The sequence below is a fragment of the Phragmites australis genome, chromosome 14 (assembly GCF_958298935.1).
Source record: "Phragmites australis chromosome 14, lpPhrAust1.1, whole genome shotgun sequence".
NCBI classification, from domain to species: domain Eukaryota; kingdom Viridiplantae; phylum Streptophyta; class Magnoliopsida; order Poales; family Poaceae; genus Phragmites; species Phragmites australis.
In genome coordinates, this window is record NC_084934.1 from 11,962,913 (window position 1) to 12,035,001 (window position 72,089).

Consider the following 72,089-nt stretch of genomic DNA (forward strand, 5'->3'; position numbering starts at 1 on the left):
CGACCAGATTGTCAACTCCATGCCGGGTTGTGCATTGCTGAATGTATGCCTATTTGGGGTATCACCAAATTAGCATGAGGATAGAGGATAAAGAAAAAACTGTTTTTATTACTCATTTCGGTGTATTTTGTTAGGTAAAGATACCTTTCATTTTGAAGAATGTTGGTGCTACATATCAACGATGTATTCAGAATTGTTTATAGCCCCAAATTGGGTACAACGTTGAAGCTTATGTCGATGATATTGTAGTCAAATCTAGAACCAAAGATGAATTGATCGATGACATAAAGGAAATATTCGACAACCTTAAGAAGTACCATATGATCCTTAACCCCGAAAAGTGCACGTTTGATGTCTCGTATGGCAAGCTTCTCGATTTCCTAGTGTCAAGTCGAGACATTGAGGCTAATTTGGGCAAAATCGAGGCTCTCGATCAAATGCGATCACCCCGAACACTGAAGGAAGTTCAAAAATTGATAGAATGCATAAGAGCGCTTAGTTGATTTATCTCCAAGATAGACGAGCGAGGGACACCTTTCTTCAAGCTGCTGAAGAAAAAAGACAGATTCGAGTGGACGAAAGATGCAGAGAAGGCCTTTCAAGACTTTAAAAGTATTTGTTATCTCCATTAATTCTAACCCCATCCAACAAGAGAGTGGAGCTCTTTTTGTACATTGCAGCTACCTCACAAGTTGTACGCACTGTCCTGGTGGTTGAGAGGGAATGTCCCGAGAAGAAGGCCAAAATCCAGAAGCTGGTTTACTATGTGAGCGAAGTACATGATGCTAAGCTACGATACCCACAAGTGCAGAAGTTGTTATATGAAATTTTGATGTCTTCCCGGAAGCTACAACATTATTTCGAAGCATAAATCATTGTTATGACGTATCTGCTGAAGAATGTTATACGCAATGGGAGGTCGAGCTCAATGAGTTCAACGTAGATTATGCACCGCGTACAAGCGTCAAGTCAGGAGTACTAGCAGAATTCATCGCTAAGTGGACAAATGTTGAAGAAATAAAGTCAAATGTGGCGGAGGACCACTGGACACTCTACTTCGATGGATCAGGCATCCTTCAAGGCTCGGGGGCTGGCACCATGCTCAAATCTCCAACGGGTGACGAACTTAGGTACATCATTTAATTAGAATTTAAAGCTTCCAATAATGTTGCAAAATACGAGGGATTGGTAAATGGGCTCTGCATAGCTGTGTCACTTAGAATCAGCCAACTACTTGTGAAAGGGGACTCACATCTAGTTGTTAACAAAGTGAAAAAGGAGTACCGGTGCCTAAACAACAATACGTTGGCTTATTTGAATGAGTTAAGAAAGCTCGAGCAAAAGTTCGAATGGCTAAATGTCACACACATTCGGAGAGGCGATAGCTCCACCGTTGATGAACTCGCTAAGCTTGCTTCATCATGTTCTCCAACACCTGTGGGAGTCTTCATCAAGAAACTCCTCCACCATCTGTGTTGACAACATCGAGTACAGATGCTGCCCAACTCAACCAACCGTCCGGTCGGGTTAGTGAGGCAGAATTCATAGACAAGGAAGCTACACTACTCAAATGTAAACCGACCTAGATGACCCCATTCTGAGCCTATCTCTAAGGTCGAGAGATCCCTGGCGATGATGCGTCTATAGAGAAAATTGCTCGAAAGTCCAAGCTATGTGCTTTGATAGACGGTAAGCTCTACCAAAAGGGGAGTAACCGAATCTTGATAAATTGCATCACCCAGGAAGAGGGCAATAAGATATTGCTTGATAACCACGGAGGCACGTGTGGTGATTATGCGTCTTACCACAACTTGGTTGGACATGTTTTTTTGCCATGGATTCTATTGGCTGACTGCCCTCTAGGATGCTTCCAAGCTGGTCAGAAAGTGCGAAAGCTTCTAATTTTTTGGAAGGTAGACCACTTGACCGACCCAAGTTCTGCAAACAATTCCTCTTTCTTGGCATTTCTCTGTCTGGGGCTTGGATATCCTGGGACCATTTCCAAGGGCCCAAGGTGGTTTCAAATTTCTATTTGTGGCTATCGACATGTTCATTAAGTGGATTGAGACCAAACCCGTGGGAAAGATAACCGCAGAAGTAGCTAAGAAGTTCATGAGGAGCATAATTACTCGATATGACATTCCGCGTTAGATAATCACAGACAATGGTAGCCAGTTTAGAAGTGGAACCTTTACTGCGTTCTGTGGAGAATTCAACATCAAAACTTGTTTCGCTTCAGTAGCTCACAGTCAAAGTAGCGGTCAGGTTGAGTGCGCCAATAGTATAGTCTTGTAGGGTAACAAAACTCAGGCGTCCGATAGGATGAAAGCTTACTCAATACGTTGGGTGAAGGAATTTCCCTCTGTATTATAGGCCGTTCTTACTTTGACTAACAAGGCCGCCAGTGAAACTCTTTCCTTTTTAGTCTCCGAAGTAGAAACATTGCTTTCGATTGAACTGGAGTTTGGGTCGCTGTGAGTGGAAAGTTTCTTGGAAACGGGACAAGAGAAATTACGAACGGATGATATCAATCAACTCGAGGAGTACCATGATCGAGCGTCCATATGATTGGCTAAGTATCAACAAGCATTGCATAGATATATCACAGTCAGAAAATCAAACCTAGGAAACTCACTGTTGGGGACCTTATTCTATGAAAGGTGCAAAAATAGGCTAGGCGCCATAAGTTATTACCTAAGTGAGAAGGCCCCTACATAGTAGTCGAAGTCACTTGACCTGGATCAATATGACTATCTACTCCCAACGGTGAAGAACTCAAAAACTCATGAAACATCGATCAACTTCGACAATTTCATTCATAGATAAGGTAAGTTAAAGGTAAGTCGATTACATTTTGATCAGACTGACTATCCTATTACATATATCTCTTTCTGACATGTGTGGCTAACACAAAGTAACAGAAAGGATTCACCTTGCTCGTGCAAATAGTGAAATACACCACCTCCAAGAGTTCAGAAGTATGTGGACCTCTACTTTCCCTTGAACGAGTCGAGGAACCTCTTTGGTTCCTCCTTGGGGCAGCAGTTGATAGCCTTGGGAACCAGGTGCTGACCAGCATAAAGGCCAGGGAGAGTGGCCAAGGCGAAGACCTTGTTGGAGCTACTGACCGGCGCTGGCGATGCCGAGTGACCCTCCATGGGAAGTGAAGGTGATCTGGCGGTTGTCGATGGAGAATACAACCGTGCTTTCTTCACCACTGGAGGCTCGGGGGCTCCGTCGACAAAGACCTCATTGGTGACCTGGTCGATGATCTCATCAAGATCACTACCATCTTCATCTCCCTCTTGCGCAGCCCACATCTCCGGTTCCTGCGCCACTCGCTCCATGGCGTTGGCGTCAAGAAAGCACTAGAAGTGCTGGGTGAAGGTTCGTCAAACTCTGATGGACATTACGTTCCCTCTCCTCTGAGGCTTCTCACTCAATTCGTCCTCATCGGAGGAAATGATGATGACTCCCAATGGAACCATGGCGAGAGGGTTTAGGGTGAGAGATCCTACTTCTTCAGTTGCTGGATATTGCTCGGGAGACAACGATGGAGTAGATGCCATGGCTTCAGGTTCTATGAGTATTACTGAGTAATGCGTAGGGAAGAGCGGAAGGAGATTGGGGTGAAAACGGATGACTTTGAGTATCCCCTATTTATAGTTGCAGGAACCGGTCGAACGGAAAGGTTTGGAGCTGTCAAGATCCAATAACAACGGTTGAAATTCTGAGGTCGCCTTAGGTGCATGGTGATTCAAAGCTAACGCGTCGAGTGGAAGCCAAGACGCCAGCAAGGCAATATGACGCGTCCAATCTTTGTGCAGAGGGATGTTGCGTCATTATGATATATCAAGTCAAAGGTTGCGGTGAAAATGAGGACGAGCAGTTCTGGATTTTTAATGTTCATCCAATTGACTGCTCGAATTCATTTGATGACCATAACATAATCAGAACCATACGCTCGTAGGTTTACGCCTTCAAGCATGTGGTCAGGAATAGCGAGTCAATGCTTACGCTTTACTCTCTGTCTTGATTATCACATCAAGCAAAGAGTCGAGGGCTACATCGTATACTTTCGATGCTTATGCCTCACTCTCTGTTTAATTATCATGCTAACCAGAGAGCCAGAAGTTACATTGTTTAATGTTAGCGCTTATGCTCTACTCTTTACTCTCAGTTCTTGAGTGAGGAGTTAGGGGCCATGTTAGGTATTTTTTTTGATGCTATAGCTCTACTCTCTATCTTGATTATCACATCAAAAAAAGATTCGGGGCTACATTGCATACTTTCAATACTGTGGCTTCTCTCTCCACTCGATCCAGTCATCGAGCAGAGAGTCGGAGGGTACATCGTATACTTTCGATGATATAGGTATGTTCTTTCTTACTCTCCGATCAGAAAATTTTCTCCTCGACCAGAGAGTCAAGGGGCTATATAGTAATGCAATATTATGTAAATACATATTTTTTTTTTGTAAAAGTTTATCTGGTTTTGCGTCGACTGCATTGGATAAAACAAATGGAGGAATGTGTCGAACAACTACACCTCATAAGGCATAACAGTCAGGACCCCGACCTCGGGTTCCCCTGTGCCTCATGTATCAGTCCCTGGATCAAGTAGCTGATAGGCACATAATTCAATAAAATGATACAAAATACATACTTTGAATAAAATAAAGTAAAATAATTACCTAAAAAGACTACAGGATGGTCTGGCAGACAAGAATCCATAGCAGACCAGTCAGGCAGAAGAGCCTATATTGGAGCGGAGTGAACAACAAACGATGCAACCCAATGTCACAGGCAACTCGGGTGCGGACGCGACCTTACACTTCTTCTCTTCAACTTTGTCTAGGTTGAGGTTGATCTCCATCTCAATAATTTGAAAGCAACAAGACTGAGTATGGGAGATACTCAACAAGTCCTATAATACTTCAAGGGGTTGACAGATGCATAATGAATATTTCAAGGATAAGGCTTTACAACATAGTTTTAAGCATAAAGCAGGTTTTATGCAGGTATCCAATTATATTCTCTACTGTTAACCTTTTGAAACAAAGGTAACCTGGTAGCAAAGATTTTGAAACGGTTTAAACAAGGTAACCTAGCAACAAAGCCTTTGAAATGGTTTTAAAACAAGATAATCTGTTAACAAAGCTTTTGAAATAGTTTTAAACAAGATAATCTGGTAACAAAGCTTTTAAAATGGTTTAAAACCCAGAAAACAGTAACAAGTTATATCTGGGTTTTTTTCAGTCCTGGGAGGGGCTACACCTCACTCCGCAGTACCATTCATCACATCTGGTGTACCTCTAGTACCACACAGATCCTAGTAGATTTAGCCAGCAACCTCATCACATGGACATCTAGTACACACACTCACTCATCAAGACACACGTGACCACAGTCTAGTAAAAAAGGTTCTACTTTCGCATGTCCATGACCGTGGATATGACTATTTGAATAGATTTATACTCTATAGGGGTTGTACACCTTTACCCACGTGATATACTCAGCCTCTAATTGTTGCGAGCCGATGAGAGAATCATACCGAGACACTCCAATCACCTTTGCTACTGGGCTTTTCTACAAGATTTATCCCCAAACGCCAGAGTCCATGTACTAAAGACCAGTTCCCTTTTGAAGCCTACGCCGGTACTAGAAATATTCAAACAGAGGGACAGATGGCCACTTCGCTCACTGCTCCCATCCTCCTAGTATGATTCCCAACTCAGTCCAGTGAAGGAGAAGTCAAGTCCTGCCTTTTCAGGATGCATGATTGCACATGGGTTGCTAAGGCATGTTTGCAAAATGACTCAGTCCTTAAGCGGCCGGGTCAGACATCTTCATTGGCAATGAATACCACCAAGTAATTCAAGCCGCCAAGAGCATCCTCCCCGGAGGACCACTCTACTTGTCCGTGCCAAAACAGTTTTCACCTATTTTTACACATCACCCTCCATATCCCACACGACATCAAGGATTTTACACCCATCACAGAGTTCATAACTATCAAGGATTCATGATATATGAGTTAACATGGATAATGATGAAGCGATATCTCCGAAGAGATGTATTTCTAAAAGCGACGTCTCTGAGGAGACGTATTCAATCCCAAGTATGCTAGATATCATGACGTCGTCCGATGTTCATATAGATAACGACTGGTAATCCTAGGGTGACATGTGCTCTGGATGATAGCATTTATGGCATGGCAAGTGTTGAATAGGATTAACTATTACAAGTAGTTTGTAAAAGCGCAATACATAGCACATGCGATATAAGTCTAGTTTTAAGTTGATCATGTAGATTATTTGAAAACAAAGGTTCAATATGATCAAGGAGATAGGACTCGCCTTCACGAAAGTCAATTCATGATTGGTCTTGTCGTTTGAGCATCCTAGGTTATTCGTCATCAGGCCTCGCCTTCAGCTCCTTCTTCGTGTTCTTGCGTAGGACCTTGACTTCGAGCCTATGAAGATTAACGACGAAAATCACACAGAGACTAAGCAAATGAACACGCAAATAAAACCAAAGCAACAGCAAAGTGAAGAAGAATGACCGAGGAAAACGACGGAAGCTAACCCTAACGGGAAGACGATCGGCAACACTTAGCTAAGCAAAACTGTTACACGAGACTAGTGAGGTAATCTAGTGAAGCTAGGCTAAGTTGTTAACCTAGTTATTTTATTAACCTAAGAGAAAACATAATCAAGTCATTAAAGACTAGGTGAGCGTTTATTAGCTTAACTACCAGAAAGCGTCAGTTAGGATTTCTATGTGTATGTGAGTGCATGTGTACAAACATAAATGTATGTGTAATACTTACATCTATATGTGTGAGCATGTATACATATATACGTAAGTATAACTCTAGCGATGATATGTGCTTAAGTGTTGGATTAAATATTCTAACCTTGCACTAACCAAGGTTATCTAGTAATCAATCTTAGTTACATAGTATTACCTAATTTTCACTCTAATTAAGCTATATATTATTGCTATAGTAGGAGCATGCATGTAGTTAATTAACTAGGTTAATTTACTTCATTAATTTAATTAATTATTAAAAGGGGTATTAGTTAATTAATTACTAACGTTAAACTATTCTATCATATTCTAATGACTGGTATTTATTTATTTAGCAGCTACACGGGTTAATCTTATTAATTAAACCTAGATTAATCTATAACTTATAGCATAAAATGACAATCTACTCTAAACATTAAAGTAAAAGATTAATCTATACTTAAGCTAGGTTAAAACATGCAACTATACTGCAATTATAACCTAATCATGGTTATTGAATTATCTAAACTCAACTTTAAATAAAAAAGACAAAACTAATTCTAGTTAAATATTGTGACACGAATTAAATACCTGATGAACAATTTAAATGAGTTCCAAAAATCACAAGATTTGGTCCGGAGGTAGATTATGATTTTAGAGGAATGTCGGTGAAAGAATCGTAAAACTCGGAGTTGAAACAGAGGAGTTATGACGCTAGAAAGATTTGCCAGAGTGGAATTCCTGAAAAAAAAGGTCACTATTCTACAGACTTGGTCCATTGAGCTTATGGACCGAGGGTGTTTGTGAGGCAGGTGCACCGTAAACCGGGCTGTGGGCTGGTGCAGTGGGGACGGCTCATGGGCGTGGTATGGTATTGGGCGCGGGTGTGTGGTCCACCAAGGACCCTGGCTGTGGACACGGTGAGCTGGTGGGGTCCACTTACTAGAAAGAGAGAGAGAGAGGATAAGGCTGGCTGGATCTTTTTTCCGTGCGTGCGGTGCAGCGGGGAAACAGAGGAGAGGGAGGGGCGACCAGGGAGAGAGGGAGCCTAAGGAAGAGCGGGAGCCGACCGGGGCAAGTCCGGCAAGATCCACAGCGACGACGGCCTGAGGTCTGAGCGAGCACGGTGGCAGCGTGTGGATGCGCACATGGTAGTGAGACGACGCACGCGATGGCATGGTGTGGCACTACGTTGTGGGTCGGCAGCGCAGGAGTAGTGCGCGGTGGAGAAGGCTGGAGCAACGCAAGAGCGGGCGGTGCCGGGAGATGGAAAGTTCAGCGGTGGCACTCGTTGGTCGAGCAGGGCTTGAGCTGGTGGGGAGGATATCCAGTTGCAGCTCAGCCCAGTGGTGACCTCTTCGGCCGATTGGCTAGCGACTCGAGATGAGGACGCATGGGTTGACAGCGCACGTGCTAGCTGCGCTGCGGGGCAGGGTGCGGCCTTGGCTGGGAGGAGGCTAGACGGAAGGGAGCGACATGGCATGGCTACGTGCGCGGGATAGCGGCACAACATACGCACGAGCGACGATCAAACGATGGGTGCACACCGGTGGCGCTACACAACAGTGCATGCGGCTTAACACAGAGGAGCAGAGGGTGATGGGGAGAGGGAGGCTCACCCTGAAGATGCGGGCGGGAAAAGCAGCGGCGACTCCTCGGTGGGACGGCGCGGTGGCGTCTACGCGCTGGCGAGCAGCGGCATGCATGGTGTCAGAGTAGTGTGTGCGGGATGGCACGCCTGCTAGCGGTGGCCTGGCACCTTGGCTGAGCGGCTACACGAGCGGGCGACGCAGCGCGCTGGCCTGACATGGCCGAGAGATCGGGACGACACGCACAACAGGAAGCGTGAGAATGACGGCGCAAGAAGACATGCAGGCGGAGCGATAGTGCGAAGGAGCAGAGAGGGGAGGCAGTGCTGCCCACCATGATGCTTGTGTGTGTACGTGATGGCGTGGTGCTTTGCCGTGTATGTGGTGTGGGGAGGGGCTTCTTTGCAGGTGAAGCATGAGAGGAGGAGATGGCAAAATTGGTGTTGGCTGCCAGGTGAAAAGATTAGCGGGGAGGCATGGGGAGGAGCATGGGCTGCTGCTCGGTGAAATATCAGAGGAGAGAGGGGATGGTCGGTGCTTTTGGTCGGTGATCAGAGAGAGGTTTGGGAAGGAGGTGGCCGGTGTGACTTTGGCCGGCGATGTGGGAGTGTGTGAGAGAGAGAACAGAGAGTGAGCTGAGAGAGAGATGTGGGATAGTGAAACGATCTTGAGAGAGATGAGAGAGAGGTGTAAATTGGATATTAAATCCAATTGAATGTAATTGAATCAAATTTGGTTTGTAAAGATTCAATTTGAATAAATTGAGTTGAATTGAATTATGAAGCCATTGAACTGGAAATGGAATAGATATATCTCATACGATTCGAATTGCATTCGAATATGAGTTCAATGATGATTTGATCGAGTCAGGATATAAGATATGATTTAGGATAAATTCAAAATAGAGTATTTGAATTTGGATTTGAAATTGGAGTTTGGCACTAATTCAAATAGAGTATTTGAATTAGGAAAAATATTTCAGATTTGAAGCCTTGGGATTTGAGATAGGTTGGAATTCAAAAGAACTTAATTCGATTGACTTGAGCTGAAAAGAATCAAGATTGAGATTCGAATTTGAGGGACATCCAATTTTGAATCACCACACAAAGAACGATAAGAATCACTATACCAAAAATGCATATGCTCAATTTATTGCACGGATTTCTTTAGAAAATAATTTGGTGATCTCTGGAATACTTAGCCAAAAATAATATATTTGAATACACACATACAAGTATATACATATTCAATTATATATTTTCTTGATTTTATACTGGTTTAATAATTAGATTTTTTTAATTTGGAGTGAATTTTGCTATATTTTTATATGCTAAAACTAAGAGTGTTACAATAACGGCATTCGAGATTGTCAGACTTCTCACGCCTAATAACCCAAAAGGTTCTAAAGTTCTAGTCAGTCTTATGTGTGTTCTCTATCGAATTCATGTTCACACGCTGGTCAAATATGCAAGTCAGTGAAAGTTTACAAAAAATTATCATGTTGTTTCTTTTTCTAGTTTTGTACTAGTTTTTTTCCTTTTTGTGGTTACTTCAAGTGGTTATTTTGGGACCAATGCATCTAATAATATGTCTAGTTGAGCTTTCAGGTATCAATGTATATTCAATTAGCAAGTTTCGAGAATGGTCATAGCATATACTAGTCAGTTTTTCCATCTACTTATGCTAACTCTATTTCATCAACAAGAGAATAGTGGCAAAAGCATACTGGACAGACAAAATAGCAATAATGTTTATAGACATCCCCTGACCATGAATCAAGTTTCAAATGTTTTGAGTAAAAATTACAGGACATTAGGAAGAAGGGCTCCCCTCATTTTCATCGTTAGGAAGTCTAAGTGCTAGAGACTCGATGAAGCCGGGATCGGAGGCCCGATGTTGTGAATAATCTCTGCTGCCTCCTTTGCTGAACACCCAAACCCCTTTGTCACTACTGACATGTCGAGGTTGGGGTAGTAGCTCTTGAGGAGACCAAGCATAATCTCGGTGCTTTTGGAAGCCGATTGGTTCATGTGGTAGAGCGTTTGATCCTTTAGCTTCTGAAGCGCTGTGACTGTAGCATTCCATTCGGCAGCTATGGTGTCCCATTCGGCAGCCATAGTGTCTTGTTCAGTAGCTATGGATTTTCGATCAGCTTTCCCTATCTTCAAATCTCCTTTGAGGTTTTCCAGATATTTGTCTTTCTTCTTGATAGTTTTCATTGCATCGTCAATAACAGTGTCTTTATTCCTTAAGAAGGATTCAAGAACTAGAAAGCAAAAAATAAAAATAAATTATCATCAGCTGCCTGATATTTGAGTCACATACTAGTGATCTATGGGCAGACCAACCGTCAATTCTTTCTTGGCTAGCAGCAAGCAGCGCATCTTGTTCCTTCTAGCAGATGGTGTGGTCAATCTCCAATACCGAGCTTTAGCGATTGCTACCTGGACACCTGTAGCCTTGATGAGATCCTCTATCGCAGCCCAAGGATCATAAGTTGGGGTCGATGCTGAAGGGTTGCGGGTAGGCTACGCTAGCACAAAATAAATTTTCTCTACCGCATTCAACCAGGAAGCCATGCGAGTAGGGGATCATGAATCGTTACCACTTGACGAGCAGTGCAGCGGAAGAAGAGTTGGAGCAGACCAATCCAACGTCGTGCGCGTCAAGTAGTCGATCGTCAACCTCGTCCCGAGCACGCCCCGAGCACCTTCCGAGTACTCGCGGGTACGTCCCGAGTACTCCCGAGCAGATCAGCACCGTAATAGTAGCAGCGCCTCTACGGTATCCACACGTACAAGGATGGAATCGCCGTGCGTCGGTGTGCTAGCACCGCGCGCCCGGCTAGGGTTTCGAAGGGAGTTCGGGAATAGGAGGCGGCCAGGGTTTCTAAAAAACTCAATGCGCCTTGGCCCCTACCTATTCTTATATAGAGCACGCTAATGGGCCTTTAATCAACATTAAAGCCCATTATGACTCTAAACCCTAATGGTCCTTTAATCAACATTAAGGCCCATTAGCAGATCCAATCCGCAAACTCGATCGCCTCTAGGGCATATTACCAACAATCTCCCACTTGCACTAGAGTCAGCACAAGTTTTATATTCCATCCCCTTAAGTGTGTGACCCGTTAGGTTCATGTGTAAACGGCCGCTATCCGGAAACCCTTTTCCGAATTGCAAGTCAATAGCGGTACCTAGCAGGACATATTGACTCCCGAATGCACACAAAGATCATATCGGCTGAACCTTGATATACTCATGCACCAATCCCTTTACCACACGATACCAGTCAAACTCAAGGTGAGATTCGTGCCACCCTTGTGATAGCTCGACCATTCACTCGATCAAGTAGTGGATTCACCATGATTAACTCTTTAATCACATTGGCATGGCCATGCACTTTCCAATCCAATTACCTCGAGGGGCCCAGAGATATCTCTCCCGTTATTTAGGAGGGGTAAATTTCATCTTGATCACTCACATCCCACGACATGTTTCATAACATACCCGAAAGCAACCTTTATAACTACCCAGTTACGGAATAGCGTTTGGAAGCTCCTAAGTGTGTTACTACACATTCTGGAATCAATGATGATCTTAGGTCAAAGGATTCTGTAGGTACACCATTTGAGATAACAACTGATGGCACATTAAAAATAACAATCCCACCAGTATCTCAGGGCGGGTCTATCCAACATCATGTTCTCTAACATGTGTCCACATTACTGATTTGATATCTCCATATCTATGATCCGTGAAACATGATCATCATTCAGTCAAATGTGCTAATCTATAAATCATTATTGTCCCACACAATGATATGAGATTAGGGACTATTTAGAATAACATCATAAAAACAAAGAGTTTCACAAACAAGTCACATACTTGCTGATCAATGTAAATGATAATTATTCATGGAACCAGATAACAATTATCCAAAAGTACATTAGCATAGACAGAACACATTCTCTCACATGCACTAGAGTCTATCCCGCAAGTATCTAATACCCATAGAGCTCAAGTGTGCCTCATGCTTGGGCTGTGAGAGAGGCTTCGTCAACGGATCAGCAATATTCAAATCCGTGTGCACCTTGCATATTTTTACATCACCTCTATCAATAATCTCTCGAATGAGGTGATAGCGCCGAAGTATGTGCTTGGACTTCTGGTGCGACCTAGGCTCCTTGGCTTGTGCAATGGCACCACTATTGTCACAATAGAGGTCCATTGGATTGGACGCACTAGGGACCACACCCAACTCAGAAACAAATTTTCTGATCCAAACAACCTCTTTTGCAGCTTCCGAAGCTGCGATATACTCGGCCTCCGTCGTGTAATCAGTAACCGTTTCTTGCTTGGAACTCTTCCAACTCACCGCACCTCCATAGACTAGGAACATATCCTTAGTTCTTCTCATGTACTTGAGGATACTCTTTACTATAGCCCAGTGACATTCACCTGGGTTCGATTGATATCTGCTCGTAACACTTAGAGCATAGGAGACATCTGGGCGTGTACAAAACATAGCATACATGATGGACCCGATAGCAGAAGCATACGGGATCGCACTCATCCTCTCGAGCTCATCAGATGTCTTAGGACATTGATTCTTGCTGAGAGTGATGCCATGTGACATTGGCAAGAAACCTTTCTTGGAATCCTGCATATTGAACCGATTCAATACCTTGTCAATGTACGTGCTCTGGCTTAATCCGATTAGTCTTTTCGACCTATCTCTATAGATCTTTATGCCTAATATGTATGCTGCCTCTCCTAAATCTTTCATTGAAAAACTCTTTTGCAATGAAGATTTGACAGCATCGAGCATTGGAATATTATTTCCGATCAATAATATGTCATCCACATATAAGACCAGAAACACAAGTGCGCTCCCACTAGTCCTTTTGTAAACACAAGGCTCTTCTTCATTCTTGATGAAACCAAACCCTTTGATCACTTCATCAAAACGAAGATTCCAACTCCGAGAAGCTTGCTTTAGTCCATAGATGGACTTTTGCAGCTTGCAAATCTTCCCACCATTTTTCGGATTGACAAAACCTTCAGGCTGTGTCATGTACACATCCTCACTTAGGTTTCCATTAAGGAAAGCCATTTTGACATCCATTTGCCATATCTCATAGTCGAAATATGCAGCAATTGCTAGGAGAATCCGAATAGACTTTAGCATTGCGACGGGCGAAAACGTTTCATCATAATCAACACCTTGAATTTGCCTGAAACCTTTCGCCACCAATCGTGCCTTATAGATGTGAACATTTCCATCAACGTCTATCTTTTTCTTAAAAACCCATTTACACTCGATAGTTTTCACACCATCAGGTGGATCGACCAAGTTCCAAACTTGGTTTTCTCGCATGGATTCTAACTCGGATCTCATGGCTCCAAGCCATTTTTCAGAGTCTGGTCCCACCATTGCTTCCGAGTAAGTCTTAGGTTCATCATTGTCCAACAATAATATGTCGCGCTGCCCCGTGGTTAGGAACATAAACCGCTCGGGTGCACGACTGAACCTTTCCGACCGACGTGGGGCTGGTGTCTCGACAACAGGTTCTGCAACATCTTGCATACTAAGTTGTGGTTCAATAGGAGCTGAAACACTTTCAAGTGGTTCCCGAATTTCTTCGAGTTGCACCGTGCTCCCACTAACTCTCTTCGCGAGAAATTCTTTCTCAAGAAAGACACCATTCCGGGCGACAAACACTTTGCCTTCTTCCCGGTTATAGAAATAATATCCTTTGGTTTCCCTAGGATACCCCACAAAGAAGCATTTATCAGATTTGGGAGTGAGCTTATCAGACAACAAACGTTTTACATAAGCCTCACAACCCCATATCTTAAGGAAAGACAATCCGGGACGCTTCCCGGTCCATATCTCATATGGTGTCCTCTCTACAGCCTTAGATGGAACCCTGTTTAACGTGAAAGCAGCAGTTTCTAGAGCGTATCCCCAGAAGGACAATGGAAGATCAGATTGGCTCATCATCGACCGGACCATGTCTAACAAAGTTCGGTTCCTCCGCTCGGACACCCCATTCCATTGTGGCGTACCCGGTGGAGTCAATTGTGGAACGATTCCACATTGCCTTAGATGATCACCAAATTCATGGCTCAAATATTCACCTCCACGATCTGATCGCAGAAATTTAATTGTCTTGCCTATATGATTTTGTACTTCATTCTGGAACTCCTTGAACTTTTCAAAGGATTCAGACTTGTGCCTCATTAGGTAGATGTAACCATATCTACTAAAGTCATCGGTGAAAGTAATGAAATACTGAAAACCACCTCTAGCTGTAGAACTCATCGGTCCACATACATCTGTATGTACTAGGGCCAATAATTCATTTGTCCTCTCACTTCGACCAGTGAAAGGCGTCTTAGTCATCTTGCCAAGTAAACAAGACTCGCATGTATCAAATGATTCGAAATCAAATGAATGTAGAAGACCATCTTTATGGAGCTTCTGCATACGCTTCTCATTTATATGACCTAATTGACAATGCCAAACAAAAGTGGGATTCAAATCATTAAGCCGAGGCTTCTTTGTATCAATGTTATAGATAGTTATATCCTCAAGATCCAATATATATAATCCATTTACTAATGGACAATTACCATAGAGCATACCATTCAAAAATATCGAACAACACTTGTTCTTTATTATGAATTCATAACCATCTTCTTCCAAACATGAAGAAGAGATAATGTTTTTGCCCAAGGCAGGAATATAATAACAATTATTTAATTCCAAAACTAATCCTGAGGGTAGCGATAAGGAGTAAACGCCAACGGCCAACGCAGCAACTTTTGCACCATTACCGACGCGAGCATCCAATTCACCTCTTGCACACTTCCTAGTCCTTTTCAGTCCCTGCAACGATTTGCAAGTATGAATCATTGATCCGGTATCAAATACTCATGAATCATCAGGACGAGTAGCAAGATAAATTTCAATAACATTTATACCTGAAGAGGAAGTCTTACTTCCCTTCTTCTTTTTGAGTTCTTCCAAGTACAATTTGCAGTTCCTCCGCCAATGACCAGTCTTATGGCAGTGGTGGCAAGTGTCAGAAGCGGCAGGGCTAGCCTTGGGCTTTCCAACAGGTTTAGGCTTAGAACTCGAGATCTCATCCGAAGTTTTAGCCTTACCCTTGCGCTTTCTCTTCTTGCTATCCTTTTGAACCATCATCACATGACTAGAGCTCTTCTTAATGCTTTCCTCAGCAGTTTTTAGCATCCCATGTAATTCAGCCATGCTTTTCTCCATGCTGTTCATATGAAAGTTCAAAATGAACGGCTCGAAGCTCGCAGGGAGCGACTGGAGAATTACATCCGTAGCCAACTCAGGGCTAAGGGGAAAACCAAGTTTTTCCAGGCTCTCAATGTAACCAATCATTTTGATCACATGAGGACTAACTGGACTGCCTTCTGTTAACCTACACGCAAATAAGGACTTTGAGGTGTTGTACCTCTCGGCCCGAGCTTGGTTCTCAAACATGCCTTGGAGTTCCACAATCATATCATGGGCATCCCTGTTCTCATATTGCTTCTGAAGCTCAGAGGACATACAGGCTAGCATGAGGCAGCTAACATCCAGTGAATCGTTGGTGTGCTTCTCATAAGCCCTCCGATTCGTGGCAGGAGCATTATCAGCTGGTTCATCAGGATAGGGGACCTCTAGAACATATTCCTTTTTCTCTTGTTTGAGAACAATTCTCAGATTTCTATACCAATCAATAAAGTTTGTTCCAGAAAGCTTCTCTTTTTCAAGAATCGATCGCAAATTAAAACTGAAAGTGTTACTAGCGGCCGGTGCCATAATCTACAACAGAAAATGCAGGTTCAGCACTATGCCTATGTGAATCTTCTATTAAACAATTTAACAAAAGATACTCCACTATATGTGTTTTCCCTCTAACAACATATAGAGGATCAAGATCCATATTCAACTAAGTTCTAGTGAGCTTTGGCATCACTGCTAGAAACTTAGTGACATAGGTAAGCAACGCCTTGCTAATCACATCCCTATGTGACTCTTGTTTGCTGGGTGGCATCGAATGCCCCGGCGCCCAACACCATGCCCCAAAGCCTAAAACCGTTTTGATAGCTTTATCAAGTAAACCAATACTATGCGTGTGGATGTTCGACATCCACTCTAACTGGTTAAGATAAATGATGGCACCCTGCTTTGGCAGACCTACCACACAATGATCAAAACCTTTGTAGGTGCAGCTATTGGAAGGGCATCAATTACTCTTGATTTTTCTGAGGGAAACTACTCTATCATGAAAATCATATCCACCACATATAAAACATGAAAGAATAGTATGACAGGAACATAAAAACATCACAGGCAATCATATTAACTGTGACATAGTATGGCCCCTTCACATGGTGATCTTCATCGCCACGGTTCCTGTCCTCCGGGTCATCATGCTTCAAATCTCCATGATCTTGTTCTAGTCTATTACACCTAATAGCACTAGATAAATTACATGAGAAGAAGCATCACAAGTCGACACGCAGGTCGTTATACAATAACATGACAGCCTTGGGCTGCAATTAACCATGACACGCAGGCCATGAAAAATTACACACATGCATCACATATCACAAGGCCATACCAGTCATAGTATTCTCTGCAAAAATGAGTTAAGCGTAGAATCGAATTCTAATGTCGTGATGGGATCATGTTATTACAACAATCTATGCGTGTACGCGACGGCGGAGCGCCCTGAAAACCTCTCGGAAATACATAGATCGCATCTATGAAATCGCTATGAAAATCTCATCGGATCGATCGTATCGAGCCAATTCCGAGTCATTCATAATGCCTCAATTTCCATTAGATCAATCCCATTGATCATCGCGTGAGGTTTTTCCAGAAACGATGACAGCACACATGACCTCGATCTGCTGTTCTCCCGACCATGTCGCGATGCATGCAGTTAGCCCCGATGGTGATTCCAGCCGGTAGGGGCAAGTCGCAAGCAAAAACAGGTGGGAGATCGAGCTAATCTTTTTGGCTATGTGGTTTCATCGACTGGCATCTCATCCGATCTCTAATTCACCTAACCAACCGTGCATTGATCAATCCATCATATGAACTGATCAAAAACAATAGATCTAATCTATTTCTATCACATATCTTCTATATGTGACTGATCCAGATCGAAAACTATGCAGGATGGCTCTAATACCACTGAAGGGTTGCGGTTAGGCTACGCTAGCACAAAATAAATTTTCTCTACCGCATTCAACCAGGAAGCCATGCGAGTAGGGGATCATGAATCGTTACCACTAGACGAGCAGTGCAGCAGAAGAAGAGTTGGAGCAGACCAATCCAACGTCGTGCGCGTCAAGTAGTCGATCGTCAACCTCGTCCCGAGCACGTCCCGAGCACCTTCCGAGTACTCGCGGGTACGTCCCGAGTACTCCCGAGCAGATCAGCACCGCAATAGTAGCAGCGCCTCTACGGTATCCACACGTACAAGGATGGAATCGCCGTGCGACGGTGTGCTAGCACCGCGCGCCCGGCTAGGGTTTCGAAGGGAGTTCGGGAATAGGAGGCGGCCAGGGTTTCTAAAAAACTCAATGCGCCTTGGCCCCTGCCTATTCTTATATAGAGCACGCTAATGGGCCTTTAATCAACATTAAAGCCCATTATGACTCTAAACACTAATGGTCCTTTAATCAACATTAAGGCCCATTAGCAGATCCAATCCGCAAACTCGATCGCCTCTAGGGCATATTACCAACAGATGCCAAGGTCTCAGCTTTGTTTGGTTGCAGGCTTGTTTCAGGTGCTTCCGTGGGAGGTTTTTCTACTTGAGGAAGCGGAGGCGACGTAACATGGGAGGTTGGAATTAGCTGACTGGCCGATCCGCTTGTAGTATGTTCTTTCAACGTCTCTAAGGGTAATGGTATGAAATTAACTGGATGAGAAGCCAAGATAAGTGTTCAAGTGAAACCTTTTGGTGATTGGAATGCGCGAAAGGATGTTCAATTTCTGCTTCTTGATTGTTATTTTTTTCTTCATCATACTAGCAGCTAGGACTGGTTGAGTTGAAGGGATGATCAACGAATCCGACGAAGTTAAGGAAGACATTACATGCAACCAGCCCACAATGACTCATCATTATTCTGGACTTACCGAGTGAATCCTTAGAAAAATTGACCAGTGTAAGGGGGATAACTTAATACAAGTTACCTAGTCATCGGGCACGACGGTCTCTCGAGGAGGCGATCAAGGGGGTGCACCAGTTGTTCCCTATAAGAAGACCACCCATACGGGCCAAGCGTCAGTTGGCATATGCTTGATAATCAAAATATCAGCTAAACAAGTGATCATGCAAGTACTCAATTTCAGTAGCCGTTGACTTTTTCCCCACATGCGTATAAGGGTGGTGGGTTGAATGGTGAGGAAGAACTCTTGGATCAAAGAGACCCTTCGGCCTCTTGACCGGTTGGTGTTTTCCCCTTGTCGCTGGTGCTAGAGGAGGAGGTATTCTCTTGGGGGAAGGCTGAAATCTGGAATCCAAAAGACAAATTAGGTCGAACCGGTAATAATCAGTACTACTTTCTTAATCCAAGCAAATTATCACTGGTGGTCGAGGATTCAGGGGGAGTAGGGCTTGTAGTATATATGCCTCTAGGTAAGTGGTAAGTGGTAAGTGTTTCAGTGATTAATAACAACCGTATCATTATGACTAAAATTTGTTCTGAAGGGAATAAAAAACCTAGTTCATAATGATAATTGGGTATTCTTGGTCCCTAAGGCGATTATGTGGATGATCAAAGAACTTGTGCATCAAGATTAAGGATCTTCTAGTTCTAAGTGTCACAAAGGCGATGAAGGACACTTAGAGTAGTATATGTTGTTTTTCTTTAGTCTCTTGACCGTACTATAGAGAGGGGCTAAGAGTAGTAGCTTGACCTAGTGAGTCTAGACTTTGTTTGATTCATACTTATGAAATTATAGCACTATTTAGCTCATAGAAGCCCATGGGTGACATGCGAGAAGCTAGAGCTCAAGAAAGTTTGAATTGGATGATTTCAGAGAAAATTTACTTTACCGGATGATCGGGTCTATGTGAAGTGATCTCTCCAGAGCATATGATTATCTCAAGACACAAAACACTCTATATGCACCGGATGCTCCGATGAACAAAGTGATGTAATCACCGGATGATTTTCTAGGTGACATGTGGGCAAAATTGTTAGAAGTATTACATCGTATAGTCTGGTGACAGTGTGGTGAGATCACTGGTCCATTTTCAGTAGAAGGGGGATTGCCAGGAAAAATTGAAGTTCCACTCACTGGATTATTCAGTGATGCAATGACGACTGCACCAGACTATTTATTCCAGAGGCAATTCCAAGGCAAGAATTCTGAAGCTCAGCTCATCGGATGATCCGGTGAAGGTGTGTTTACACCAAACCAATTCTTGTGGCTGAACAAACTTCACTCACTGAATGGTCCGGTGGAGGCAAGAATGGATCAACGAAGTAATACTTCCAGAGAGGATTGTTTTGGTTGGATTGAAGGAGTTCTATTCACCAGATAGTCCGGTGATAGACACATATGCACATTGGAGCTCTTCTACCAAAGAAGATTTTGAGCGCAAAAGAAGTTTAACCCACTAGATAGTCCGGTGATGGCAATGAAGTCATCACCAGAGCATATTTTCTAGAAGCACATGATGGTTTGGTGTTGGTTTGGTGTTCACTAGATGATGTCACTAGACTATTTCTCAGCAGTAACAGCTAATGACAGCTGGTATAGTGAAAATGGAAGTTTGTACTCACCGGATTGTCCGGTGTGAGTAAGGTGATACTCACCGGATCATCTGGTGTTAATAGAAAAAGTGGGTGATTAGGCAACGGCTATAGCTTGGATCTCTAGCCTATAAATACCCCTCCACTTGGTTTCATTTCTCTCTCCTGCGTCCCAGAAGAGTTCATACACTGTGTGTGTCATTAAGATGCAAGAGAGAGCACTTGAGTTGATTTTCAAGTCCCTAATTGAAGATTAAGAACATCATTAGTGCTTGGAGAGTAGCAAGTGTGCATGTAGCTGTAGTCTAGGCTTGATCTTGGTCAAGTGAAGCTATTGCTTGTTACTCTTGGTGGTTGGTAACACCTAGCCGGTCTTTGGTGATTGGTGGTGTCTCAGTGAGCTCTTGGAGTTCTTGTGGGAACCCCAAGAAAAGTTATGTACTTTGTTTGATGCCCTGTAATCCGGAGATGGAGAAGTGGAAACCATAAGGGAGCACTTGACTCTTGGTGACTCAAGGGGGAGCAATATCCTTGGTGGATGCTTCAACGAGGACTAAGGGGAGTGCCAACCCCTCAATACCTCGGGAAAAAATCCGGTGTTCTCTCGTCCATTTCTTTACTGTTCTGCAATTTAATTTGAGCATTTACATTCTTGCAAGTTTTCAATTCTATATTTTCTTAGTGTATTTACTTGCTTTTTTAGTTGCCTTCTCCTAGATTATTCGTCTAGTCACATTTTTTTCATCTAGGCTAAGGTTGCTATTTGTTCTAGTTTTAGGTAGAAGTTTTTAATTGCCCAATTCACCCCTTCACTCTTGGACCATTCGATCCTTTCAATGGGTATCAGAGCCTCGTACTCTTGATAGGCTTAAAATCCTAGAGCAAGGGCTCCAAGGAGTGGAAGTAGCATGCCGCAGTTCAAGGGAAAGAACTTCACCCATTGGACAGTTCGCATGCGAGCTATCTTGATGCTATTTCCTCCAAAGTTTGGCTTGCCGCCTCCATTGGGTTTGATCACCCTTTTAACGACCAACAAGTTAGGTGGATTGCTAAGGCTAAGAATGCTAAATTTGAGGGAATTAGGGAACATGTTTCCTCTAGAGTTAGGAGCAAGAAATTCGCTAATGAGATTTGGACCGCTCTTTGTGAAATTCATGAGGGTTCTAGGAAAATTCATGAGAAAAGATATTATGTGCTTATGAATTCTCTTAATCAATTCAAGATATTTCCTAATGAGTTATGCAATGATATGTATTCTCACATGAATATGCTTGTGGAATAAATAAATTCTCTTGAACTCACTCAATTATCTCAAGGAGACGTTATTCGTAGGATCTTGATTGTGCTTCCCAAGCCACAATGCAACATTATCATCTCTCTTCTTCATGAAATGGACATCAATGACATGACCATCACCGATGCCGTTGGTAAGATATGTGATCATGAGATATTCTTGTTTAGAGATCATGAATCTTCATCCAAGAAGAATCTTTCTCTCAAGGCAAATATGGTTGAGAAGAAGAAGAAGAAGATGAAGCTCCCATCCTCAAGTGAAAGCGATGAAGAAGATGATGATCATAGTGACGACTCCGACACCGAGCTTGCTCTTCTCATGAGAAGGATTACAAGGATGATCTCCAAGTTTCAAAAGAAGGGCTACAACTATGATCCCAAGAAGAACAAATTTCACCCAAAGAAATTTGACAAGTCCGGTGGCAAAGACAAGAAGAAGTGCTACAATTGTAGTAACCTTGGCCACATATCACATGATTACGCTCATGCTGACAAGAGAAACAAGAACAAGTCTACAATTGAGAATGAGGACAAGTAAAACAAGAAGGATCAAGAAAAGAGGAAGAAGAAGCTCTTCAACAAGAAGGGTGGATGCTGCAAGGACTACATAGTTGGTGAATGGGTCTCTGGCGAAAGCTCAACTGATGATTCAAGCGATGATGAAGACAAAAACTTCGCGGGCTTCGTCATCAGTGATGATGATCCACCTGTACCTCCGCCACCTATATGTCTCATGGCAAGTAGTAGATGATGGTAGGGGTAGTGATGATGAAGGTCTTTCTCCTAATGATCTATCTAAGCTCATGAATGACTATACTACTATCATCAAGAAATGAAAAGCTAAAATTAAGTCTCTTGAAATTGTAATGCTATGCTTATTTCTAATCATGATGAGTTGCTTGCTAAATACAATGATGTGCTTAAGAAACATGATGAAGTAGTTGTATCTAGCAAGTCTCTTGAGGCTAGTAACAAGAAACTAAAACTTGAGCATATTGACTTGAAATGCAAATATCAAAAACTTAAGTTAGCTTATGATGCCATTGATCCTAGCATGAATGAATTGCCTACTAGTGATGTTGTTAAGGTCATTGCATCTACTTCTTGTGATGATCTTCTTGCTATACCATGCTCCTCTTCATGTGATAATATATCATCTTCTAAGACTAACCATGGAAGGGAGCAAGAGCTCAAAGAGAAGATTGCAAATCTCAATTCATATGTAGCCCGGTTGACTAAAGGGGAGTACAAGCACAAGGAAATTCTCATAAAAGATGCATTATACTACAACAAGCGAGGCCTTAGATGCTTCTCCAACCTAGTGGATAAGATTATCAGGTCACCAGAGATCAAGAATTGCTTCATCAAGGAAGTTGGTTCATATTGCCAATAGTATGAAGTCACCACTCACCACACAAGGGAGTGTCCAATTCCTACTAACCGCCTTCCTACTTTGCCTTACAAGTACAAGTATACTTTCAATGATCACCATTTTCTATTGCATAAACTTAAAAGTGGCAAAGTCATTGTTAAATTCGTTGGAACTCAAGCTAAGGGAAAAATTCCTAGGAAAATTTGGGTGCATAAAGCTCTTGTGAGTCACTTCAAAAGTACCAAACTTGGTTGGGTACCTAAACAAAAAGCTTGATCCATGTGTGTAGGTGAACTACAAAGCCATTGGCAAGCATTGAGTGCTTGATAGTGGATGCACACAACATATGATCGGTAATGTAAAGATGTTCACCTCACTAGAAGATGATGTGGGAGATCAGATAAAGTCACCTTTGATGACAACTCTAAGGAAAATATGGTAGTTTTGGGTAAGATAGTAATCTCCAATGATCTCTCTATTTTCAATGTTCTTTTAATAGAGTTTCTTAGCTTTAATTTGCTTTCTGTAGCTCAACTATGTGATTTAGGCTTCACATGCTTTAGTGATATTGACGTTATCATAACTAGCAAGAAGCATAATGATCTAATTTTTAAAGGCTTTAGATATGGACATATATATCTTATGGATTTTTCCTTTAACGAAGCTAGCTTGACTACATGTCTTTTCACCAAGACATCTATGGGTTGTCTTTGGCATCGTCGTCTTGCACACATTGGAGTGAGCCAACTCAAGAAGGCGTTCAAGAACGGAATGATAGTTGAAGAATGTTGTATTCGAGAAGGACAAGTTGTGTAGCGCTTGCCAAGCGAGAAAGCAAGTTGCATGCTCACATCCATACAAGTCCATGATGTCTACATCAAGACCCTTAGAGCTACTACACATGGACCTCTTCGGACCAACTACCTACAAAAGTCTTGGTGGTAATCTCTATTGCTTTGTCATTATGATGATTATACAAGATACACTTGGACTTTCTTTCTAGATGGCAAGAGCAAGACCGTTAGAATCTTCAAGAAGTTCGCAAAGAGGGCTCAAAATGAATTGAGGCCACACTTGTGAAGATCCGGAGTGATAACGACATGGAGTTCAATAACACATAAATTGAAGAATTTTATGATGATAGAGGTCAAGCATGAGTTCTCATCAACCTACACCCCTCAACAAAATGGCATGGTGGGGAGGAAGAACAAAATGTTGATCACTCTTGAAAGAGCAATGTTGGATGAGTATGGTACACCAGAGAAGTTTTGGGTAGAAGCAATCAACACGGCATGTCATGCATCAAATCTAGTGTACCTCCACTGACTATTGAAGAAGACACCACATGAGCTTCTTATTTGGAGGAAACCCAATATCTCATACTTTCGGATGTTTAGGTGTAAGTTCTTTATCTTCAAGAAAAAAACTCCTAGGAAAGTTTGAAAAATATTATGATATTGGTTTTCTTGTTGGTTATGCATCTAACTCATATCGAATATTCAATAATGCCACTGGTCTTGTTGAAGAAACATGTGCTGTGGAATTTGATGAATCTACTGGCTCCCAAGGAGAAGGTGTTTCTTGTAATGATGTAGGTGATGAACCCTTGAGAGATACAATGAAGAATATGACAATTGGGGATATCAAGCCTAAGGAGGATGATGAAGATGTACCTTCTATTTCAATTCCATACACCTTCATGGCGCCCCAAGTTGAAGAAGATGAGGTCAAGTATGATCAACCACTTCCATCACATGATATCCAAATCTCTTAAGAGGAAGCTCAAAATGTTGCATCACCGCAAGATACACCTCAAGAACCACAAGTGAAGCATACACATATTTCCAAGGATCACCCCATTGACTTGATCATTGGAAGTCTATCTATGGGAGTGCAAACTCGCTCTCGTCAATATGCTCTATTTTGTGAACATTACTCGTTTGTCACTTGTTTGGAACCCACATATGTAGATGAGGCTCTTAAGGATCCGGATTGGGTGATGGCTATGCAAGAAGAATTCAACAACTTCACTCGCAATGAAGTATGGATTCTTAAAGAAGGGTCTCAAGACAAGAATTTAATTGGAACCAAGTGGGTCTTCTGCAACAAGCAAGATGAACATGGTATGTGGTACGCAATAAAGCAAGACTCATTTCGTAAGGAGTTGCACAAGTTGAAGGTTTGGATTTTGGTGAAACATTTGCTCCCATGGCAAGTCTTGAGGCCATTCGTATGCTTTTTTGCATTTTCTTCACATCATAACATTAAACTTTATCAAATGGATGTGAAGAGTGCATTCTTAATTGGCTTCATCAATGAACTTGTTTATGTCGAACAACTCCATCATTTCAAAGATCCTAGGTATCCTAATCATGTCTATAGGTTGCACAAGGCGCTTTATGGACTCAAGCAAGCCCCAAGAACTTGGTACAAATACCTACGTGACTTCCTCATCAACCAAGGATTCAAGATCGGGAGAGTGGACACCACATTGTTTACAAAGATCATCGATAATGGGCTTTTCTTGTGTCAAATTTATATTGATGATATAATATATGGTTCAACTAACAAAGAGTTTTAAAAGAAATTTAGTGATATGATATCTAGGGAGTTCGAGATGTCAAAGATTGGCGGGCTCAACTACTTCCTTGGATTTCGAATCAAGAAATTGAAGGAAGGAACGTTCATCCATCAAGAGAAGTACACATGGGACATCCTTAATAAGTTCAAGATGGATGATTCTAAGCCAGTCAAGACCCTCATGCTTACTAATGGATATCTCAACTTGGATGAAACGGGTAAACCGGTTGAACAAAAGCTTTATCGTTCTATGATTGGGTTGCTTCTTTACCGTATCGCATCTAGGCCTGATATTATGTTTAGTGTATGCATGTGCGCTTGCTTTCAAGCTAATCCTAAGGAATCACATCTTAGTGCGGTTAAAAGAATCCTTAGATACCTAAAGCATACACCTAGCATAGGCTTGTGGTTCCCAAAAGGTGCTAGTTTCCTACTCTTGGGATACCCGGATGCTGTGTGGATCGCAATAGTACTTCAAGTGGGTGCCACTTGCTAGGGTGATCCCTAGTTTCATGGTCTTCTCAGAAGCAAAACTCGGTAGCTTTGTCCACCGCGGAAGCGAAATACATTGCCGCTGGAGCATGTTGTACTCAAATCCTTTATATGAAGCAAACCTTGTTAGACTTTGGTGTTCGTCTAGAGAAGGTTCCACTCCTTTGTGACAATGAGAGTGCCATAAAAATAGCAAAGAATCATGTTCAACACTTTTGCACAAAGCACATTGATATTCAACATCACTTCCTAAGAGATCTTGTGGCTAATAATGATATCTCTCTTAGTGGTGTAAGGTCGGAAGATCCATTGACGGATATCTTCACAAAACCTCTAGATGAAGCAACCTTTTGTAGATTGCGAAGTGAGTTGAACATGATAGATGCTTCAAACATCATGTGTTGCTTCACTCAAGATAGTCTAAACATTTGTTTTTGTTGTGTGTTGATTTGAAGTTTGGACTCAACGCGAGATTTTAGTTCAGCAGAAATTTTTTTCCTTCTCACCAGATGATCTGGTTCCCCTTCGTTCTCCTCAACAGATCATTCTATCTTCTATTCTCTCAGCTCAGCTTCTCTGAAGAAGGTCCTGTGGCTTTACATGGTGAGCAGCTTAGTTGTAGCGGATAGTCCGGTGTTTGAAAAATGGTTTGGCACGCAAAAAAAGTGCGGTGTTTGTGAAGAGGTCAAGACCGAACCTTCCGATGTTTAGTTAGTGGTAGTGAAAATAGAAGCTCCAAAATTTGTCTGGTGATAGTGTCTGGTGTTCAATGGAGCTTCACCAGAGTATCCTACGTTCAAAATTGGATTTCGTCAGAAAGAAGATCTAGTGTTTAGAGGAACATCATCGGAACATCCGGTGTTTGAAAGTTGTCGTGGGTTTGTTTTGAGATGTTCTCTAGAAATATTGGTCCGATGCTCAGTTCTCAACATCACTGGACCTTCTGGTATTCACAAAATTCGCGGCACCCACCTGTCATATAACCTCTCGGTTGCCACTCTCCTCTCCCCGTTTTTGATTGTGTCGCCACCCATTCTCATCGGCTCACTATCCCTGCAGCTGCCGCCACCGACCAGCTCGCTGTCGCACTCCCTCCACCGCTCGTCACACAGCTCACCGCCGAACAGTGCCCGAAGCTGCCGCCTAGAGCGCCGTCACCTTGAGCGCCATCGCCACCCTCTGTGCTGCTGTCGTTGGTTGCCGGTCGCTGTTCTTCTCCCTCACCATCGTCTCCTCCATCCTTGTCATCGTGGTGAGCACAAATTTTGGCCAAATCTTCAAATATCCAAACCCTAGCTCTCAAATTTATAAATTTCTTTCAAATTCATGCAAATTCATGTGAATTGCATTCAAAACTATGCAAATATAGTTCAATTCCATGCAATTTGAGAGCATGTTCATCTATATATGAGCTTAATTGCTATAATTCTTCAAATTCGAGTTGAATTCATTCAAATTTGATCAAATTTCATTCAAATTCAACCCCAATATGAGAAATTCATAATCATTTGCTGAACATATAACCATATCATTCACTTCGATCTTGTTTTAGGGCATGTTGATCTAAATTGTGGACAATGTGCTCGTTTCTTTCGAATCTAGGTCAAAATCTTGCAAATTTGTCCCAAATTCATATATCTTTTGATCAATTCATTCAAATTAAAGTTATATTCTTTTAATTTGATCATTGTCATGTCACAAACATGAATCAATAGCATGTTCGTCAAATTTCTCCAAAATTCTTGCTTAGAATTCGGTTTTTGGTTAATATCTTGGCAATTTTTTTTATACCCAATGCGTTTGCTCATCCTGTTGTCATCTATCTATCTGTCAGATGGGTCATGAGCGCACTGATAAGGGCAAGGGCAAGACCGTTGAGCAGTCAAAGAAGAAGTCAAAGGCTCAGAAGGAGTGGGATAGAGCCTTAGTAGCAGCTGAGGCAACAGACTCTTAGCGAGGTTTCGCGATCCGAGGCAACTCTACTACTCCGCGTTGGTCCACCCGCATCTGTCCTACTGGGAGGTTGGGCTCGACACCTTCCGGCTAGTCAGTCAGCCAGAAGAGGGCTCGTCAAGAGCCAGAGCTAGTTGAGGAGGATGAGGAGTAGGTAGAGCACCAGCAGACAGAGCAGCCACAGGTAGAGGCAGAGCTCAGGCTCATCGATGTGACTTCTTACAAGTCATCGAGGATTAAGAAGCTGTGTTTTTTGCCCATTAAGGAGTGGTTTCTAGAGGTTAGGGATGAGAGAGTTGATCTCCGGTTCTGGACAGTCCTGCAGGAGAGATTTTTCTACTCCTATCTCAGGAAGAAGGTCAGTTTGAGCCAGCACAAGACGCTCAACTGGGGCTATATATAGTCAGCTGCAGGGGAAGTGGATGTGAGGTAGCACTTTGGTGCCTTCCCCAGACTTTCAGCTCTGCTCACTGACGTGGACGGATATGTACATGACTGGGTTGGAGTGTTCTACACTACAGTGTGGATTGCACCATGGAGGAACTTTATTCAGTTCATGTTCCAGGGCAACACTTTCAGATTATATTGGAACAATCTGCATGAGGCTCTAGGGGTTCAGATGAGTTCTAGGTATCTGCACGAGGTCATTCATCCGAACGCCGAACGCCCTTGCCATCCTCTAGTTGGTGGCATCTTCCCCATTGATGAGGAGATTAGACCACTCTTCAGACAACCCTTCGCTCCAGGTTTGCCCCGACTACCAGACATGCTAATACCTGTAGCGAAGGCTATCCACATGGCTCTGAGATGGAGTTTGCTACTGAGGATCGGCTACGGAGAGGCTATCACTAGCCTGCAACAGTAGTTGATTCTTTCCATCCTCACTCACTGTTGTTTTGACATCGTGGATATGATCTTGTGTGAGATTGAGGATGCTATAGTAGAGGGGATGTCGCTGGCCAGACAGCAGCCATATACACACTTCATCTCTCATTTGCTTTCTCATGCCATCAGGTATCCCAAGTTCCTTGAGACCTATGAGGAGTCTGCTACTCGCTTCAAGGAGTATGCTCCTTCTGCTCTCACAGATAGATGCCGTGGTCAGCGAGCCATGGTTCATGTTCAGGAGCAGATCCCTGCTGACGACTGAGAGAGAGCAGCAGCTGAGGACCAGGCCCTAGCAGAGGCTGAGGCAGAGCTACCTCAGTATATCTTTGACGTGGACAGCGATTCGGACTTGGACGACATTGAGTACATTCCTCCGGTCGCTAGGTCACACGATGACGAGGTAGGAGGTTCTTCTCAGGCAGCCCCACAGACATTTGTTCTTACTTCTTTAGCGCCTGAGATAGTTCCTCCAGTGACCCCTGCTGTGCAGACTTCAGAGCTTGCAATGATTCTTTAGCAAATGCAGCAATAGCAGGTAGTTCAGCAACAGTAGTTCCAGCAGCAGCTAGTAGCATAGGCTATGCTGCAAGCAAAGCTCCAGGCTGACATGATTCGCCAGCAGGAGTAGCAGATGGTCTTCTTACAGTCTGTTCAGTAGCAGCAGCAGGCCATGTTCTTAGCACTTCAGTCGGACAGCTGACATGCATCTAGGCCCCTAGGTAAGTGTTAAGTGTTTTTTGATTAATGACAACCGTATCATTGTGACTAATAATTTGTTTTGAAGGGAATAAAAAATTTAGTTCACAATGATAATTGAGTATTCTTAGTCCCTAAGGTGATCATGTGGACGATCAAAGGACTTGTGCATCAAGATTAAGGATCTTCTGGTTCTAAGTGTCACAAAAGAGATGAAGGACACTTAGAGTAGTAGAAGTTATTTTTCTTTAGTCTTTTGACCGTACTATAAAGAGAGGCTAAGAGTAGTAGCTTGACCTAGCGAGTCTAGACTTTGTTTGATGCACACTTGTGAAATTCTAGCACTAGGTAGCTCATAGAAGCCCATGTGTAACATGTCGAGAAGCTAGAGCTCAAGAAAGTTTGAATTGGACGAGCTCAGAGAATATTTACTTCGCCGGATGATCCGGTCTATGTGAACTGATCTCAGCAAAGCATATGATTATCTCAAGACAGAAAACACTCTACATGCACCGGATGGTCTGATGAACAAAGCGATGTAATCACCAGATGATTTTCTAGGTGACACGTGGGCAAAATTGTTAGAAGTGTTACACTAGATAGCCCGGTGATAATGTGGTGATATCACCGGTCCATTTTCAGCAAAAGGGGGATTGTCAAGAAAAATTGAAGTTCCACTCACCAGATTATCCGGTGATGCAATGATGACTACACCAGGCTATTTATTCTAGAGGAGATTCCAAGGCAAGAATTATGAAGCTCAGTTCACTAGATGATCCCGTGAAGGTGGTGTTTACACCGGACCAATTCTTGCAAAGAATAGTTTCTTGTGGCTGAACATACTTCACTCACCGGATGGTCTGGTGAAGGCAAGAATGGATGACTAGAGTAATATTTCCAGAGAGGGTTGTTTCGGTTGGATTGAAGGAGTTCTACTCACCGGATAGTCTAGTGATAGACACATATGCACACCGGAGCTTTTCTACCAGAGAAGATTTTGAGGGCGATAGAAGTTTAATCCACCGGGTAGTCCGGTGATGGTAATGAAATCATCACCGGAGCATATTTTCCAGTGAGGGTTGCAACGGAAAAATTTAACTAGTTTGTACGCACATGATGATTCGGTGTTGGGTTGGTGTTCATTGGATAATGTAACTGGACTATTTCTCAGCAGTAACGGCTAATGACAGCTGGCACAGTGAAAATGGAAGTTTGTACTCACTGGATTGTCCGGTGTGAGTAAGGAGATACTCACCGGATCATCCGGTGTTAACAGAAAAAGTGGGTGGTTAGGCAACGGCTATAATTTTGAGCTCCAGCCTATAAATACTCATCCACTTGGTTTCATTTCTCCCTCTTACATCCCAAAGGAGTTTATACACTGTGTATGTCATCAAGAAGCAAGAGAGAGCATTTGAGTTAATTTTTAAGTCCCTAATTGAAGATTAAGGACATCATTAGTGCTTGGAGAGTAGTAAGTGTGCATGTAGCTATTGACGTGTTACTCTTAGTGGTTGGCAATACCTAGCCGGTCTTTGGTGATTGGTGGTGTCTTGGTGAGCTTTTGGAGTTCTTGTGGGAGCGCTGAGAAGAGTTATGTACTTGGTTGGATGCCTGCCAATCCGGAGATGGAGAAGAGGCAATCATGAGGGAGCACTTGAGTTTTAGTGACTCAAGGGGGAGTAATATCCTTGGTGGATGCTCCAACGAGGATTAGGGGGGAGTGCCAACTCATCGATACCTCGAGAAAAAAATCTGTTGTTCTCTTGTCCATTTCTTTACTGTTCCACAATTTGATTTGAGTATTTACATTCTTACAAGCTTTCAATTCTGCATTTTCTTAGTGTCTTTGCTTGTTTGTTTAGTTACCTTCTCCTAGCTTGTTCGTGTAAAGTCACATTTCTTTTCATCTAGGCTAATGTTGCTATTTGTTCTAGTTGGTAGAAATTTAATTGCTCAATTCACCCCCCCCCCCCCAATTGGGCCATTCGATCCTTCTAGGGCTGAACAGAGCATGGTTGCACCTCTTTGGCGTACAATTTGCTTAATCGAGCAGCAATGTCCTACAGGGACAGGGCTAAAGAAAAAAGAGTCACTCAAAAGAATTCGTCTACAGCTACAGAAGCAATAAAATGCTTACTAAATCTTACATCTGGCTACGTCTTGGGAGCTATTGTTATCTCCAACATAATCCCAAGCGAAGTGATCACGTGCTTTCAAGGGGCTTGACCTTCGACTAATAAAGTCTTTGGCCACATGCCACTCGGTTAAACCACTCTGCCTAAGTTCACCAATCTTCTTAACGTAGTGTGCAATGTGGTCGAGCTTGCGATGTTTCTTTGACCAGGATAGATGTGGGCGGGGATGGAGGCACTTATAGACTAATGGAGAGGTGACTGGGTCAAGGTTTGAAATATAAGACCAATTTTTCTTCCAATCTTTTTTCCATGAGGAGATTAGTCCAATCGGAATATATGAATTCTTCATTCCGTTTTGCAGTTGGAAACTACAGCTCCCACACATTTATTTTCAGTATTCCTTTTCAGATGATAGAAATACTAGAACAAATTTAAGCTTAGTGTGTGATACCGAGGAAGGCTTCGCACATATGGATAAAACCACTAAGAATGGTGATTGAGTTCAGATTTAAATGGTGGAACTCTATTTTGTAGTAGTCAAGTATGGTGAGAAATTTGGAAGGGGAACATTGAAACCATAGTGAAAAAATAATTCAAACTTCACAGTTTTATGATCGAATTGGTATGATGGGAATTCCTCACGTGATGCTGGCCTCCAGTTGGCTAGCTCGAAAGGAGGAATGATTCCTTCACATTCAAGTTTCTGGAGCTTCGATTCTTGCATCATCGAGATGGCCGAGACCTCGTCCAGTTGCTTAGAAGAAGTGTCGATAGCCTTCACGTTGGATTCTTTCTCAGGCGAGGAAATATAAGCGACATTTGTGGAAGGACTGGAAGCCATGGAGTGAAATTTCTGTGCAGCAGCGCGCGCTTGGGTGTAGGAAGGTGAAGGCTTATGAGAGAAGATTGATGGCAAGAGGATGAAAAATGACTACAATCTAGGTTCGTATGGATAAATAGCCTGGAACTTAACTTATTCTTGGTAACTACTCCCATTATTATAACGCCTCATTCGGCAAGAAAGACGGGATGATGGCATTATGTGAATCTTTGCACGCTCATCCGAGTGAATTAAATGTGTTGATACCGAACGATTCAAATTTTGGAGATTTCTTTTTAACTCTACTCAGAGTCATGTGTCGATAAGTCGAATCTTTAAGCCTTTCTTGAGACTCGAGCTACGAACAATGGCAGGACACTCGATCTAGTTGTGTTTTCACTTGATACTCGGAACATGACTTTTCTTGTTCGATTCGTTCGACTACAAGCTTGTTCCACCTTTGCTCGACCAAGCCTAGTGTAACACCCTAGACTACAAAACCTGGGATGCCACTAAACTACGCAACCTACAACTTGTCATAAAAAAAACAATAGCATCTTCTCTATAAATTTAAGCATCGCGGAAGCAATAACATAGATAAGCAAGGTATGGAGAATATCACATTAGCAGATAAAAATATCCTGACATGAACCAAGAGCAAAATATTAAGTTTAACATCACCACTACTCTTTAAACTTCCAATGAACGACCCTAAGGACTAGACTTTGTTTATTATTACAGGACAAGATAAAAAGTGTAGACATGAAGTGCAAAACGTGCTGCTACATCCCCATCCCCTCATGACATGCATCGAGTACCTGGAAAGAGTAATGCAAGAGTGAGATTGAAAATCTCACCATGAAAACTTGTTTTGACAAGCTATTTAAATCACAAGTTGATTAAGCATCGATTTAATATAGGACTTCTCAAGATATAAGGCATGTTAGTATAGTATTAACAATATTAAAGAATAACCTCAAATAAAGGTCACAATCACAAGTATAACTTTATATCCACAATAACATATAAATGCTATTAACTTCCATGAATGCATATGAATGCAATGATATGTCTTCTTTTACATTGCACCCCTTCTCGGGCAACGTACGATGCGTACCGGTACTGTCGTGATATTTACGACATAACTTTCAATGCATATGCAAATGCAAGTGCACATGACAACAATATACTGCAATTGTACTAAGGTGTACCACCAATAATACCTCAACTTCATTCTCAAGTCAAACAGCAACATAGTTCAACAAGAATTGTAGCAACATAAAGATAGACATAAGGCAATGATTAACCATGCTTAAAGGTAAAGAACAACATATAATTCAGATCATATTCAAATTTATCATGGTTCTGAAATAAAGGTGTAAGTGATGAAAATAGCAAGTCAAAATAGTAGCAACACCATAGCTACGTTTACTTGCCTTCAACCGGCGATAACGGCGAACTTCAAGTATGAGACGAAGCACCACCACCTAAACAAAATCATAACTCAACACCAACACTCCTCATGCAAGCAAATATATAAAACAAAGCGCTCCTACAACTGAAGCCCTCAATCAAGCAATATCGACCAAAAAAACAGCACACACGCATTAGATTGATAGGAGCAGCAATACTCTTTTTCTTATCTATTTTTCTACCACATATACGATAACAAATAAATACATTTTAGGAAACTACAGAACAAGGGCTAAAAATTTCATTGTGGTGACATAATTGTTCCATGCCTCTAAAGTCTCCTAAACGGCATAACAAAACAGCTCTAGAAACCTGTCGTCGATTTCAAACAGTAGCCACTCAAAACTATTTATTTCCAGAAATACTCAACGAAAAATTCTAAAATTTTGTCGACATGTATATCATAACACAATCTTCAACTTTTATATAATTTGGATCTACATAAAACGTATTTAACATGGCCTAATAGGGCTCTGAACTTCAACACCAAAATCTGTTAACAATTTGATTGCAGAAAATTCAGAACAGCGTAACTGTAGCTATAACCAACAAAAAATTGCATACTTCACACCATTGGAAAGCTTAACGAATCCTCTACAACTTCCTAGCTATTCTGAAAAAGTGGTTCGGCATCTAAGATGCCCAAAAACTGAATAGATCTACTACTGTCCAGATTCTCGCCAGAATCTGACAGCCAAATCCAGCCAAAAATTCTGAAATTTCACTGGTAGCTAGCTTTCGCAGTTAGCTACAACTTTCTATATGGTGGACAAATTTATCTCGGCCAATAACTTGCCCAAAAATGACGTTGAACAGAGACTACACAAGCTGACAGATTTCAGAACGTGGACGAAATTGATTTCGACCAAACCTCCAACTAAATACCCTCTAAACTTGCGATTAAAACCTCATAAATCGACCAAACGGATGGGATTAGGGTGGCGAATCTCACCTAGGCAACCACAGAGAGCACAACGACGTCCCCCGAGGTTCTCCTCCTCTTTCTTCTCCTCCTTCTCCCTCCCTTCTTCCCTTTATCCTTTCTCTTCTCTCTACTGCACAAGAGCAGCAGCAGGGGGGGGGGGGAGGACGTCCAGCAGGTGCAAGGTGGCAGCCAGGGAGGAAAAAACAAGTCCTGGCTAGGGTTTTGGCTGGGTGGAGGGGAAAAAGAAAGGGAAGGGGCGCCTAGGCCTTTGGGGAGGGTTTGGGCTAACCGGCCCAAGCCTAGGTTGCTTAGCCCACTCACAGGTTATGTTTAAAAAAAAAGAAATTTACTGCTGCTATTTTGCTTCAATTCCTTCTCTTTTCTTTTCTGGCGAGAGCGATTCGACACCGGAAACGAAAAACGACAACTTCCAATTTTCCCAAAATTTTAGGGCATTACATTCTTCCCTCCTTTAAGGAATTCGTCCCCGAATTCAGCTATACTACGACAGCTACGGAAAAGAAACATACCAACTTAAACCAAACTTAAAACTGACCTTCCTTGAAGAGCGCCGGATGTTTCTTGCGCATTTGCTCCTCGAGTTCCCAAGTAGCTTCACATTCCGACTGATTAGTCCATAAAACCTTCACATATTTGATCGTCCTCCTCCTCATGATTCACTCTGATGAGTGCAAAATACGCATTGGGTGACACTCAACAGACAAGTCCTGCTACACTGTGAAAGGCTTGAGGTCAATCTTATGTTCTGGATCTCGCAAATACTTCCTTAATATAGATACATGGAAGACATTATGCACACCACTCATAGAATCTGGTAACTGTAGACGATAAGCCAAACTGCCAACTCGAGCTGTGATAACAAAAGGTCCAATGTACCTCGAGCTAAGCTTCCCTGTAGTGCCAAACCAAACAACACCCTTTGTGGGTGATACTCTGAGGAGAACCTGATCACCCACTACAAACTCCAGCTCACGTCTCCTCACATCTGCATAACTCTTTTGTCGGCTCTGAGCGGCCAACATGTTCTGCCGTATCTCCCGCACTTTCTCGGTGGTCTGTTGAACAATCTCGGGACCAAGCACAACCCTCTCACCAGACGAATCCCAACACAGGGGAGAAACACACTTCCTGCCATACAAAGCCTCATAAGGAGCCATCTTAATGCTAGAATGATAACTGTTATTATAGGCAAACTCAACCAAAGCAAGGTGATCCTCCCAACTGCCCTTCCAAGAAAGGACACAAGCACGTAGCATATCCTCCAAGGTCTAAATGGTCCGCTCCATCTGCCCATCTGTCTGAGGATGGAACGCGGTACTCAATGAAAGCTTAGTGCCCATTGCACTCTGAAGGCTCTGCCAAAACTTCGATACAAACTTGGCGTCTCGATCCGACACAATCGACTTAGGCACACCATGCAATCTCACCACTTCCTTGATATACAAGGGAACCAAATCCTGAGCTGAACTCATCGTCTTCATAGGAATGAAATGCATGGACTTAGTGAGCCTATCCACAACAACCCATATGGCATCCCGCCCACGAGGTGATCGGGGTAAACCAACCACAAAGTCCATAGTGATATGCTCCCATTTCCACTCGGGGACATCTAAAGACTGAAGCAACCCCGCATGCCTCTTATGCTCGGCCTTTACCTGCTGACATACACCACAAGCTGCCACATACTTCGCAATATCGACCTTCATCCTTTTCCACCAGAAGCTCTGCTTTAGATCTTTGTACATCTTAGTCTCACCAGGATGAATTGTATATGGAGTCCGATGAGCCTCTCTCAAGATGTCCATCTTCACTTTTGACTTCTGTGGCACACAAAGACGTCCTCTGAAATGGACTACATCATGCTCATCAATGCTGAACTCCCGAGGTTTTCCAATTGCAATCCTTTTGCGAACCTCCTGAATCAAGCGGTCATGTTGTTGTGCCTCATGCACCCTCTCTGAATGAGCAACTGGGTCTCCTCTCTTACTGTGCCTACATAGCAAAAAGAAATACACATACGATCCAATTCTGCAACCAAAGGCATCACTGTCCTAGGAACACCTGTCCTACTTAGGGCATCTACCACCACATTAGCCTTCCCGGGATGATACTGGATCGTTATATCATAATCCTTTATCAACTCAAGCCATCTACGCTGCCTCAAATTTAGCTCCTTCTGAGTAAAGATATACTTGAGGCTTTTGTGATCAGTAAAGATATCACAAGACTCACCATAGAGATAATGCCTCCAAGACTTTAAAGCAAACACCACTGCAGCCAACTCTAGATCATGGGTAGGATAGTTCTTCTCATGATCCTTCAACTATCGGGAAGCATAAGCAATTACCTTACCATCCTGCATCAGCACACAACCAAGACCAATACGGGAAGCATCCATGTACACTGTGAAGCGCTTGCCACTCTCAGGTAAAACTAGAATAGGAGCATTCACCAACTTATCCTTCAGAGTCCGGAAACTGACCTCACAATCATTAGTCCGCATAAAAGGAACACCCTTCTCAGTAAGCTTGGTCATCGGCTTTGCAATACTAGAGAAATCCTGCACAAAACGCCGGTAATAACCAGCAAGACCAAGGAAACTCCGGATCTCCGTCACACTGGTTGGCCTTTGCCATTCCACCACTGAAGCAACATTCTTAGGATCAATAGTAATACCATGTTGATAAATCACATGCCCAAGGAAGCTCACTTCAGAAAGCCAGAAAGCACATTTCTTCAACTTTGCATAGAACTTATTCTTCCGGGGAGCATCAAAAAGAAGACTAAGATGACGCTCATGCTCTTCATCGGACTTGGAGTAGATCAAAATATCATCAATGAAAACAACAATGAAATCCAAGTACTCATGCAACATCCTATTCATTGCTTCCATAAAGATAGCAGGGCCATTCGTTAGTCCAAAAGACATAACAACATACTCATAATGCCCATACCTCGTAATAAAAGCAGTCTTCTCGATATCCTCCTCCTTAATCCTTATCTGGTGGTACCCAAAGTTCAAATCAATCTTGGAAAACACTTTAGCACCTCTTAACTGATCAAAGAGAGCATCGATACGAGGCAAAGGATACTTATTCTTGATGGTCACTTGATTAAGAGCACGATAGTCCACACATAGCCTCTTAGTGCCATCCTTCTTCTCCACAAATAGCACCGGGAAAACCCAAGGTGACTTACTTGGTCTAATGAAGCCCTTAGAAAGAAGATCATCCAGCTGCTTCTTCAACTCCACCTGCTCCACTGGAGCCATCGATACATAGTTCTATAGATAGGTTGCGTGCCAAGAACCAACTTGATCTCAAAAACCGCATCACGCTCAGGGGGCACACCTGGAAGTTCATCAGGAAAAACATCGAGGTAGCGACACACCACTGGGATATTCTCCACTTGCAAGGCAACCTTGCGACCAACGACCATCGACAAAAGAATGCCAGACTTCCGAGTCCAACGATCAGGAAACAACTGGCACAACAAAGAGAGAGTGTTCTTCACTGCACTCCTTTGAAAGACCACCTCTCGACCCGACGGTGCCTATAAAGAGACTGTCTTCCAGAAACAGGAGATAACAGCTCGATACTGAGTAAGCCAATCCATGCCAAGAATAACATCAAAAGGCTCCAAAGGAATCACCACTAGATTAGCAACAACGGCTTCGTCATCAAGATGAATAGCACAACCGGGGCAAACAGAAGAACTGGATATAAGACCTCTAGTAGAACTGACCACAATAGACTGACTAATCTTTTGCACAAAAAAAGACTAGCACAAACCACAAAACCCTCCGAGACAAACGAGAAGCTAGCGCCAGAGTCAAAAAGAGCATGTGCATCACACAAATCAACTGAGATAATACCTGTCACCGCTGACATGACCATCTGCAACAGGAGCAACGCAAGCAGCAGTGCCAATAGGGACTGCGCCAGCAGTAGAGGCAGCCTGCCTCAACATCCTCAGCTCGTTCTGCATTGCCCGCATCGCGGCTGCTAGCTCAGCCTGGCCATCACCATCTGGTCTAGCCACAGCACACCTCTTAGGTGGCATAACTACAGCCACCAAAACACACAAATGACACAAACATCAATTCCAAGTAATTAAGCATAAGCACTAGACAGAACAAAACACAACACGATAGGAGCAAAGATATGCAAACCCTTACCCATCCTAGATGTGCAAGTGTGTCAAATTAAGCCTTATTTCACCTAGAATCTAAAGCCTAGGCTTTGATACCAACTGTAACACCCCAGACTACAAAACCTAGGATGCCACTAAACTACGCAACCTACAGCTTGTCATAAAAAAAAACAGCATCTTCTCTATAAATTTAAGCATTGCGGAAGCAATAACATAGATAAGCAAGGTATGCAGAATATCACATTAGCAGATAAAAATATCCTGACATGAACCAAGAGCAAAATATTAAGTTTAACATCACCACTACTCTTTAAACTTCCAAGGAATGACCCTAAGGACTAGACTTTGTTTATTATTACAGCACAAGATAAAAAGTGTATACATGAAGTGTAAAACATGCTGCTACATCCCCATCCCCTCATGACATGCATCGAGTACCTGGAAAGAGTAATGCAAGGGTGAGATTGAAAATCTCAGCAAGCAAACTTGTTTTGACAAGCTATTTAAATCACAAGTTGATTAAGCATCGATTTAATATAGAACTTCTCAAGATATAAGGCATGTTAGTATAGTATTAACAATATTAAAGAATAACCTCGAATAAAGGTCATAACCACAAGTATAACTTCATATCCACAATAACATATAAATGATATTAACTTCCATGAATGCATATGAATGCAATGGTATGTCTTCTTTTACATCGCACCCCTTCTCGGGCAACGCACGATGTGTACTGGTACTGTCGTGATATTTACGACATAACTTCCAATGCATATGCAAATACAAGTGCACATGACAGCAATATACTGCAATTGTACTAAGGTGTACCACCAATAACACCTCAACATCATTCTCAAGTCGAACAACAACATAGTTCAACAAGAATTGTAGCAGCATAATGATAGACATAAGGCAATGATTAACCATACTTAAAGGTAAAGAACATCATATAATTCAGATCATATTCAAATTTGTCATGGTTCTGAAATAAAGGTATAAGTGATGAAAATAGCAAGTCAAAATAGTAACAACACCATTACGTTTACTTGCCTTCAACCGGCGATAACGGCGAACTTCAAGTATGAGACGAATCACCACCACCTAAACACAATCATAACTCAGCACCAACACTCCTCATACAAGCAAATACATAAAACAAAAGCGCTCCTACACCCGAAGCCCTCAATCAAGCAATACCGACAAAAAAAAAAAAATAGCACACACGTATTAGATTGACAGGAGCAGCAGTACTTCTCGTTTTCTTATCTATTTTTCTACCACATATAAGATAACAAATAAATACATTTTAGAAAACTACAGAACAAGGACTACAACTTTCATTGTGGTGACATAATTGTTCCATGCCTCTAAAGTCTCCTAAACGGCATAACAAAACAGCTCTAGAAACCTATCGTCGATTTCAAACAGCAGCCACTCAAAACTGTTTATTTCCAGAAATACTCAAGAAAAATTCTAAAATTTTGTGGACATGATATCATAACACAATCTTCAACTTTATATAATTTGGATCTACATAAAACGTATTTAACATGGCCTAATCGAGCTCTGAACTTCAACACTAAAATCTGTTAACCATTGATTGCAGAAAATTCAGAACAGCGTACCTGGAGCTATAACCAACGAAAAATTGCATACTTCACACCATTGGAAAGCTTAAAGAATCCTCTACAACTTCCTAGCTATTCTGAAAAAGTGGTTCGGCATCTAAGATGCCCAAAAACTGAATAAATCTACTACTATCTAGATTCTCGCCAGAATCTGATAGCCAAATTCAAAAATTCATAGCTACTAAACTACTTGGCCAAAAATTCTGAAATTTCATTGGTAGCTAGCTTTCGCAGTTAGTTGCACTTTGTCTATGGTAGACAAATTTATTTCGGCCATTAACTTGTCCAAAAATGACGTTGAACAGAGACTGCACAAACTGACAGATTTCAGAACGTGGACGAAATTGATTTCGACCAAACCTCCAACTAAATCCCCTCTAAACTCATGATTAAAACCTCATAAATCGACCAAACAGATGGGATTAGGGTGACAAATCTCACCTAGGCAACCACAGAGAGCACAACGACGTCCTCCGGGGTTCTCCTCTTCTTTCTTCTCCTCCTTCTCCCTCCCTTCTTCCTTTCTCTTCTCTCTACTGCACAAGAGCAGCAGGGGGGGAGGACGTCCAGCAGGTGCAGGGTGGCAGCCAGGGAGGAAAAAACGAGTCCTGGCTAGGGTTTCTGTTGGGTGGAGGGGAAAAAGAAAGGGGAGGGGCGCCTGAGCCTTTAGGGAGGGGTTGGGCTAACCGGCTCAAGCCTAGGTTGGATTAGCCCACTCCTAGGTTATATTTTTTTTAAAAAAAGAAATTTATTGTTGCTATTTTGCTTCAATTCCTTCTCTTTTCTTTTCCGGCGAGAGCGATTCGACACCGGAAACCAAAAACGACAACTTCCAATTTTTTCCAAAATTTTAGGGCATTACACCTAGACTTGGCATTACTCGAGTGAGCGCTTGTAGAAACCCTCCCTGCTGAGCAAAGTTAAGGGATACTGTTGAGTATCTAACTACAGAGTATATAGGCATAAGAAGTACACTGTATATAGACAGAGTACATTGTACACATCTTTCACAATTTTGAATATTGCGGACTCAAATCTACGGAACCCGGTATACTCAAGATGTCGAAAGCTTATACTAGAAAGATTTTAATTAGATTAACTAACTCGAGTACGACTAGTATCCAAGCTGAATTATGCTATCTTGTCTTCGTTGACAAGACAAATAACTCCCTATCAACTACACTGGACCCAGTGCAGCACTAGGACCGTTATATAAGACGGGGATCGCAACTTGACGCAAGCGACAACAAGATTCTAGCAATCGGAGAGACTCGGCGACTGTAACCCTAGATTAGTAAATCCAATCTACTTCATTGTAATAGGTCTAGCCACATTACTTGTACTCGAAACAGTCGTATATACAACATTATCCACACATGATGTAGGATATTAATTAGCATCGGGGCCTCGAACCTGTATATATCGTGTGGCTTATTTTTTATTCGTTCTTTAATCTCGAAGATATCTTAGTTTAATTATAGATATATTATTGAAAACTAATCCTGAACACTAACAAAGTGAAATCATCGGTTATCTTTTTTATTTTTTTGCAATTATGCGGTAGGCATTCATTGATAGTATTACTCGAATACACTTACGCATTGAAATAACGCTGACGGAGGATGAGACGGACATCCAACAGGAACAATCGATCAGATTGTTCTAGCAATAGTGGATAGTACTTACACCTAGCACTTGACAATTAAGGGGCCTTCGCCACAGATTTTTTTGAGTTTCTATCAAGAAATTGGGGAATTCCTGTTAAATAGGTAATTTTGTTTCCGATTCTAACAAGAAACCAAAATAAATGTTTGTTTTTTTATTAGCTGAAGAATCACTCATAATGATGTTTTCCATTAGAATCATGTCCCTTTTTAATATAATCTTTAGGAATCCAAATCTATTAAAGTTTAATTACACAAATTAATTCGAATTCACTATAGAAACCTTTCTAGATAGAAACCAAATCCAAAATATTTTTAGAGAATCTATAACCGTGCCAAACTAGGCTTAATAGTACTACAAGCCAACATCTGGTATGAGGTGGAGGCACCGTCAGCTGCCGCTATCACAGCCTCCAACTCCGCATGCATGCGAGCGTTCTCCTGCTTCAGGCGTTCCAGTTCCGTGATTATCTTACTGTGTGATTAATTGTCTATATGGACCATATATATAGAATGAGGAGAAGAAGATCAAGAAAAATTATATTTATTGAAAATAATAGTGTTTGATTGATAGTATTTGTCTAGATATATTGAGCTAAATTTCTGTTTGATTGTTCGAATCTGAGATCGTATGAGTGAATACAAGACTTCGAATCGAGCTTCCCTCGTATGTCAGACTATAGGTGTATATTTATATCCACCAGTCAGATTGAAACAGTGTATATGATCAACTAAACACGTTTCTGCATGAGATTATAGGTATTTGCTAAGTTAGATTGCTCTCATGCGGGCAACCATTTCGACTCATATGATTGGTTACCCGTATGAGTTTTACTCGTATAGACAGTATATGCAGGTTGAGAAAAAGCAGATTAAGCGGAGTTATTTGCTGAAAAGAATAGTGTTTGATTTGGTTGATATGTCTAGACAGGTTGAACTAATTTTCTATTTAGTTGATTTAATATAAATTCGTATGAGCAGATACAAAAGTTTAAAATTATGATTAATTATTTATATGAAATTGATTCTTTAACATTAATAAATAAATTTATTTGTATAAACAGATGTAGAGGTCTGCAGGTTCCGTCCTTGCTCCCCGACGGATCCAGCTTCTGCCTTTCTTGGGCGCACCTCCAGCAACGCTGGCCGTGCTCGTCCATCTGTTGCAAGGTCATCGACCGCCCAACTCGGCGCTCCGTCATCGCCGCAGGCGGATCCATCTTTCTCCTCTTTTTTGTCGCGAAAGAGCCTTTTAATTTTTGTTTTAGTCGAGCTGATTCCACTCTTATAAAGTAGTGATTCATCCATCAACCAAATATGAAATGCAAAGATAAAATAGGATGAAAAATAATTTAGTTATACTTTTCAGTCGACAAACCAGTGAGCTAGAGGGCACAATCATATTAGCCACATTCATAGGCTATTGTTTATACATGCGGATTTTCTTTTCTGAATGGGCATGCAGATACTTTGATATAGTTACAACCGTCTTCCATCACATGTCTAGTCTAGCCAGCCAACATCCTTTTGTCTGTTCAGCACGTCCATAAGTCGAGCCGAGCCGAGAGATGTATCCAGCGACGACGCACCGATGGTACAGTTCACACATCTTAACATCTTGCTGTGAAAAGCGCCAATCTACGAAGTCTGATGCAGCTATTTCACAACTTCGATTCAAGCTCCTGAGTTTGCCAGAGCACAATGCCATAAGATCACTAAAGGAGAAAAAAATGAGGACTGCACAAGTAGGGTGTCTATGAAGATCACCAAGAGGTTAATTTACACTTCTCTGCAATGGGCATGGCAGTGTCAGTAAAGTATAATTTGAAAGCTGGCTATGTATTTCTTTTTCTTCCTTTTTCGAAGAGAACATAGTAGAAAACTATCTAATGTGCGTAGTGTTGGTGACTGTATTAAGCCATCTAATGATTAATTGCATGGTAATGAGCAGAATAGGAATGACAATGAACCTGCAAATATTATCAAACCTTGTATACCATTTCCATCCACAAATGGGTATTTGTTGGTGGTTTAGGAGGTCGATGGAAAAATGCTAGTAGGTTTTGCTGGTTGATCTAAGCCATCAAATCCATTCCAGTGACTAACATAGCAAGTTATCACTTTACTATTTTACAACTAGTTTCTAGTTTCTACTTGATATGTTCACCTACTTAGTTAATTGCAGTGTCCACCTTTAAGATGGATCAGGATGAAATTTGATAGTGTTTGTTTGGACCACATGCAAATCTGATTTTTTGGCACATATTAGATCAAATTCCATGACCAAATACCCCCAAAAGAAAAACAGTATTCATAGTCTTTTTTATCTTTAAAGCTCTGCCAAAGGAGATATGAATCTCTACTCAATCCTAATAACTGAAAACATTTAATCTGGCCCATGTCACCCATGTTGCTCAAGTTCAACCTAAGAATTGCGATACAGTTTCGATACAGTTTTTACTTAATGGAGTTGGATTGGGAGGGGGGCGGGGATCAAGAATTTTAGTGTTGTACAATTAAATTGTTCAAATGATGCCATGTTACTATGTTAGTTTGCGTCATATAAGATGTGCTCATTTAGCTAGGCCAAAGGTCACCAATCTGCAGAGCAGTAAGCAGTGAGCATGGACTAGTCTTCTTCTGAAAACAGAAAACTGCAAAGCATGTTGTAACAGATTCTCGAATCATGCTGGAATTGCAATGAACTTCTAGAGGCCGCAAATCTAATATCCATGTACGATAATAAGATGAATTCAAATGTTACTTTTAGGAAGTTACATTTTCTATACTCAAAATGAATATCTTAGTTAAACAAAGGAAGTTACTTCTGACTAGCAAATAATTCTTTGTTTCACATTTTCTTAAAAAGAGGTTGCTCTTTTCCTAGGGTAATCATGAACTTAGGCAGATAGCATAATCACAAGACATAGACTTTATTCAACCTCAGTGAAATCGTCTAATACCTTCCAGGCATTGCATTCAAGAATCTAACTCTCTAGGATACATCACAAGAACATGGTAAAATACATGTACAGAGGAACAAGAGTGACAACTGAAGCTTGAGAAACATCATCTTACTTTTGCAGTATTCTTCCTCTTTTCAGGGCTTGACATAAATTGCCGCCGGAGCACTATCCCATACCTCGACGGACTGCTTATCAGCTCTGGCCAATGCCATCCTGCTGCCTCCAAAGGCCCAGCTCACAATCTTGGCCTTCTCCTTTACTCCCTCCTCGCCGCCTGCCATTGCCACTGATGGTCCACTCCCCACCCAATTCCTCCTCATCACCTTCTTCCCACCGGCCTCTGTTGCTAGTTCCACCTGACTCCACACCTCCACATCTGCGCCGCGTGCCACAAACACCCAATTGCAGTGGCACTCAATCCTATGGCCGTTCCCTTCCTTCTTCCCAGATGCTGCTGCCACTGCTGCCCTCTGCCCGTCTCCAATGCACACCCACGGCTCCAGCCCAATGTCATCACCACCAAGCCTCCTCAAGTCAGCCATGAACACCTCGCCGGACGTGGCCCCAACCTTGAACATCGTCGACAGCGCATCAGAGGCAGTGACATCAGCAAAGCAGTCCTCCTTCTCCCTGACCTCCCACACTGGAACTGTGGCGCTCGCTCGGACATCCCAGAGGCGTATGTCCCCCACCACCCCGGCCGGGCCGGAGTGCGACCCGGCAGCGAGCAAGAGGCTGTGCCCGCCGAGCCACCCGAGCTTGGCCGCCGGTATCGCTGCCTCCACGTCCGCGCCGAACACCTCCTTCCGCCCGATTTCCGCCACGGGAGACAAAGAATTCAGATCGAAGGCTACCACAGCGCTCGAGTTCCGGCGCGCCGACTCGAAGCTAGCGAAGAGCAACGGAGGAGATGGTGCTCCTGACGCCGCCGTGGCCGCCACCGCGAGCACAGTGGCGGAGGTCGAGCCCGGCCAGGAAAGCACCTCCGGAGCAGCGGCGGCGGGGGCATCGTCCGAAAACCGGCAGAGGTGGACGCCGGGGAAATCGCGGGCGCCCGCGAGGGCGAGGGCGGGGGACACCGCGACGAGCGAGTCGACGGCGGGGAGCGGTGTGAGGACGCTAGCACGGGAGGCGAGCGCTGCGTCGAAGCAGGTGACGACTCCTCCGTGCGCAGCGACTACGGAGGCCGGGTGCGGCGAGGGAGATATCGCCACGGCGGAGGGCGCGACGCGGCCGGTGAGGGGGAGGAGCGCGGAGGGGCGCAGCGAGAGCGGGGCGAAGGCGGACGCGGGGGAGAGCGAGGCGAGGAGGGAGCCATCGAGCTTGAAGTGGAGCGCCTCGGCGAGGAGGGCCGCGGAGGGAGGGGACGCGAGGCGGCCGCGCCGGAGGAAGGAGAGGAGGAGCTCGAAGAGGCGCGGGTCGCGGTCGAGGAAGTGCGGGTCCGAGGGGGAGGAGGGACCAAGGGAGGAGAATGGGGAGGAGGCACCGGCGCGGGAGAGGGTGGCGGCGGTGGTCTGGAAGAGCTCGCCGCCGACGTTAAGCGTGACGATGGCGGCGGCGGAGTTGGAGGCCATGGCTGGGTTCGTTCTTGGGAGGGTAGTTGACTTCGGTCTCTTGGGCTTGGGGTGGCATGGCACAGAGGTTTCTGAGGTAAGAACACCGCGGGATCGGGCCTGGGCCTGACAATTTCAGCCCCATGAGCAAAGCTGAATTAATATACATATTGTTTGAAAATATTACAGCAATATGCTACTGTTTATTGGGCCAGGTTCAGCTTTGCGGGCTCCACCAATCAGTCAATATTAAATACATTTCTCTGAGGTTTTGCCTACTGAGCGGATGAGATCTTTCTTGCTACGATGCTAGAAGATCCACCCAAAAGGTGTTGCCCACTATTTAGGTGAAACCTTTTAGGTATAAAATACGACGTGCTGCCTCGGCCGATGTCAGCGCTCTCATTTGCACTCAGTCGAGCCGAGAGAGAGGGAGGAGAGGAGGAGAAGGGAAGGGTGGAAGGGGAAATTAGAGGTGAAGCATTGCTGGAGTAAAATATATGTTTTATTTTTTTTATAAATCCGGTAGAATAATAACTAGTGTTAGTTTTTGGCATAGGTTAGAGGTTAGATTTATGATTTTTTTTTATAAACCTGGGTTGGAATATAGATATAGGGTTAGACATATTTTATCAATAGATCTTATATGTATGCATATTTTAGTAATTAGGTGTAGTATTTAGATATATATTATGTATTAGATGTAGGATTTAAACATAGCGTAGTCATAACTGAGGTAGTAGATGCAGAATTTAGAGGTATTTGATGCAGCGATCTGGGGATATTTTGTTCAATGCAGATGAATTGTTGGGTCATATTTTTAATGAATATTGTATTATTGTAGATGTAGTTGTACGCAATTTTGTATGTTCTGTCGCAATAATATTAGGATTTTTTTTGTCGATAATTGCCAGGTATTTTGGATAAGTGACAATTTATGATTTTTTTATAGGGACAGTGAAATAATTTATGGTTTGTAGGATGATTACACTCTAATAAGATAATCAGAGGGGGGAGGGGGTTGAATGATTGCAGAAATCAAATTCAAGGATTAATTCACTCAAATCGAAAATCGTTATAAACTCGGCATTCTACTCGAAATAAATTATACATGCTCTAGTAAAAGCAATGTACAGAACGATCCACTAGTTCGATTACCCTTAAATTTAGATAACTGAAACTAGATTCAAATAAGAAACTAACCCAACAAGAATCGAGTTAATCAGATATATGGATTGAGAATTATGCCTATTAGAAGTAGATTGTGTCAACCAGAATTAAGTAGTTCAAAATCTAGTCGAGTTGACGAAAAAGCTACTCGAGATCAAACTAAAACCACTCGAAGTTTTCTCACATTAAACACTAGATGTTCTAGCAAGGTTTTAAATGGAATAAACTAAGATGAAATTTGATAGAAACATGAAATTAATCAAAAACTAAAACCAAGTACGCAGAATATAGAATAGAAAGAAAATTCTGAATCAGCAGCTCATCAACTTATGAAACTTGATTTTCATTATATATATGAGTTTATAAGATGCCTCTCCAAAGCATCCAACACAGATTTCCATGAAATCTCAAACCCTAGACAGATCTACTCACTATATCAAAAGTCTAAATCTGATCTCGTTCTTGGCTCTACTTACCCTGACTGAGACCCTCTCAATATATAGCCCTCCAAACCGCCCTTGGTTTGGAAACAACGTGGTCATATCCTACCCGGACACAAACCATAGTAAGGCACGTCCACCCATAACCGAATCCAACTCGTTCTCAAGTCCAACTCAGACTAGCACTTGATTCCTTATGGGACTAGACTCTTCGACCAATTAGATCGTAGTCTGACCTTGCCATGTACTCGAATGACTCCATCATCCGAACACACAATCTAGTTACCCACGACCTCGCACACATTTGCCCTTCTCCACAATGCACCTAGTCGCAGATATGCAACATTGTCTTCACGTACACTATTCTCTAGCTCGAACGTCTCGCATGACGTCCTCGATCACTACGACCTCAATTCGTCCTGAACCTAATCGTTGAACCTCAGTTCCTTCCTAAACTTAGTTCGCTGATCCATCATCAACCACATTCACCTTCGAGCAACACTTGCAGATGAATCAACAAACGAGTACGAGCGTAAGTCCTTCCCGACTTGACTCAAGATCAGTTTACGCAACACTACTCACACGAGTATATTGTATCATCTCTACGCTAACACCAGTGTATAAGCATAGCTAAGCAGAAACTTAGTAACTCATGAACATTATCCTAATATCATTAAGCTAAATCACTTTGCTCTGTCAATTTCATCATCCAAACCAATTTTTCATTGCATGGTCTCACAATCTCCCCCTTGATGAAAACATTGGCAACCCTTATGTGAACATTGACAACCTCTTAACAAATATGGTTTGATTTTAAAATCAAACGCAAAGTGAAATAAAAATCAGGAAAAATTTCTAACATGGAAAATCTCTCCTTGTTTGAGAAAAAACAAAAACAAAAAATTCTCCTAGAATGAGCAACTCTCCCCCCCTTTGACAATGATTTCATAAAAAATTTAAAAGAGAGAATCAAATAATTTTCTTATTTTTATCATATGAGCATTATAGATCAGTCACATATATAACATATAGTCAACCAAGCCACACTATCAAGAATATTTGCACCAATCCGTTTACACATGTAAAAATATAGTGTGAGCACAACTTATCAAGTATAATTAATGATTTATTTGTAAGTCTTGGTCTCACAATCTCAAAATACTCAAATCCTCAAATTATATGCTATAAAAAATATGTATACAAAAATTATATCATAGTTTTGATTAAAATCACATGTAACAAGATACCAATTATGCTGTTAAGAAGATCTCATAATATTTTGCAAGGACTTATATACACTATCAGCCTTATTCTATCCAACCATGCCAATCCTATGTCAAAGACAATCAAAAGCTTAAGATAATGGTTACAGTCATACACGACTTCTTCCAAGTTCATATCAAAGTGCAATGATAAGCAGTCTCATAAAGAATAAGCGTGACAGTACATACTTCATTGATCTTTTTCCTATCAACTATTATTCAACACTATTTCATTTATTTGAGTCTTTCACATATAGCATTTTTATTAAAGATTAAAGCAACAAAGAGGGTTTAACAATGACAAGATTTAATTCAAGTTGTTATTCAATTTAGAAAGTCACAACAAAAACTACATCCTACATATATAGATATGAAGGTGCAAAAACTCCCATATAGCATAAGCATTGGCTTTAGAAGTCACATATGTATTAAATATGATGCTCATCATATTTCATTGTTTTCTCATTTTTAAACTACGATAAGCTCCAAGATATAAGAACTCCTCCTCAAAACAATCCATAGGATGAATAACACTAAGTTCCCCTCGAAGAAAAGTAAAATGAGAAGAGTCCAAAGGTTTTATGAAAATGTCTGCCAATTGATGTTCAGTATCTACATGGAGAAGTTCAATGTTCTCTTTTTCCACATTGTCTTTAAGAAAATGAAATCTGATGTCGATGTGTTTAGTCCGAGAATGCTGCACAAAGTTTTGAGCAATACTTATAGCACTAGTGTTATCACAGAAAAGTGGAACACTCTCTAAATTAACCCCATAATCTTTAAGTGTAGCAATTATACAAAGATTTTATGAACAACAACTAGCAGTAGCTACATATTCAGATTCAATAGTAGATTATGCAACAGAAAACTGTTTTCTAGATGACCATCCAACAAGGGAATTACCCAAGAAATGACATGTACCAGCTGTATTTTTTCTATAAATTCTACAATCTCCAAAATCAGTATAAGAAAAAAGCTCTTAAGCTAATACAAGAAGAATCAGAAAGCCATATGCCAAGTCTTGAGTGCCATGAAGATACCTGAGAATCCGTTTGACAGCTTATCGATGTGAAGTACGTGGGGAAGCTTGAAATAATGTACAAAAGCATACAACAAATTGTATGTCTGGTCTTGAAGTGGTGAGATACATAAATGATCCAATCATACTTCTACATTCTTTTTGATCAACTGGCTCACCATCTTAATCAGGATCAAGTGTCGTTGTTGCTCCAATAGGTGTCATGATCGACTTGCTATTTTTCCATCTCAAAACGCCGTACCAGGTCTTTGTATATTTACTTTGATGAACAAAAGTACCTTCTTTAGTTTATTTGACTTGAAGACCCAAAAAGTATGTTAGTTCACCCATCATACTCATCTCAAATTCCTCATCGTTTCTGAAAACTGGGACACTAAAGCATGAGAAGAATAAACAAAATATAATATCATCTACATAAACCTGAATAAATAGTTGATCATTACCATGCTTGAGCACATAGAACGTCTTGACTACTTTTTCCATTACAAAACCCTTTTCAAGCAAGGAAATTTTAAGCCTATCATACCATGCTTTAGGGTCTTGTTTTAAACCATACAAAGCTTTAGACAACTTATTTACATGATTTGGATAGTTAGGATTTTCAAAACCAGGTAGTTACTTAATATAAATCTCTTCATTAATGTAGCCCTTTAGATAAGCACTTTTGACATCCATTTGATAAAATCTAAAACCTTTAGATGCAGCAAACCCTAAAAGAATTCTAATGGCTTGTAGTCAGCAACTGAAGCAAAAGTTCCCTCAAAATCTAGCCCTTCTACCTGTCACACCCGGTTTTAACGGCCAAAACCAAGTGCGGCTTATGTGTGCCTAGGAAGTTTAACACACATAAGGACATCATAGGTGAAGTAACAAAAGCAATACTTTATTTATTTAAACGTTCACCTCTTACAATAAAAGACTTCACCTAAGCAAAACTCAGAATTTAACCTAAACGACATCATCTAAACGACGGCAGCGGAATGAAAGCATTGGCGACCAAGACTCCACAGGCACCGACTGGAAGATACGCTCCTTAGAGCACCAGGTCGTCGTCTTGGAAATCCTCAAAGTCTTCCACTGAGCAGCATATGTTTTTGATAGGAGAAAGCAAGGGTGAGCACATAATGTACTCAGCAAGTGTGGGAAAATAATGACATGCAGGCTTATATCAAGAGTAGGCTGACACAAGGTATTATTTGCGTAAATGCGAGTAATGAAAACACATTTGGACTCAAAAGCATTAGACATATATTAAATGAATGTAACCCAACAATCCATCATCTAGTATACAAGGCTCCCTACCCTACATACCACAACTGTCTTGTGCTCCCCGCACTAAGACCAAGACCACAACATCTAGTACTCCCTGTAGCAGAATCAAAACCAAACCACCACCTAATCATGTGAGGATCCAAGTCTCTCATATCCATGAGCACGGCTATTATAACAGTTTTACACTCTGCAGAGGTTGTCCAACTTTACCCACGAGTCAGTGAATTCCATGTTGCCGTGTTTGCAAGACACTTAACACATGCCCGTGGTGTGCCGTCAAGAATCACTGTATGACACTTTCCACTAACCAGAGACTAATCCAGTGCATGTCTGCCCACTAGGTTTCACCGCCAGGCTTTACGCAAGCAACAGCTCCTACCCAGAAGCCCCCTTTTGTGCTGACCCAATGCACACTGGACAGACTCTAATCAGTATGTCACACTTTACCCATATCAGCCTCGTGGTTGGTACGTTACTTCTTGGGTTGTCGCTCTACGAACCGGTCCTTACTTAGGTTACTTGAGCAAACACTAAACCAATGTCATAACCATGACAACCATCAAAACCACTTTGCTCAAGGCCTAAGGTTCCATGTTGCTAGACCATTAACAAATTAACCATCATTACTGCATATGTTCATTAGTCAAAATTATGACACTTCCCAATATCCCAAAAGCAAGGCTAAGCAATCTACCCATAAAAGACTCCTAACCATAAACCATCTAGGTTCCAAGGGATGATAAGGGAATATCTAAGGAAAACCCTAACATAGGTGACTACCCATTATATTGACAGACATTGCATGCAGTTTTGTAAAACAAAACATTTAAAAACATAGGTTCAATATGATCAAGGACACTTGCCTTCTCCTTGCTGCTGCTCAGTGTATTCTTGCTCCTGGTCTTGATGTTCTTCAAATTGATCCGGGACGTTATCGGCTAATCGCACAATTACCGGCAAACAAGCAAACAAGATACACTAAGAACAGAGCATAAAGCAAAAGAACAACGAGATAAAAACTTGCTAACAAGAAAGAGCACTGAAAAACGAATCCATCGACGCAAGAATCGCTTAAATCGGAGTTACGATGGAAAAGTTAGGGCTAAAACAAGTATAGGGTTAAATCTGGAAAAAGAAAAGGACTTAAATTGAATTATCAGAAAGTCCAGGGACCTTTTTGTAAAAACAGAGGGACCAAAATGTAATTATGAAAAAGTATAAGGACCTAACTGTAAAAAGACAGGGCTCTTTTTGTTATTTTAGAAAAGTTCAGGGGCTAAATTGCAAAATTACCAATTAAAGGATTTATCAGGAATTATTTTTAGATTGAAAAACCTCTTTTATGACGTGGCTGCTGACTGGTTGGACACATAGGCAAGAGGGCTGAGATGGCAGCTGAGGTGGCAGGATGACGTGGCAAAACAGCTGACTGGGTTTAAGTGTAAACACGTGGCGCTACGCTATTGGTTGCTGAAGGGGTACGATTTAGATCTAATCTCGACCGTTGAGGACAGATCCGACGGCACGGAAAAGATCAGGCGGTCGGAGGGGAAGAACAGGGCGGCGCCGAGGGGTTCACGGCGGGCACGGCCGGATATCTCGCTGGAATCGGCTAGGGCTCGCCGGCGGCGACGACGAGCGGCGCAAAAGGTTCAGGGAAGCGCGGGGAATCCGTTTTGAGGCTTACCTCGGGCTTGGCGGCACAGAAAGGCGATCGACGACGGAAGGAGCGGCGGCTGCCTCAGGAACTCGTCGGAGAGGGTGCTCCGGCGGCGCAGGGGTCAAGGCGATGGCGGGGGAAGCTTCAGCAGGGGCAGGCGCGTGCGATGGTGGGCTCGGGCTGCGTGGTTTGGCTCTGGAATGGCGTGGCTTCGAGGGCGGACGAAGCCGCGGCGATGGCGGCTCGGCGAGCTTCAAATTCGACGACTAGGGCTCGAGTCTCGGCGATTTGCAGATGAGATGAGTTCGGGGAGGGGGCGGGCATATATATAGGCGGCTCGGAGGTCACGGGGCACCGCAGGACTCTAAGGCGGCGTCGGTTTCTCGCTTGGATTCGGCGGCGCGGCAGAGTTCGATTCGGAGATGAGGGATCTGACCGGCGGGTCCCACACGGTGGTGGCACAGGCGAAAGCGGCGTTGGCGCAGGCGTCTTCGGCTGGCGCGCGGGTGCACGGCGCTGGGCTGGCTCGGGCGCACGACGCGGGACGCTGGGCCGGAGCAGGGGCGCGGCCCAGGCGGGAAGGAAGGCCGGGCAGCTGGGCCGGGGTTGAGGTGTTGGGCCGAAAATGCAAGAGACAGCCCGAGAGAGGTTTTAATCCTTTTTCTTTTCTTAAGAATTCAAATCCAAATTCAAATTCAAAAATCCAGGCAAAATCTCTTCAAATAAATTCATCAAAAATTCAAATAAAATACTATTTGCCTAAATCAGCATGAATGCAAAATATTCACTTATATCCTATGTCATTTTCTTTTTCTTTCATATAAAATAGGGTTTTCTCTCTTTTAAAATAAAATATTTAAATTCATTTGAACTTTAATAACTATTAAGAAAAATTTGGAATTAGAAAAAAAATTAGGGTGTTACACTACCTGTGTAAAATCCTAAGCTACAAGTCTAGCTTTATTTCTAACAACAACACCATTCTCATTTTGTTTATTTTTGAAAACCCATCAAGTTCCGATAAGGGTATGACCCAGAGGAGATGCAACTAACTTCCAAACTTTGTTGCATTCAAAATTTTCAAGTTCCTGATGCATAGTATTGATCCAAGATTCGTCAGTTAATGTATACGAAACATCTTTGGGTTAAAAAAAGTCACAAATTTTGAATGAGCATTAGAATAAGAATCAATAAATATAGACTGTGTGACTCATTCATGCAAATCTCCAATCATCTAATCCGGTGGATGACTACGTTGAATGTGCAAAGGAGCATTGACTCCAGAAGCAATCTCTTCTTCTCCTTCAACATGTATAGATGATGTGTAGTTTGAGGATGTCCAACTTAGCTGAAGTAGTCGAAGGTGTCAAGAGATCTACAGCTGATTGTGTCATCAGAATTAAAATCTCATCCTCATCCTCCTCCTCGTCATCCACAAAAATGCTCTCAGACTCCCCTTGAACATGTGTACCTGCACCTGCATCATTTGATCTAGTTCCAAGACTAGCCTCATCAAAAGTAATCTCACATGTTTTAATAATTTTGTTAGTCTCCAAAACAAGCACACGATAGTCACGAGTATGAGCATAATATCCAAGAAAAATACAATCAGATGATCTAGACTCAAACTTATCTAATTTCTAAATTTCAATACAAAGCACTTACAACAAAAAACACTAAAATGAGATACACTAGGCTTATGTCCAAATCACAACTCATATGAAGTTTTACCTAATTTAGATCTCAAGAAAACATGGTTTGAAACATAACAAGCAGTAGATATAGCTTCAGTCCAAAATTTTCTAGGAGTAGAAAATTCATCTAATATGGTCCTAGTCATATCAAATAGAGTTCTATTTTTCCTTTCAATACCATTTTGTTGAGGTACTCTAGGTGATAAAAATTGATATTCAATACCTTTCTCGACACAAAAGTGATCAAAAGAAGAATTTTTAAATTCAGTTCCATTATCACTTCTAATAGCTCTAAGTGAACTAGGAAGATCAACAGACAATCTAAGAAATAGATTCCTGAAATGATCAAAAGCTTCATTCTTAGGTGCCATAAAGAAAACCCAAGAGTATGTAGAGAAATTATCAATAATAATAAGTATATACTATTTATCTCCAAAAGATTATACTCTAGAAGGACTAACAATATTAAGTGCAAAGTTGACTTGGTGCATTTGTCATAACCATGGTAATAGATGGATGTGAACTTAAATGTATTTTACCATGCCTACACGAAGAGCATACTAATCTGCTATCACCCTTAAGGTTAGGCAAACCACAAATAAGATCTAAACCACTAACTCGAGTGAGATGATCTAGACCAACATGACCAAGTCTACGATGCGAAAAGAATAGATCTTTAGAAATATTAGCATAAGACATCTAAGCATAAAAGAAGGTGATGCATCAAAATCAGCCTTAACAAATCTTCCAAAATGTGAGATACTAAAAACAAGATCACCTAAAGCATATAATACTTTGCATTCATTTTTCTTAAAACACACCTCAAGGTCTTCATCAATCGTTTGTGAGACAGAAAGCAAGTTAAATTTCAAATTCTCGACTAGAGCAACATCCTTGAACATCAACTTGTTATTTACCTGCACTATACCTTTTGCAACAATTGATGTAGAAGAAATATCTCCAAAAGTAACACTTTCAGCATGAGATGCACGTACAAGGGAGAACCAATTCTTATCACCGGACATGTGGCGTGAGCATCCAGAATCAACTAGCTAAATATTCTCCTTCCTCGCTCAAGAAACCTACAAGGCAACAAAAGATGTCGAGGCCTCAGTACTGGGGTTAGTTATAAGGCATTTAGGGATCTAGTACTAAGTCACCCGACTAGAAATGCGAATAAGAAAAATACGAGTAACCCGAGTAAACTTAACTCGAAGCTCGAGTAGGTTCAACTTGAGAAGCACTAGCAGCTAGAGTAGTCTTAACTCGAGAAGCCTAAGTAGGCTCATGACGAGTTACACGAGTGGCAAAAGGTAATGACAGTTTCACCCGAGGCACAAAATGAGGTGCAACAACCTCATGAGGGATAACACGTGCCTTTCGAAAATTGGACCTAGCTTTAAACTTTTCTTTCCTTTGTTGTTTAGCTAGTCTAAAGTAAAAATCTACTAAATGTCCATCTCTAGCACAATAAGTGCAATTATACTCAATCCGAGGTGTGGATTTAGAAAGAAGCAACATTCATTATAGAAGATAAAAATTCAGCAGACTTAAAAACAATCTACTTAGGTTCAGATTCAGGGAGTGTTTTAAATTTACCACTACCAAGAGCCCTAACAACAGTGGGTGCGATTGTCTTAGAACGAGCATAGAGATCAAAACCTAAACCTTGTTTACATGTGCTTGACTTAGATGAATCTAAAATCAGGTTCAAAATTTTCTTTCCCTTAGAAAAACGTTCTAAAGTTTATTTCAAGTAATCAACCTATTTAGAAAGAGCTCAACATTTGTTACAAGCAACATTTATGGGCTCCTTTTGTTTACAACAATTAGAGCATGAAAGAACCTCATGAGTAATCATGTTATTAGCTATTTGAGAAATTCTAACATTAGTATCATGCAACTTTAATACTAGAATTGAGCAATTAGAATAGAAAGTTGAATCAAGCAAATCAGACGTTGAACAACTAGCATTTTTAACTTGCATGCAATTTAACACAACAAGTTTCTCATTTTCTCAATTTCTTCTCTGGGTTTCTCAAGAGTAGAAGCATGAACATCTCTAAGAGGAGTGAGCTCAGTATAAATTAAGTCACATGACTTGCAAGCATCATCATCAGGAATTAAAATCTTAAGTATTGTAATTTTAGAATTCAATGATTCAATTGAAACATCATATTGCTTATTTCTTTGTTACGTTTCTCTAAGAGTGTACCAAGACGAACAACAACATTAGATAGATCATCATACGTAGGTAATACCTCGTTATCATCACTATCAAGTTCATCCTCGGTTGAGTTTTCTTTGTTGCTTTTCATGATACACAACCCAGTCAAATCATGCAATATCTTGCTATTGGATGTTGTGTCATCCTCGCTGCTCTACGAATCAACGTCACTCAAGTTGACTTGTGCAAGTACCAAAATAACTCGATGCACAACCTTACGATTGAGAAAGCTCTTCTTGTTCTTGTCATTGATCAAATGCTTCTTTTTCTCCTTCTCCTCTTTTGATACCTTCTTTGCAAGCTTATGACAATTGGAACGAATATGGTTGAGATCACCACATTCATAGCATCTTTGAGGATCTCCACTTCCTCTCTTTCTCATACGCACATTCTATAATACTTTAGAGAAATGAGTAGAGAGTAGTGCTAAATCTTCTTTAGGAATTAAGTCAAGCTGATCATCAGTTAGTGAAGATATGGAAGATAATAAAAAGCTTGATGAGGAAGATTCAGTATGACACATGCTGGGTTGAGAGACCAAAGCAATTGATTTTTTAACATTCTTCCTAGCAAAGACATCTAGTTCAGGAGTTTTTAATTTAGAAAAAAGAACATCTAATGTAAGTGAACTTATGACAGTAGATTCTCTAATAGATGTAACTTTCATCTCCCATACTAACATATCTAAAGCTCATAGTAGTTGACGTGCATTCTCATCATAAGTATATGTAATATTAATAGCACGCAAATTGCTAAGAATTTTATTAAACCAAGCAAATAAATTATTTAGTGACTCACCAGGTTTCATCTCAAATTTCATGTATCCTTTGTTATATAAATCTTGATGTACCTCTTTAATAGTAGTTGAACCTTCATGGTAATCACATAGTGCTTTCCACATACGCTGATTTGAGATGTATTACTCGGTCGAAGTCGCTCCTTCCCAAGCCTTGTATGACAAGTTCCTTGCCTTGCTATTTGCCTCGACGGTTGGCATGTTCTGTGACGTCACTTCTTTATTCTCTAGAACTACATATGGCTTGTAGACTTTTTCCCAAATTGTAAAGCCATACGCTTTAATGTCTTCATCTTCGCCTTCCAGAACTAAAAATCAACTCTATCAAAAACACAAGGTTTTGTGAAATACCTATCTAAAGCCATATTTCTAATTACCGATTAAAATCAATTAGAATAGAATTAAGGCTCTGATACCATTTGTAAAATATATTACACTCTAATAAGGCAATCGAGCGGGGGTGAAACTTGATAGAAACATCATAACGATTAAACCAAATTCAAGGATTAATTCACCAAAATCAAAAATCGATTTAAATTCGGTATTCCACTCGAAACAGATTGTATATACTATAGTAAAAACAATGTAGAGAAAGATCTTCTTGTATGATTGCTCTCAAATTTGGACAGCTGAAACTAGATTCTAATACGAAACTAACCCTACAAGAATAGAGTCAATCGGATATATGGACCAAGAATTGTGCCTAGTTGAAATAGATCGTGTCAACAAGAATTGAGTAGATCAAAAACTAGTTGAGTTGACCAAAAAGCTACTAGAGATCAAACCAAAACCACTTGAAATTTTCTCTAATCAAACACTAGATATTCTAGCAAGGTTTTGAAAGGATTAAACCAAGATGAAACTTGATAGAAACATGAAATTAATCAAAAACCAAAACCAAGTACGCAGAATATAGAACAGAGAGAAAATTCTGAATCAGCAACTCATCAATTTACGAAACTTGATCCTCATTGCATCGATACAACCTTGTCTTCACGTACACTGTTCTCTAGCTTGAACATCCCACATGACATTCTCAATTACTATGACCTCAATTCCTCCTGAACCTAGTCGCTAAGCCTCAATTCCTCCCTGAACTTAGTTCGCCGACCCGTCATTGATCACGTTCACCTTCGAGCAACACTTGCACATGAATCAACAAATGAGTACGAGCACAAGTCCTTCTCAACTTGACTCAAGATCAGTTCACACAACACTCCTCACACGAGTATATTGCAGCATTTCTTTGCGAACACCAGTGTATAAGCATAGCTAAGTAGTAACTTAGTAACTCATGAACATTATCCTAATGTCATTAAGCTAAATCACTTTGCTATGTCAATTTCATCATCCAAACCAATTTTTCATCACATGATCTCACATGGTTCGAAAAGGGGTAGTACTATTCGTATTTGAGTCAATGGACAAGGGTATCTCCAGACCTATGCAGAAGAGTGTCAGACACTTTTACGCCTGGTTGATGTGGGGTTTTAAAATATACCCTGAGGTTCAAGAGATGACCATTAGCATTGTGAGCAATCATGCAAGAGATGATGTGTACTAAGAGGTGTACCCGCTCAGGGAAGATGAAGTTTGGAGGAGGTACCTGCAGGATGTTGTGAACAAATGTTGGCCTCCTATGTTGCTTGTGCAGTGAAAGAATATGGATGTAGTTGGGGAGATGCAGGGTGGGGGTATACAGAGGAGGAGGGTGGTGAGGAAGAGTATAATGAGGATGTTGATCTGGATGGTGCACATTCATCGGATTATCCGACTGAACCAACCGGGAAGGTAGACGAGGGGGAATGAATCCCTTCTCTAATTGAATAGATGGAGCAGGATGGTCTTCAGGCTGATGAATCTCCTAAGTATGACATGTAAAATGACGAGGACGACACTCTTGTTCCTACAGAATGGAATAATCCCAACTTTGACAACCTTTTGGTGAATAAAGGGAATCAGGTGGCGTGGGAGTATATGCAAAATGAGGTGACACTGGGTGCTAGGTACCCTACCAGTCAGGTCATGAAGGATGCTATGACTCAATGAGCAATATCACTTTGATGATAGTTTTATGTTGTCAAGTAAAGAAAGGAGTATGATGTCAAGTGCGTGAAGTAGGGTTGCCCGTGGCGGGTGCATGGCTTCAAGGTGGGTTCAGTATTAGGAGGTGTTGATTGTGGTGGACCACACCTGCATGATGGATGAACTTGAGCTTAGCCACAGGAACATCACCTCAACCTTTGTCACCAATGTGATCTACGTCCAGATCATGAACAACCTGAACTATGAACTTGGATCCATAATCAGGCAAATTGAGGAGGAATACAAGAATACTATCAGCTACAACAAGGCATGGAGGACAAAGAGGAAGGCAATTGACATGAGGTTCGGGACCTACGAAGCGTCATATGACGATCTTCTAAAATTGTTAGACCATTGCTGGAAGGAGCCCGAGGATGTATTACGACATTGATAAGTACCCATTGCTGTTCAAACCTAGCACGTATGTCCTGAAGCAATTAGGAACATGTATCAAAGCTTTCGAGCAATGTCGGCCTACCCTCTGCATCAATGGTACTTTCCTTACCGGTATGTACAAGGGATAGATCCTGACTGCTATTGGGGTTGACGAGAACAACCAAATGCTACTGTTGGCATTTGCATTTGTGGAGATTGAGAACACCACAAGTTGGTATTAGTTCCTGTACTGTGTGAGGATGATAATTATGAGTGCTCGGCCGAACGTGTGCCTTATTCATGACCGGCATGCAGGGATTCTCAAAGCTATTCAAGATCTACAGAATTGAACAGACAATGGCATGATGGGACCTGTGTAGCCTAATTTGTATAGTACGTGGTGCATGAGGCATTTGTGTGCAAACTTCTTCCGGTAATTCAAGAACAAGAATCCTATGAACACATTCAAGAGGTGCGATTAGAACCATCAGTGGAAGTTTGATGCTCTTTAGAAGACATTGGATGAGCAGATGAAGAAACAAACCCAAGAGCATGCATGGAGGCCCTTGAGGGGATCAAAGGATGAACCAGTACCTCTTGAGTCCCTGCCAACGGATAATGAAATTGGCATAACACAGAGGACTGGGTCATCTACTAGGTCATTTAGCGAGTGGATTGAGAATGAGCTGAACGAGAAGTGAGCTCTGCTCTATGATACAAACAGGGCTAGGTATGACATTATGACTACAAATTTAGCAAATGTTTACAACTGGATGATGAAAGGTGTTAGGGGATTGCCGTTGGTGGGGATTGTAAAGTTCATACTTCAAGGGACCTACAAGTATTTCAGAGAGCACTATGCAATAGCACACGCAGTGCTTAATGATGCTCGCCTGATTTATGAGACGAAGATGATCAAGTACATGGAAGACAAGATGGAGAAGCACATGGGAACAGAATAGCACAAACATAACGTTCTATGCAGGGACAAAGGAAGGAGGGGGGCAAGCGTGAGAGAGTTATCCCAGAGTACACCCTTTTTTATGACAGGTGCGTTTGCAACTGCTACTAGCTGATGCTACTGCACAAGCCATGCTCACATGTGATTGCCGCGTGTGCTATGACAGGGATGAGGATTTGGAGGTATGTCTTCAACTACTTCAAGAATGAAGCTCTCTTCAACCCCTAGAACCATGAGGTCTATGGTTTCAAGATTTATGGTTCTTTCACGAAGGAACCTGGGTCGGATTGTGTGTTCATCCCCGATCCATATAAGATGAAGTAGAAGAATGGACGTCGTAGGACTACAGTGCTCTGTAATGACACAAACAAAGCAAAAGCCGGCCATCGCGTGAAATGGTGTAGCAAGTGCAATGGAATAAGGCACACTTACAAGAAATGCACCGTTGGTGTCCCAAGTGTGAATCCCACGGAAGCAATTCCTTCTAGCTCAACTGCAGATAGGAAATGTCCTCGTGCTCATTAATCGTCTACTTCATCGACTTGTTGAGTTCCATTATTGTTGTAACTCATGCTGTGATGGCTATTCGTGTGCACAATATTTTACTTTATTGTTGTAGTGGTGAGATTGTCGCTATGTGTCATGTTGTAACATGTTAAGTTCTCATTCATTAACATATTTGTGTATGCATTCAACAATGTATTATCTCATGTTATATGTTTCATGCTTACTTGTTACTCTGTGTTTGTTTTGCTTACCAAACTATAAATAAGTTGTGAGCATGCAGGTATGACACAACTGATCCTGCTTGACACGGATCTAGACGTTAGGCACCATTCGTACCGCATAGCCATGTAGGCTGAGGAGCTCTCGGTGCTATGACCCCGTGTGTCGGATGAGCTCATGAGGGTTGACGCGCGCTGGATCCCAAGGTTTATAACATTTGAATGTAACATTTCATATGCCATGTTATCCGTATTGCTCGCTAACTGTATTGTGTTTACAGGTTACGTGCTGCTGGGCGACTTCCATTGTGTTGACTGGTTGAGGTCGACGGTTTGGTAGGGGGCTTGAAGGCGACCACTAGGTTCAGCTATGACAAGGCCCTGTTCGTGGCACTTATCGACAGGTGGCGTCTCGAGACCCACACGTTCCACCTCCCGTATGGTGAGATGACGTCCACACTTGAGGATGTCTCCCTGTTAATGGGGTTACCTTGTGTGAATGCTGCTGTTAGAGCGAGGGATGTGGGAGTGGTGTGGCATGATGAGTTGCTAGATGCTTCTCTATCGTTGTACGGAGGGATGAACTAGCCCCTTTTAGGGTTTTTCTAGGGTCTAAGAAGCACGGGTAGACGATTGCCTTTCTCGTTCAGTCTGTGGTACGTCCATCTCATACTTTTTTGTCACATTCTTTACGTTACTAACCGATGAACATATTTGTAATTGTTGTTTTATGATAGACGGACAACATCCACCCACTGGTAAGCGATGATGACGTCTCCTGCCACTTAGAGGCGTACCTTCTATGGTTGTTCGGGTGGATCATGTTCATCGAGACCAATGGCAACACGGTCTCCAAGAGCATGATCCTCTATTCCATAGAGGTTGCAGACGCCAATCTGGGGGAGGTCCCGTAGTACAGCTGGGCATCTACTGTGCTGGCCGTGATGTACCATGGCCTGTGTGATGCCTTCATGAAGACTGACAACAACGCGATCCTCAACAGATGTCCCTTGCTGCTTCAGATATGGTTCTATGAGCACACTGCCATCAGGAGTCCCCTTGTGGACAATAGCGCGTACCAGTTCCCAGCCGACGGCGTCAACAACCCTACCATGGGATTGTTGTGGTGCAGATGTAGGCTAAGAACTATGAACTTTGCACGTATTTCTTAATTACTTCCTTTTTTGTTTCTCTAACGTAGTTTGGTTGCATAGCCGAATTGGTCCAGTGCAACCACATCGTGCATACCCACACTTTGTTTACCAGTTTGATGAGCTGATGGCGAACGACATTTGCGGAAGGCCATAAACGGATGAGGAGGTATTTTGACGCGCCCCACTAGGACTTTCGGTGCTATGAGGGTGTTGAGGTCGAGGGTGACGTGTGGCATTTAAGAGCGCGTCAATGGGTGGAGGTGGTGACATCAACGGGTGGAGGTGGCGTTGATAGGAGGTGGCATCGACGGGCACCCCTGGGCAAAGTCGATGGTGGCGGGAGGCGGCAAATGAGCAACCGTAATAGCCAGTGTGATTTGGTTGTGAGGTTGCGAGGTCGTGTGGGCAGTGGACGGCAACAGTTCCACGTATTTATGAGATGACATTTACGGGTAAATATACCGAAGTCCATGCCTACTCTGGTTTTTTCCACCTGTAATGATAGAGAGAGATGATTCACGCTGAAATATTGGATTGATTACTCAAAGGTAAACATTACAATATATAGCCCAAAACCGAGTGAAACGAGGTTTGGCTGGGCGTGATCAACGCATACGCGTGAAGACCTGCGCTGGGCATGCAAGGCAGGCGATTGGCATGCAAGGCAGGTGCGGTAGGTGCTGGCCATGCAAGGCAAGAGCCCTTGGCGTGCATGCAGTGCCATGCATGGCAAGTGTGCTGGCCATCACGCATGGAAGGCAAGAGAGCAGACCCATGCAAGGCAAGGTCAATCCCGGAGATTGCCTGGAGGCAAGCTCGCTAACACCCCCCCTGCAGTCGGGACGTCAGGATGGCAGACGTTAAGACTGGATCGGAACTCGGTGAAGATAGACGTTGGCAGCCCCTTGGTGAAAATATCGGCGAACTGAGACGTCGTTGGCACATGTAGAACCCGGACGTCACCGACGGCAACCCGCTCGCGGACGAAGTGGAGATCAATCTCCACGTGCTTGGTGCGTTGGTGCTGGACAGGGTTCGATGAGAGGTACATGGCGCTGATATTGTTGCAGTAGACGAATGTAGCCTGAGGTAGGGGACTATGGAGCTCCTGAAGGAGCTGCCGTAGCCAGGCGGCCTCAGCAACACCATTGGCCACAGTAAGGTACTCGGCTTCTGCGCTTGACCGGGAGACAGTCTGTTGCCGCTTTGAGGACCAGGAAACCAGGTTGGCGCCGAAAAAGACAGCATAGCCCGAAGTGGACCTGCGGGTGTCAGGATAGCCGGCCCAGTCGGCATCTGAGTAGACAACAAGCTCCGATGGTGCAGAGCGGCGTAGAAGTAACCCGTGGTCAAGAGTCCCTCGGAGGTAGCGCAAGATGCGCTTTACGGTAGTGAGATGATGCTCTCGTGGGTCATGCATGTAGAGGCACACCTGTTGAACAGCATAGGAGATGTCGGGTTGAGTGAAGGTCAAATACTGCAGCGCTCCAGCCAGGCTGCGGTAGTGAGTGGGATCACTAACTGAGGACCCGACGGACCCAGACATCTTGGGCTGAGTGTCAACGGGTGTGTTGCAGGGCTTGCAATCAGCCATTCCTGCGCGCTCCAATATATCCAGTGCATACTACCGTTGTGAGAGAAACAAACCAGCCGAGCACCGCTGAACAGACACTCCCAAGATGTGGTGCAATTCGCCGAGATCCTTCATGGCAAACTCCTACTGAAGGGCGGTGATAGTGTGACGCAGCAAGGCTGGGGAGGATGCAGTCAAGACTATATCATCCACATAGAGCAGCAGATATACTGTGTCAGCACCTCGACGAAAGATGAATAGGGAGGTGTCGGACTTGGCCTCCACAAAGCCCAGGCTGATCAAGTGAGTGGCAAAGCGGCTGTACCAGGCACGCAAGGCCTACTTGAGGCCATACAATGACTTATTGAGACGGCATACCCAATCAGGACGGGAGGAGTCAGTGAATCCGGTCAGCTGGGAGCAGTAAACTGTCTCTGACAAAGCGCTGTGCAGGAAGGTGTTCTTCACATCAAGCTGATGAACGGGCCAGTCACGAGACAAAGCGAGGGACAGCACAGTACGGTCTGTCGCGGGCTTCACGACTGGGCTGAAAGTCTCATCATAGTCAATGCCTGGTCGCTGTGTGAAGCCGCGGAGAACCCAGCGAGCCTTGTAGCGGTCCAACATGCCATTGGCATTGAACTTGTGCCTGAAGACCCATTTGCCAGTGACAATGTTGACGCCAGGTGGTCTAGGAACAAGATCCCAGGTGCGGTTCGCCGGAAGGGCGTCGAACTCCTCGGTCATCGCAGCGCGCCAATTGACATCGGCAAGGGCACTGCGATATGTCTTCGGGAGCGGTGACTGGACATCCGCATGAAGGGTCAGCGTATCGGAGGTCACACGGAACCCCGCTTTCCCGCGCGTAACCATGCGGTGAGCATTGGTGATGGGAGGGAGTGCGGTGATTGCGCGGGGGCCTGTGCGGGTGGCGACGATCCGGGGAGATGGCAAGTCGAACGCTGGAGCTACCGCAGTCGCAGGCGCCACAGCCAGATGTGAAGGCGGGTCATTCGCCGAAGCTACCGCGGACGCAGGTGCCACAGCCGTGGGCACCATAGGCGCGGACAGCACTGGCGCAGAAGGCACCGGTGCGGACAGCACGGGTGCTGGGGATGCGCGTGACGCACTACCAGGCGCACGGCTCCGCACTGGTACCAAGGACGACGTGGCCGCGTAGGTCGATGAACCGAAGGTGGCTGCGTGTGTCACGGATGGTGACGACGCAACAGTCGTGGCCGCGCATGGCATGGACGTGCATTGAGGTGCCTCGGTGGGCGCGGCTGGAGAGGCCGCAGCGACCACGGGGAGCACAGCGTCAGGCGTCACTGGCGCAGAGCGTCGAGTTCCTGCAGGAGAGAGCGAGCTAGGCGGGCCAATGGGCACCGGCTGGATCGCAAAGTCAATGAGAAAATCAAGATCACTGGTGGTCGATTCGTTGGTTTTGGAGAAGGGAAACTGTGACTCGTCAAATGTGACGTGTCGGGTGATAATGACTTTGTTAGAAACAAGGTTGAGACACCGGTAACCCTTATGCTCATTGGAATAGCCCAAAAACACGCAAAGAGAAGACCGAGGTGCGAGTTTGTGAGGTGCAGTGGAGGAGAGGTTGGGGTAGCAAGCACAACCAAACACACGGAGGTGGGTATATGAGGGATGAGTGCCATACAGGGCAAAGAAGGGGGTTCCAGAGGGGAGGGTCTTGGATGGCAGACGATTAAAAAGATATGTGGCTATGTGGAGACCCTCGACCCAGTAGGATGGAGGAAGGGATGCCTGGAACAGAAGTGATCACACAATGTTGTTAAGGGAATAGAGAGTGCGCTCAGCTTTACCGTTCTGCTGTATGTGTAGGGGCAGGACATGCGGAGAGCAACACCGTGCGTGAGGAAGAAGTTGCAAGTGGAGGAATTGTCGAACTCACGGCCATTGTCACACTGGACACCCTTGATTTTGCAGGAGAACTGAGTTGCCACATAGGAAAAAAAGTGAGCTAGTGTGGAAAAAGTATCAGATTTGAGACGTAAAGGGAACATCCAAACAAAGTGCGAACAATCATCAAGAATAACCAAATAGTATTTGTAACCGAACACACTCATGATAGGAGAGGTCCAGAGATCACAATGAATAAGATCAAAATTCTTGAGAGCTCGAGAGGAAGAACTAGCAAAAGGCAAATGAATGTGGCGACCAAGCTGACATGCATAATAAATAGTGTCACAAGCATTTTTATTACATGAGATGACAGAAGTACTCGCTAGTTTGGAGAATGCCTCGTGGCCAGGATGTCCAAGGCGGCGATGCCAAATGGTAGAGGCAGCGAGGAGGGCGCATGATGATGGACGCGGCGTGGGAAGGTGCAAGGAGTAAAGGGGCCCCGAACTATTGCACTTGGCGATCACGTTCCTGGAATGGAGATCCTTCACAGAGAGGCCAAACGTGTCAAATTCGATAGAACAATTATTATCAGTGGTGAACTGGCGAACAGAGATAAGAGACTTAATAATGTTCGGAGCAACTAGAACATTGTTAAGATAAAAGGGACCGGGTAAGATTGTGTGACCAGTGTGTGTGACAGGTAAAGAGGACCCGTTGCCAACAATAATCGATGAAGGAAGGGTGGAACGTGGAGGGCGAAATAGGGATATGTTACCGATGTCAGGCGTCATATGCGAGGAAGCTCCGGAGTCCATCACCCACTCATTGGTAGAGGGGGAGTTGAGGGACATGGTGCTGAAAGCATTCGCAAGCGACTGCTGATCCCAGGAAGCCCCAGCCCAAGGCGTCCATGCAGCGGTCGATGGGGGCATCGGTACTGGCGCAGGAAGGGGCAACCCGGGCTGCTGCTGCTGCACCAGGGGATAGCCGAAGGGCCCAGGTGTAGCAGCAACAAGGGCCTGCGGTGGCTGAATGTCCACGCTGACAGGTACAGGCGGCCGAGCTCGGGGTTGCGATCTGCTGGGAGCAGTAGGTGGTCCCGGTCACATCTGAATGGTGCCGGTCCACGGGTTGTAGAACGACGGCCAGGGCGCGGTGGATTGGCCAGCGCCGGTGGTCTTCCCGCCGCCATTGCCACTGCCGCAGCGACGTCGACGACCAGAACCAGAGCTCGAGGAGGAGTGCACCTGGGCGCCCGAGGAGGCCCCCTTGGGAGCAGAAGAACTGCCAGGGCCACCGGCGCCCTTGGCATCGCCGGGCGTTGTGGCGACCAGAGCGGTGGATGGTGTGGAAGACGGAGCCGACATTGTCAACTCTTCAAGGAGAAGATCAGCGCGCACGTCGTTGAAGGTCGGGAACGGACGTTGCCGCTTGAAGTGAGGAGTCAGGTTGGCGAACTTGCCATTTAGCCCGTGGAGGACATGCAAGACCATCGTGCGGTTGGGGATGTACTCGCCGAGGTCGGCAAGCGCGTCCGCCATGCTCTTTATTTTGCGGCAGTAATCCATGACGGAAAGATCGCCCTGCGTGAAGTTGCGGAATTCGGCGTCGAGATGTAAGGCTTGGGTCTCACGATTACTGAGGAATTGATGCTCGATGCCGAGCCACGCAGTGCGCGCGGTGTTGCCACGAACGCGGACAACTTCCATAAGCTCGGGGGAGACGGTGCCGTAGATCCAGGATAGCACAACGCAGTCCATGCGGTGCCAGGCGGGAACGTCGGGAAAGGCAGTGTCAGAGGTCACATGATCGACGAGGGAATATCGGCCAAGGGTGAGGAGGACCAATGACGCCATTTGTTGTAGTGGGACGACGTCAAGTCAAGAACGACGGGCACAAGGGCCCGGATGTTCTGGACGCCGGCGGCTTGAGCATGGAGGTTGGCCATGGCGACGGCCTCAAAGGATGCAGAGGCGACGTCCGCAGGAGAGTCATCGTCGGAGGACAGGGCACCATCGCCATCCTCCAAGAGGGAGGCGCGCTGGCGTGCTACAACGGCCTCGCGCTCTAGGGCGGCGGTGGCCTCGCGCTCTCATTCAAGAGCGGCGGTGGCGGCATGCACACGAGCCAGGGCATCAGAGGCCACCTTGGTGGTGACTTCGACGGCGTTGGTGAGGATCGTGCGTTCATGATCTTTATCGGTGGCAATCTCCCGATCGCAATCTTGGGTAGCGGTGGCTTCGCGTTCCTTGGCAGCAGCAGCCTCGCGTTGCTGGGGGGCGGTGCGCTCGTGCGCTAGGGCAGCGGCACGGTCGCCGTCGGTGACAGCGGCAGCAGAGGTGGTGGAGTCGGCCATGGAAGGGAGCGGTTAGATGATGTGAGGCGGAAGCGGTAAGTCACAAGAAAAGAAGCTAACTGATACCACGAAATCTGCAAATTTTCACGGAGTTCTAGACACCCTCATATTCCCATGAAGTTTTGGAGTTCAAAACGGCCTCAAATGCAAATGTTGACAAAACCAAAGTTGTAGATCTCGTCAAAATCTTCGATTTGATCCTATGGAAATCCCCTTTTGAATAATGGAGGTAGGAGTTATGGCCCCTGAAATTAGTGCTACGCTGATAAGTCTAAGTTCAAACAGTTTATCTTGTAATGCATTTTTGAAAATCAATATGCCTTTTTAGATGTTCTAATGAATACCAAAGTTGTATATCTTTTCAAGTACTACACTTTAGAGTCCAGAAACATCCATTTGGAGTTTGGACAATGGAGATATCATCCTTAGAATATAGAGCTACGAAAAAGGAAATCCTAACTAACTCGAACTCGAACCTGATTCGTGTCCAGCTTGGACTCCACCTCAACCAGCCGCCCTAGCCCTATAAATAGGAGTTGCACGCCCTCACCTATCCCTATTCTATTGCCCCAAGCTCTAGACGCCGCTTCTGCCTTGTCCATACGCCGCCATTTGCTGGAGCTGCCGCCACCGCCCGTGATGTGCTACGTTGTTGTCTCCGTGGATCCTCCTTCCTTGACCATTGAAGCAAGATGAGGACCCCTTCTTCTCCTCCCTTACTATTGTTTTACCATCATACTAAGTCCTTAGCCAAGCCCTAGCCCTGACAAAAGCCCGATCTACACCACCACGGTAGTCACCATCGCGGGTAGCTGCAGCATAGCCGATTGGCATCGACGTCCCTAGCCAACTAGTGCACCGTTCACTATGCCCTTTCACCAGCACATGACCCATGATGTTCCCCATGTCCTTAACAACCAGGTCGGCCAGTAGAGCAGCCAAACCACTGGAATCAAGATTGACATGCCCACTGTCCAATTTCTAGACGTGTCCTGCACGTGCATCGGATTTGCATTTGCGTTCCCCGTCAATCCAAAAGTTGTATGGATACACTATTCATGTCACGGTGTGCCCTATCGAGTCTTCTACGTGACCCTAGGAGCCCATCCCCGTTTGTATAGCGATACGACCGAAACACGATTGCCAACCATAGCATGTCGCAACCATCACCCATCTCATCTCCGCAGATCGTTCTTCTTCTCAGGGGATGATCTATCAAAACCCATGATGTAGCATTGTGTTCCTGGGATACATGAACGTCTCTGTTCAAAACGGTTTCTCAAATTTTGTAGCCAATCTCCTGGAACGCGAGCATCTTTGTTTCTGCGTCTGTTCACGATCACCACCACACCTAGCAGCAGTCATCACTGTTTTGCCATTACCTTGGATGACCCATTCCACAACCGATCATGCCTTTGAGTTAGCCCTTCTACATTTTACGCCATGTATCCCTCGTTTTGCTAAAATTCCACAGAAATCTAATGTCAATGTCAATGGCTACGCACCCGATTGCCATCTCAGACGAAACCTGAACCACCACCGCTATACAGAATCACCAGTAGTATCCTTAACCTAGAAGCGCAACCTCGAGCCATTTGATCCATCATGGGTGGTCGAGACTAGATCTCAGCGTATCCCTTCTTTAATCCAAGACGGTACATGCCAAGTCAGCACCACATCATTTTCCTTAGCCTAGTAAGTGAAGTCTAGTCTGCCCTACACTTCTTGAATCTTGCGCAATGATGTTGTCAAGCCTAACGCAGTGATTGTGCAATAAAGTCTTTTCCTATAGGAAGATAGTTTTGGTAAATCAATAATTCCTTTTCAGTCTAATCTATCTCCCGAAAGAAGTTCAGTTTTCATCTTAACTCTGATTTAGGCAATTCTTACGTCTAAATGTTTCTAAAATATACCTATCCAACAATAGCATTTTTAAAGTGTTTAATTTAATGATGTTTGGTATGTTGTTCTTAATTTTTTTCCTTTATGTTGTTTGTCGGTAGTTCTCACGATTAGTCAATAATGCCCCGAATCAATTTGAGGAACATCAAGACCCAAAGCTAGAGTACACTGAGCAGCATTGGGTAAAAGGCAAGTGTCCTTGATCATCTTGAACCTATGTTTTAAATGTTTTTTTCACAAAATTGCATGCAATGTCTATCAACTTGATGGGTAGTCACCTATGTTAGGGTTCACCTAGTTCTTCCTTTACATTCCTTGAATCCTAAGTGGTAGTTGATATGAATCTCTTGGGTAGAATTGCTTAGCCATGCTTTTGGAATGTTGGGAACTGTCATATACATGTTTAGCGGATATATGCAATGGTGATGATGAACTTGCTTTAATAACATGGAACCCTATGATATTGGCAAGGAGTTTGTTTGATAATAGTGGTTCACGTGGTGGGCTTGTGGATATGTTCCAAGAAATTTGTTGGTTATTTCCCTGTTGGTTGATAATGGTGATTCATGTGGTTGGCTTGTGGATACGTTCCAAGAAAAGGTGTTAGGTTTTGTTGGTTATTTCCCTATTAGATAGTCTTTGCCCAAGTGTCACATATAAGGATCGGTTCGAGGAGCGACAACCCAAGAAAAACTGTTCAAACACGAGGCTGATATGAGTAA

The 72,089-nt window shown here is 43.2% G+C and overlaps 2 protein-coding genes across 2 annotated transcripts; both read right to left on the reverse strand.

Annotated features, from left to right (window-relative positions):
• Nucleotides 1–15,245: 15,245 nt before the first annotated feature.
• LOC133891744 (uncharacterized) lies at nt 15,246–15,802 on the reverse strand. Its single transcript, XM_062332484.1, has 2 exons — nt 15,370–15,802; nt 15,246–15,274 (listed from the first exon to the last, which is right to left on the reverse strand). Exons 1-2 carry the CDS (start codon nt 15,797–15,799, stop codon nt 15,258–15,260), a joined length of 447 nt encoding a protein of 148 aa, XP_062188468.1. The 5' UTR covers nt 15,800–15,802; the 3' UTR covers nt 15,246–15,257.
• Nucleotides 15,803–43,597: 27,795 nt separating this feature from the next.
• LOC133891374 (BTB/POZ domain-containing protein At5g41330-like) lies at nt 43,598–46,920 on the reverse strand. The gene is made up of 2 exons (XM_062332085.1): nt 45,358–46,920; nt 43,598–43,961 (listed from the first exon to the last, which is right to left on the reverse strand). The coding sequence occupies exon 1, from the start codon at nt 46,817–46,819 to the stop codon at nt 45,380–45,382; it is 1,440 nt and encodes a 479-aa protein (XP_062188069.1). The 5' UTR covers nt 46,820–46,920; the 3' UTR covers nt 43,598–43,961; nt 45,358–45,379.
• Between the last annotated feature and the right edge of the window lie 25,169 nt (nt 46,921–72,089).

Coding starts and splice junctions, on each gene's coding strand:
- LOC133891744 (XM_062332484.1), bottom strand. CDS start 15,799: ATGATTGGTTACATTGAGAGCCTGGAAAAACTTGGTTTTCCCCTTAGC.
- LOC133891374 (XM_062332085.1), bottom strand. CDS start 46,819: ATGGCCTCCAACTCCGCCGCCGCCATCGTCACGCTTAACGTCGGCGGC.